This window comes from Tyto alba, unplaced genomic scaffold (genome assembly GCF_018691265.1).
Source record: "Tyto alba isolate M040663 unplaced genomic scaffold, T.alba_DEE_v4.0 Super-Scaffold_200000100296, whole genome shotgun sequence".
NCBI lineage: Eukaryota > Metazoa > Chordata > Aves > Strigiformes > Tytonidae > Tyto > Tyto alba.
In genome coordinates, this window is record NW_024881284.1 from 751 (window position 1) to 61,909 (window position 61,159).

The 61,159-nt window shown below is 46.5% G+C and overlaps 1 protein-coding gene and 1 pseudogene across 1 annotated transcript; both read left to right on the top strand.

Moving 5' to 3' along the window:
• The first annotated feature begins 18,790 nt into the window (after nt 1-18,790).
• LOC122153542 (olfactory receptor 49-like) lies at nt 18,791-19,738 on the top strand. Its single transcript, XM_042793956.1, has one exon. It carries the CDS (start codon nt 18,791-18,793, stop codon nt 19,736-19,738), a length of 948 nt encoding a protein of 315 aa, XP_042649890.1.
• A 29,477-nt stretch (nt 19,739-49,215) lies between these two features.
• On the top strand, nt 49,216-54,833 carry LOC122153539 (annotated as a pseudogene).
• Nucleotides 54,834-61,159: the final 6,326 nt, after the last annotated feature.

Below are 61,159 nucleotides of genomic sequence, written 5' to 3' on the forward strand. Positions count from 1 at the left end.
CTGCTCAGAGACCCAGCCTGGATTGTCCAAACCCTGTAGGATCAGTGCATGACCCTGATACCCCCCAAAAAAATTCCTACCAGCTTTTCCCCCTTTTTCTTTTTTGGACAATCCAGACTCCTTTTCATGTTTGAATCATAGCATTCATAAAGCATTTCCACACAGACCCCAATACCATCATGACAATCATAATGACAATCAGCATTACCAGTCCATGCATCAACAAAGCTTTCAGACAGCCAGTAATTTCCAAGTTTTGTAGATTTTCAACCATCATCCGTCCATTTTCCAAATTCCAAGTCTCGTAACCAGTCTGTCAGTCCATGTTCCAATCTTATGCAGTCTTATGTAGCAGGAAAACCACCCTTACAGTTCAAAAAGTGTCAGCAATTGTAACCACAGAGTATGCAATACAGAATTTCGTACAGGTTTCACCATGCTATGTTCTAAACATTGCACTGAACCCAAAACATACAATTAATCTGATACTACATGAACAAGTTCTTGATACCAGTGTTGATGTTGAAACACCCAGATGACAGTTCAGAGTTCTAAAGTTTGTAAGGAGTCTCCAGACCCCCCGAGGAGAATCTTGTGGGGTTGTGTTCCCGGGTGTCCCCCATCCGTTGTCACTACCGGGCAGGCCAACGCCCCAGCAGCATGCCAGTCCCCTTCTAACAAGGCACCCCGAATCACCCCACTCCATCGGGGCTGAGCTAAAAGCGGAGCTGGTTCTGGTGAGGGTGACGGGAGTGGGTGTGGGGGGGCTGCCGGCAGCGCTTCCTCTTCTTGTCATTGTAAATGCAGAGTTCTGCTCTGTAGCTCAACTTCTGTAATTTTCTGTCAAGCTCCCGGACTCTGTCCCTGTCCCTTACCGGTGTGTGACCCTGCTGCTTTAATTCGGACACAGCCGCCGTTTTTCTCTCCGACTCAGACGCTGACGCGCCGTCAGGGGCGGAACCATCCGAAGGGGGGGGGGGGGGGGGGGGCAGAGGTTCGGGCGGCAGCCGCTCCCCCCTGTCCCCCCGCGCCGCCTGATTTCTCTGCCGCTTCTTGCGCGGAGGAGCAAACAGGAACACTTGGTGCCGTGCCCTTAATAGAGCGGAGCTGCTGATTAACCCCGAAGAAGGTGGCTGATCGGGACGGGCGGTTGGTTTCGGCAGGGACCGGCGGGGATGGTACAGCGCCGACAGCCGCCATGGCAGCAGCAGCTCCTTTCTGTTCTGCTGGCATCTCCCTCAGGGCTTTTACGGGCGTTCGCCAGACCAGCCCTTGCTGTCGTGCTTCACTGCCTTTATTGCCTCCAGTGATGGTCTCGTCCCACAATAAATCACCTACTGTGCGCCTACGGTATTCAGTCGAAGCAGGAGTTTGGGGGATAAGAAGCGTGCTGATTTTGTGTTAGCATTTGCAACTTAAATCATAAACTACTGTTTATTCTCTTAACTCTTCAGAGTTAATGCATCATTGTTAGTACAACAGGCAGCACGTGCCTGCGCAGCGTTTGAGGTTTTACTTGAAAATTACAGCTTTGGTTGCTTCGTGCACAGTGTAGCTCTTGCTCCTTGAATTTCACCAGCAGCCATGCAGGTTCCCCCAGGTTTCTTGGTATTTTGCTCTTCTTCAACCTTCAGTTTCAGAAATCAAGAAAATGGTTTTTTTGTTTGAATAGTGTTTGGTTGCTGTAATGACAGCAACAGGCTTCAGAGATGAACCTCAGCAATTCAGTAGTCCCAAGCTTTCCACTTTGTGCCTTTAGTAGAGAAATAATTTGAACAGTGATGAAAACTAAAGGGTGTTTGAGCATTGCAGAGTTTTTCTTTGTATGGGTGAACAGATTTTGGTTTTCTCAGATTAGTTACTGTCCATGGAGGCAAGGAAGGAGAAGCCAAGCGGCAGCGATGTATTTTCTTTCTATTTAAGACACGCATAGTGATTAGAAGGGTAGCCTAAAGAGGGGAAAAAATGCACCAAGTTCTCCAGGAGGCCCTTTCAAAGCCGCAGCTATGACTCAAGTGTGAGACGTGGCTGGGGTTTTATTGCTTTGAACACAGTAATCCTGCTCATCCCCTTCCCCAGCCCAGGTGTCAAGGGGTAAAGAGCAGCAAAAAGAGTTATTTCTGTTTGCTCCTGTAGTTCTCCTTTGGCTTTTAAGACACAGCTGCTCTTCAGGCAGTGAGAGCAGTGGTATTTCAGGCGAGGAGAGCATTGGCTGTCAGTCTTTGGCTTTTGCAAGGATAAAACCCGTGGTTTTGGTGGAAAGTGCACTCGCAGCAAGGGAAGCCTGAGCCTCCTTGGGCTGAAGATGAAGCTTCACCCTTGCAGGTTCCTCAGGGCCTGTGGAGGTTGTTGGTGGCCATGTCCTGGGGCCAAGTGCCATCTGGTGATTCCTGCAGCTATTGCCTTTCGATAAAGGCTGTGAGAAAAAGTGCAGGGTTTGGGGGGGTTTCGCCCACTTTGGAAATCCCTTTGGTTTTTTGTTTGTTTGTTTGTTTTTTTTTAAAAAAAAAGGAACTGCAAGAACGAGGCAGGAGGTTTGTTTTTCTAGTGTGAAACCCTCAGGCCTCTCCCCCTGTAGTAAGTAACTTCCCAACTCACATTGTATACAATCTAGGTGATGCCACGTGCTGTTTTATTTGGGTATGGGAAGAAAAAGCTCCTCCAAGTCTGTGTTTTTAGGGCCGTGCCTGGAGGAGGAGGCACCCCGAGGCCTCGTGGACTGACGTGGAGGCAGGGGTGGGTGATGGCTGGGGGGACATAAGGGAGCTCTACACACCCATCTCCAACTTTTCCCTTCTTCTCGTTGCTGAACAGAGACATGACGAAGAGGCGGTAATTGACCGGGGAGAAGTGAGCAGTGTTGTCAGGACTCACTATGAGATGGAGGAGTTGGAAGGTGAGTCTCTGCTGAGATGCTCAGAGAGGGGCCACCAGCCCAGCGCCTCTTCCCACTGCACAAAGACCCTGCAACGTCCCTTGCTCAGTGTCCCCTCACATGCAGGAAAACGTGCTGTGCTTCTTAATGAAGCAGCACAGTTATTAGCACATTGTTTACTATTACAGTTTCTCAAATGGAGGAGAAAAGCCCCTGCAGAGGCCACGGTGTGAGTTTTAGCCACAGGGCTGGATAATCTGTGGTTTGTTTTCCCACAGCAGCTGCTCCTGGGCTTGGAGAGGTCAGGAGACTGATTTGACAGCTGCAGGCATGGGGCTGTGATTTATCATGGGACTGATTTGATCTTCTCACCTTCTGCCATACAAAGATTTTATAAATAAATACCTTCTGTCACTGCTCAATGAGCAAGTCTGAGTGTTGTCGAGCCAAATCTGGAATTTGGGAAGAGGTTCGATAATTCAGGGCACTTTCCGATGACCAGGAGTCATCACTTGTTATTTCTCTGTTGTTGCAAAGTTCGAGTAAAACAGGCTTGGAAAAAAAAGGAGAGGTCTGTGATGATCCAGTGAAAACAAAATTAAGAGAAATTGGTGTTTCCTTCTGGGACGGCTGCACTGATTTAGCCGTGGCCTCTGCATGAACCATACCTGCCGCGGCCGAAGACGGGGAAGCAAGACACATCAATATGATGAGTAAATAAGCTTCAGTTTATTCCGTGATATGTTCTCCTTTTATAATGTCCTAATGTCTCGTACATGCAATCATGCGCCTTGTCAAGCAAGCTCATTGGCTTATCACTACTGTTCACGCGACAAACACAAGCATAACATACATTCTGATTGGATAACAATGTTTTGCATACTTTGCAATACTTCAGCATTTTTGCGGTAAGCACATCCCTGTTCAGCATCCTGTTTTTCATAACTTTAACCAACTTCCCTGCTTCAAGGACAGTGTGTCCTTCATATCTTCTGATAAACATTTCTTACTGTTAATACTCTGGCCCCAGCATCTCCCTCTCTTTTTTCAAACATCGCATGGGCGATATCCGACATCCGCTGAGTTAAGCAACTGACTAAGCATGGCCCGAACAGGAGGCAGAACCCTATGAGCAATAAGGGTCCCAAACAGGTTTTGATCAGATCCCTTAGCCAACTTCCCAATCCCCATGAGGCTAACCATCCATCTAGACCATCAGTCTCCTTCAAAGCATGCAATCCATCTTTCAATTGTTGCAGTTTCCTATGTAAAGACTCTCCAGGTCCTGTCAAATTCATACAACACATTCCTTCAAACTCTTCACATCCGTGACCATGGGCTAATAATAAAAAGTCAATTGCGGCTCTATTCTGCAGAACTGTGTGGTTTACACTTTGTACATCTTTAGTTATTCGTCTAAAATACTAGATGTTATGTTTATTTCATCACGAGCCCAGCAACCTAGCTGTGTGGCTAAGTTTAGTGCTTTTGCTGCCGCCAGGCCAGGCAGGAGTGTAGCTGCGACCACTTGTTCAAATCTTCCCCAAAATTTAGGCTCTCCCACCCCATCACATGAGAGTTCGTGTAGGGTTCTTTTTTGTCTACTGCTATTATTCCTGGCCCACCTCATCAGCATTGATATGTTAGGATGAAACAATGCCAATTGACCTAAATAACAAGGACCTCCTGTTGGCCGCCTCGGAATACCGTTCCATGCTCTGTCTCCACAGATCAAAAAGATTCCTTCAGGTAATCTACGAGGCTCGGTTATGTTACTACCATTACATCGCGTATAGACAAACAAGTGGATCTCACCAATATCAAGGCTCGAATCTAAGGTTGCCCATAGCTTCCTGTTTACATTCAACTCTCTCTCAGTTAGTGGTTCAAACGATAACCATCCACCGTTAGATCCCTTAGTGGTAGCATTCATACAGCCAAATAGGTCCAACTCTTCCGGGTCCGATTGAAGGGAGGCATTAAGGGCATGAATCAGTCTGCACTGCACTGCCCCATCTTGCTGTTGGGCGGTAAATCCTGGCAAATGGCTACTGGTTTTGTTAATGCTTTCATATGTAAGGTTGGTTAGGTTTACCAGTCCTGAAAAAGCCGGAGCCGTCCAAGTAGGTACTCCTATGAGGCAGGTGCGGAATGGATTACCCACACCTCCCAAAGCAAGGCACATTGACGATTGATTTGTTTTGTTAGCAATGGTTACCCATATGTTGTCTCGCGGGCTGATGGAGGTAATCCCGTAACTTGCCTGACAGAGAACCAAAATTCCTATGCACATGCCCATTATCCTACCAATAAACTCCCTCATCCTTGTCCTGACGCTTACTCTGCTTCTGATATCTAGTACCCAACACCTGTGTCCTTTGTGCTAATTCTACAACCGTTACCAACTTTTGTAACCTAAAGGCCGTGTGTGCGAGTGTAGCTTCTTCCTCGCTCTCAAACAGCGCTCTCAGCTCGTGCTGAGAAACACCCTCCTTGTTAAGCTGCACAGCAAGCGCCTGGTTCACAGCCTCCACACCATATAATTATAAGTCCTACATTCCTACATCTACATCTACAATGAGTTAGCGGAAATGATTTTGCAGCAGCATGCATGCGTAAAAACTACAAATAAAAGAAAATGGTTAACTCCTCAGGGTTTTCCTGCAGGGAGGTCTGAGTCTTTGGGAGCTCCTGAATCGCTTTCGCTGTTCGGTTTGTTCAGCCACGGTCGTACCCACTTTGCCGGAAGCCACCTTGGCGCAGATGCCCCTGTAACGACACAAGCGTAGCCCCGCCCCCAGGTTAACAAGTGACTTTTACAACCCTCCCATCCTCCTTTCACCGGATCCCAGGCTTCCACCCACACATCCCACTTGCTTAAATCGTGCGGATTGCCAGTCAAATGATAGTCCATTGGAACGGCATCGTCATTGCTAACAGGGTTTTTCCAATTTAAAACATAACAGGTTTTCATCAAAACAGCATTGGGGGACATCTCCCCCTCTTTTTTCAAAATGGCAGCAAGTCTTTTTATATCTTGATGTCGTCACTCAACAATAGCTTGACCCGTACTGTTGTATGGGACACCTCTTTTATGTTCAATTCCCCAATCTGTCAAAAAGGCAGCACACGCTGCTCCCGCGTATGCAGGAGCGTTGTCCGTTTTAATGACCTGTGGCAGGCCAAGGGCAGCGAATGCTGAAAGCCAATGCTGTTTTACACATCGGAAGGCAGTAGATGGTGCTGGTGTCGCCCATATAACTCTGCTGCAAGTGTCCACAGTGACGTGAATATGGCGCAGTCGACCAAATGAGGGAAACTCAGTCACATCAGTCTGCCATAGTCCTCTCGGCTGCAATCCTCGAGGAGTGGTACCTTGATCTTGCAGGGCCACAATACGGGCACAGTCAGGGCATGCAGCAACGATGGCACGGGCCTGTGTTCAGTGACAGTGAAAACTCCTTCTGGAGAGCTCGGGCTGATTGGTGGAAAAATTTGTGTGATTGATGTGCTTTTGTCAGGGAAGGAGTGTTGGCAGTCACAGCTGAAAGGGGCTGGGATACCGCCTGATCAATAACAGCATTACCTTCTGTAAGTATTCCAGGTAAGGTGGTATGACTTTTAATGTGAGTAACCCACAGTTGACCTTGCTGATGCTGTATTATAGCAATCAAACTCCATAATAACTGTGCAATATCATTGTTGCTTACGTGGCCTATGAGCACATGGTCACAACGCTCCACCAGGCCGGCAACATAGGCGGAGTCCGTGATTAAATTTAATTCTCCCTCAAACAGTTGCAGCGCTAGTATCAGGGCTTTCAGCTCCAGCACTTGTACGGAAGCGCCGTTCTGGCTGCGTATCTGCTTCTCCCAGTTACCGTTTTCTAGCCAGGCACATCCATATTGTCCTGTTTTCCCGCTGGCATCTGTGAAAACAGTCTGCGCACCAGGCAATGGTTTCTGGCTAACTTTGGGCCGTTCCTGAATAATCTGAGTTGTTTTGAATAAAGGATGCGATGGGTAATGGACAGACAGAGTGATGCCCAGGGTGGCAAGGGCGAACGCAGGGCTCTCTTGCATCCATAACCCCAATATATCCAACGTTTTCCATGGAAGATACATGATGCGTGGGTCTTGTCCAAAAACAAGACGTGTTCTGTTCCTTGCTTTTAACAGTAGCTGGCCCGTGGCTTCAAGCACGCCCTGCAACGATGACGCAGGTCTGATAGGAGGAAACACCCATTCTAAGATAGTTACCATTTTGTTCACCACCTGTAGAATGACGGCCGATCGATGGCGTTCTGGTCTGTAAAGTGCTACTGCAAGGCTACTATTTGGTTGGTATCTATAGCATTGAGTCAGTGCTATTTTCTTTTCTATCTCTTTCAGAGATTGAACAGCCTCAGGTGATAATGGTCTGGGCTCACAAGGGTGAGATGAGTCCAGCAATAAAGCAATCAGCGGCTCCAAATCCTGATTAGTCAGACCACACCAGGTGCGTAGCCATTGCAGGTCTCCTACTAGCTTCTGTACATCATTACCAGTTTTTATTTCTGTATGCAATTGTAACTTACTGGGTTGTATACGGGACTCCGTCACTTTCATCCCTAAGTAATGCCACGGCGCTTGACGTTGGACCTTCTCAGGCGCTATGTGGAGCCCAGAGGTAAGCAACTGGTGTTTCAGATCTTCTTCTTCGGAGGACGGGAGGGGTTGCTCAGTTGCTATCAATATATCATCCATATAATGATAGACAATAGCGTGAGGGTTCCTTTCCCTCCATCGGTGCAGTGACTTGTCGACATACATCTGGCACATAGTAGGACTGTTTGCCATACCTTGAGGGAGGACTGTCCACTCATATCGTTGGGCTGGTCTTGCGTTGTTAACAACAGGAACTGTGAATGCAAACTTTTCAGTATCTTCCGGATGCAGGGGAATTGAAAAAAAAACAGTCCTTCAAATCAATAATTAACAGGTGCCAGTCTTGTGGTAATGCTGAGGGGGAAGGTAGGCCTGGTTGGAGTGCTCCCATGGGCTGCATGACCGCATTCACAGCGCGCAAATCGTGCAGTAATCACCATTTTCCAGATTTCTTTTTAATAACAAAGATTGGAGTATTCCAGCAGCTCACTGATGGTTTTATATGTCCCAATCGGAGCTGTTCTTCTACAAGTTCCTGCAAGGGCTGAAGTTTTTCCTCGGGGAGCGGCCATTGGGCTACCCACACTGGTTTATGAGAAGTCCATTGGATCTTCAGGAGGGGCAGGCCTTGCTCCCCAATGGCCACTGTTAAAAAGGTGTATCTCCTAAGGTAATGCCCCACTGGCTCATTATATTTCTGCCCAAGATCCAGAGGTTCGTGCACATCACATAGGGCTTTACTGTCCCCATGTGTCCCTCCTTGTCATCCATGAGTGTGCACCACTGCGCACTTTGACAGGTTGTCGCTTCCTCACCAATTCCAGCTATTGCTGACCTCGATGTTATTAGGGGCCATGTCTTCGGCCAATACATCATGGGGATGATAGTGATATCTGACCCAGTGTCTAACATGAATTGTGGCGAGTTGCCATTGGGTAACTTTAGCTCCTGTGGTGTCGCCTCAGCCTGTGACACCCTTACTGTCCTCATTGGCCTGTCTCGTGAGATAACCATTGAAAAAAGGGATAATACTTTGTTGTCGGTGATGTTGGTACTGCCAAATCCCCCTGTTCCTCTTTCCGTAGGCAGGGCCCGGGGTACTTGGGGAATGAACGGGATTAATTGTGCAACTCGGCTCCCCTTTGGTACTGTCATGGGCGGTTGCCATGCCTTTAGCATCACTTTAATAGTTCCAGTATAATCAGCATCAATTAAGCCAGGCAAAACGAACAGTCCTTGTTGTGTAGTGGATGATCGCCCAATCAGTAAAGCGGCTAGACCCCCACCCAGTGGGCCTGAAGTTGTTGTTTCTGCTAGGTGCACATCCGTGGTATCAATTGTTATTGTGTTTGCCAGGGCCAAATCAACTCCTGCGCTTCCTCTAGTAGCGGCGGGTAGTTCGTGGAGGCAGCCATGCTGTGCAGAGGCTGTGGACCTGAGAATTTGTTCGCCGCGCTCAGGCCGCGGCTGTTGTAGTTTCCCTGATCAAGGGGGGTACCATCTTTTTTAAATCGAGATCGGCACTCCTGTGCCTTATGTCCATATTTCTGGCATCTCTTGCATTCACCTTCAAATCCTGATGGCTTATGAGGCTGCCGCCGTCGTTGTTCTGGACATTGCTTCTTAAAGTGCCCTTGTTGTCCACATAGGTAGCAGGCAGTTGTTTTTGGCCCTCGATCCCCTTTTCCTTGCAGATTTTGGCGTAGGGCTACAGCAAGAGCGGATGCGTGAATGCGTGCTTTCGTCTTTTCTTCTTCCCAAGGAGCTCGAGCACACGCCTCTACCATCTGAACGAGGGTAGCCGAGGGGGCTAAGGTGGTCAAAAGACGTTTGCAAGCATTGTTGGCATTTTGTGTAACCACCTCTTTCACCATTATATCCTTTAAGTCCTCTGGCACATTTGGGGCGGAGTCCACAGCTGCCTTGACTTTGTCTACGAAAGACAAAAATGATTCTGTGTCTGCTTGAGTGATCTTCATATACGGCGGATTGATTTTGCCAATTTGCGGCAGGGCCATGAAGGCTTCCAGGGCGCATGCTTTTGATTGGGCCAACACACGAGGCGAAAGTGCCGCCTGCCGTTGAGGGTCTCTATACTCCCCTGTTCCCAACAGCTGAGCTTGTGTGGCAACACGAAGCGGATCTCCAGCGGCCAGCTGTGTGTTGTCCAGCTGTTTTTCTTCCACTCTCTCCTGCCATTTCGATAGGAATAACATAAAAGTAGTAGGTCCCAATATCATTTCAAACAGAAGGCGAATATCCGTGGGTATCATATCTGCATATTTCACAAATGCCATGACCTGCTTCTTTACAACAGGGTTATCTAGTCCATAAGCCATGACAGACTGCTGCAGTTTGTTAATCTGGTTCCATTCAAAGGGCCTCCATTCTGGCCCATTAACGGTTGTGACAACCGGTGCTGATACTAATGGTGTAAAGGTAAAGTCCCCCGACAGTTGGGCATTGGTAACCACTCCATGCCATCGTTTTGACAAGTCAAAAGAGGGGTCTCGTGGTGGCTCCCTGGCTGGGGCTTTTGAGGACGATGGCTCTTCAGTTGGTACGGGCACCTTTCTAGGCGCAGCAGACCCATATTCCCTATCCTTCACATCTGGATCCAATCCCGCTTCGCGAAGCTGGGTTCTCCACTGTAAAATGTCTCAGTTGCTCAGCTTGGGTCAGCCCTTGCCCTGACCCATAATTAAGCCTGAGATAATCATTGAGTTCCTCAATTCCCATTTCCCCGTTTCCAGCATATTGGATCAGATTGAGTCTCTGGGCCTTAGACAACGTCTTAGGCAACTCCTTTGTGCCCGCCTTAGTTTCAGCCCCTTGACCCCACTCTTTCAGCTGTGCCTCTATGTTTGACAGTCCATCCTTAATAGCGTCGGCCGCCCTCTGATACGCAAAGGCGCGAGTCTTTTTGTGGGCCCCACCGTCCAGTCTTTTCATTTCCTCTAACAGATTGGTCATAACATTTTTTTGCGCTTGCAAAAGTGTCTCTAACTTTGAGTCATCAACAACACCGTTGTTGTTTTTATGCGGGGATGTGACCTGGGTGTCCATGGGCTCAGGTGGTTCAGGAGGGGCACTCGGTACAGCAGGTACAGCAGGGGACGCGGGTTCCCATGGTGGGATCAGGTCATCAAATGCTCCTCGAAACCCTGCCGGGGCAGCGACCGGGGGCATGGGAGGTGCAAAGGGACCCCGGTCCGGATCAGCGTGCTCTTTCTCCCGTTCTTTCTTTTGCATAGCTACATCTAGGGTGCTTTCATCATCGGGAGATAGCTCGTCCTCTGGATCTTTTATGGCAGGGGATGCGATTGCCGTTTGTAAGGCACGAGCTATTTCTGCATCGGCATGAACCTGGTCCATCATCAACCGTACCTCCCGATAGGTTCTTGCCATAGCTTTTGCTCCTTTCATGCCCGTCTGCACACTCTCCCATAGTTCTGACCCCACCGTTTTCCAGGGCCCTGGGTCAAAAATCTGATCGGTCTCAGTTAAATGACCGCGCCGCCTGCACCAAAACAACAAGTCCACCAATTCGCGGCGATCTATCTTATGGCCCATTGTAGACGCGATCTTCATAAGCCCGTCCACTGTGGCTCGCTCCAGGGCTGTCATAGCAGCATTCCCCATCCCGAACCAGACCTTGGTCTGCCTGACTCACCGGTCAGCCGTAGCTACGCTGGTTTCAATTTTCCGCAAGTTTTCGTCCGCCTCTCTCGGGCGCCGGGATGGCCGTCTCCTCTCTCATCCGCGTTATAGCCGTTCCATCACGCCGGGGTCACCAGATGCCGCGGCCGAAGACGGGGAAGCAAGACACATCAATATGATGAGTAAATAAGCTTCGGTTTATTCCGTGATTTGTTCTCTTTTTATAATGTCCTAATGTTCCGTACATGCAAGCACGCGCCTTGTCAAGCAAGCTCATTGGCTTATTACTACTGTTCACGCGACAAACACAAGCATAACATACATTCTGCTTGGATAACAATGTTTTGCATACTTTGCAATACTTCAGCATTTTTGCGGTAAGCACATCCCTGTTCAGCATCCTGTTTTTCATAACTTTAACCAACTTCCCTGCTTCAAGGACAGTGTGTCCTTCATATCTTCTGATAAACATTTCTTACTGTTAATACTCTGGCCCCAGCAAATGTGAAAGATGTTTTCTTCACAGGTGAAACCCCAGGTTTCCCAAAGCAGAGTCTCAGGCATCAAATCTCATTAAAAAATAATTTGGTAGAGTGGTACAGCAGCAGGATCAGCTTGAGCTGGGTGCCTCCAGAGAGGGACCTGAACAAAGAAATCCCTGGGAAATGATACCCTCACAGACTATTCACCCACCCCTCATGCACTCTCACCACTCTCTTCTCACATCTTCCACGAGCCTTCTGGTCCAACAATGATTCTGGTCTGAGATCTTCTGACTCCTTATTGTATTCCTTCACTGGATCCAGACAGGCTGTTGTCTAGATGCAGATGCTGTTGATGGTTGTACACTTCTTATCTTTTCTGGTTTGTGCTCTCTCTGGAGGCCTTGCTTTGCTCTGATAGACAGAAGTTCAGTAGAATTTAAGCAAGGTGAAAGTTTACAGTTTACGGCCTAAGACTTCAGCAAATCTAACTATTCCTGCTAAGTAAGTGAAGCTAAGCAAACAGCATACTAAATCACACAACATTACAAGTCTAAGCAATTCATTCAATTTAAAATTTATTTAAGCTAGATGACTATTTTCTCTTAACAGTCCTCCCTTTGTTTTTATTAAGCATTCCTGGTAATATGCTAAACAATCTTTGCAGAGTCTTTTCTGTTTGACTAGTGCCCATAGTTTTATAGACAGTATTGTTACAAGTAACAGACATATCAGACAACAAACAATGAGAGTCCTTTCTATAGGTTTTTCAGAAACTGGGAAACCAGGGCCTCCATATCCCACGTAGGTTTTTTTCTTTTCATATTTATCACCTCTCATCCAATCCAGAGTATCTGTCCTTTTTGATTTTATACTTAGCTATGCTGTAGCAGTCACCAGAATTGACAGTATCAGGAGAAGTGTAACACTCCACCTCATCCTTTGCTGATTTTCAGGAATCTGTCATCAGCTGGCTGGCTATTCACCACTCATTTGACATGAGAATGGTGTACCTAATTTTCTTTTCCTAAAACTTTAACATCAAAATAAGAACACAATAAGACAGTATGGGCCTTCTCATTTAGGCTCCAATTTTGATTTTGGGGAAAATATTTTATGACTTAATCTCCAGGTTGTAAATCATATACCTGTATTTCAGATAGTGTGTCTTGATATCATTGAGCATATTTTCTTTTGTTTTCAAACTCTTTCTTACATATCTAAAATGTAGATTCTGCAGATCTATGTCAACTGTTCCTCTCCATCTAAGAGGCTGGTCCTGGTGGGTCAAAGGTCCCAAGTACAGCTAAGTGCCTGCCAAACACAGTTTCTGATGGTGACATCCCCAGAGATTGGTGAGGGGTATTTCCAATATCCCACAGCACTATTCTTAAAAACGTAGGCCCTTTTAAACCTATTCAAATATAAGTTTGAGCAACTGTATTCTTGAGAGTCCTATTCATTCTCCGCCTGCTCTGAGAACTGTCGTTTTATTCTTAAACTTGTATAGATATTGTTTAGTATTCCCGATGAGGAAAGGAACCCTCATTCTTCCCATAACATACTCATTGCATGACACACTCCAAAGGCATATTTAGATTCCATATAAATAATTACTGGCTGATCACATCCCCATCAGGCTGTTCTTGTTACTGCAGTTAATTCAGCCTCTTGGGCACTCACCAAGGGTTGTAGAGGTTCTTCTTTGAGTACCTCTGTGTTTCTCACTGTAGAATTACCTGTGTGTCATTTTCCATTTACATAGTATGATGATCCATCAGTGAACAGGTTTAGGTCTGAGTTCTCAAGACGTTGATCCTGTAGATCTTCCTCCAGGTTGCTGGAGTGAGATCCAGGATGAATGTTTTTTAGTTTTTTTTTGTTTTTTTTTTCCATTATAGTTGCTGTTGATGTTGTTTTAACACAGCAGCTATTCCCAGCAGCTACAGGATCCATTGAGTTGTGTAATACGTGATGTGTGGATCTAGCTTTTGATTAAGGACTCTGCTGGCTATTCCGTTGTTCTCACGTACAAGTAGTTCTAGGATATCAGAATAATCAGGCAATCTCAACGCCGTAGTAGAAGCTGAAGCTCATTCTATATCTTGGAAAGCCTTTTCTGTCTCTGAACCCTTCAGTATAGGTTCTACTTCCTTGACCTTAGTAGTTTCTGTCAATGGCTTACTTAACTCTCCTGGTCCCAACATATTTATACATCAGCCTGGACCTGTTCTGGGTCAACTAATCTTTGTTCTTTTAAAATGAATCCTAAATATTGTTACTTCCTGCTGACTCAGCTGAAACTTAGGAAGAGATGTATTGTGATTTTTTTCTATTAAACAGCACATAGACAAAAAGTATTTTTCAAATAATCTCCACATGCTTTACTAGCAAGTAACCACTTGTTTTCATATTGTAGAGGTACTGATTTGCCTGGTAGTTTTACGTCTCGGATCAAATTGTAGGAGACTCTTCGAACCCTTCTGGGAGACACATCAAGGTAACTTGTTGTCTTTTTCATGTAAATGCAAACAAAAGTTGACTGTTCTCATCTGAAGGGATACTACAGAAAATGGCAATTATATATATATTAAAAAAAAAAAAAATCTCTTGCCCAGTATGTTATTTGTAAAAGTATAGTAGCAGAATTGGGCACTACCAGGTGAGGGATTACTATGTGCTGGTTAATTATCCACAAATCTTGTATGAAAAGGCAAGTATAGTTTTTGTTGTTGTTGTTGTTGTTGTTACAGGGAGTTTAATATGCTGACACATATGCTTTCAGAATTCCTTGGGTTGGATACTGATCTATTTGCTTTTGAACGCTCTTCTCAGCTTCTTGATGAATAGGGTACTGTTGCACAGCCAGAAGGGGGATTTCCTCTTTTTGTTTTTATGCTCAGGGTTTGAGCTGAAACCAGTAATCCTATATCCATGCTATCTCTACTCCATGGCTGTGGTAGGATTTCTTGAGGATCAGGGACATGCACTGATCCTACAGGGTTTGGACAATCCAGGCTGGGTCTCAGAGCAGAAAACTGCCACGTGGTAATCTTGTCCTTGAGGTCACCTTGAAAGGCTAGAATGAGGAAGTCAACCTAGTGCTTCCTTCCTGTTGAATGCCCGGATACACTAACTGCACAGTAGATTTAGTTTGTATACACGTACTAACGATGCAGACCTATCACATCACTTCCGGGTGCGTGATAAGTGCCTTTAGCCAATAGATTGTAAAGCACAGAGCGCGTGACCGTCTGGCTCTGTATATCTTGGCGCTATTCGGACAAATAAATGGAGAACGACTTTCATCGCATCGGTGTGAGGTCGTTCCTCGGGTCTTGTCTCCGTACGGGGTCCCTCCTACACATGGCTTTGTTGGTATGGACTTCAATATTTACAGATTTTTAGCTCATTACTTGGGCTTTCAGTGACCACAGTCATTCCCATAACTATTCCTCCAGGTGACAAGTGTAATTCTACATCCAGATCCTCTAAGAGATCTCTCCCTAACAGGCATGCTGAGGAGTCCTCCGCTAGGACATATGACCTCCATATACTCTTGTCTCCTATGACTACTTATAAGGGTTTGATCAAATTCTGCTCTATTTGTCCTGTGACTCCATGTATTAAAACTCTCTCTGTGGTCGTAGAGGGTCTTGGGGTGAAATTTAAAAGAGGCAATGTAGCTCCTGTATCCACCAAGAATTCAGTATCATGACATTCAACTTTACCTATAATATATCCCTGCTTGTCTAATTGGGTTATCCACATATTAAAAATTTCCAATCCTTATAACCCCCTGTGAAGATCCTCATGGTCCGCTCCCTCTAGTCATTGTGATTGCGAGTCTTCCTGGGGCAATTCTTCCCAGAGAAAATTTCCCTCTCTTGTCCTTCCCCATGACAGGGAGTAGGCATTCCCACTATATCCGTCCTAGCTCCCGGCAACCATAACACTCCCTTTCAGCATGCCTTCCTATTCTCCTTTCCTTTTTTTTCTTGGTTTTAATCCATGCCCTGTATTCCAGTCTTCTCCCTCCCCATCACATATCTTTCCTAAATTCCTTCCTAAAGCCCCCTCCAGAAAACTGACTCTTGTTCTTTTGATTTTTTTCCTTCCTTTAATCTGCCTTTCCTTGTGCTCATCATATACAAACACTTCAACATTCAACATTTTTTGCAAATTCTCTCCCTGCCACCTGGGCATATGCTCTTCAACATATTTCTTTATATCAGGGGCCGCCTGATCCACAAAGACACTGATTGTGAGCGTGTCATTAAAATTCTCAGGTGTCATTCCTCTATATTTTAACAGTGCTCATTGGAGTTATCCCCCAAAATCACTACGATGATCATCTGTCTGACAAACAGCTTAATGCCCTGCATTATTATCATCCCATTTTGGATCATTTGCTGGCTAGGGCTTCCTGTTTCCTTCCACCTGTTGCTCAATTTTAGCATCCTTATTAATTATTTTACCTCTCTCATCAGGTTGGAATAATTCCCTCAGAAACACCTCTGTACCTTCCCAATTGGGTTTGTGCCCAGTACATATGTTAGAAAATAGTTGAGCCCATTTCTCAGCATCCTCTCCCAGTCTCGGCATTTTACTTCTTACTTCCCCATAGAGCCAAGTCACTTGAATTCCAAGGTCGGTTAGTAAATACACGTAATACAGGTGGGGGAGCTTTACCTGCTGCCCCCAGTTCCATTGTAGTAGGACTAAGTAAGACAGTAGAAACCATAGGATAAAGTCTGGCAGTCAGCACAGCAGAATCAGAAGACAAAGAAAGAGCATCAGGCAGATAAAATGTGGTGGCCATGGTTGGCGCATTATCTGCAGCTTTGTCCAGGGCAGTAGCCTCCTCTACTGCAAGTGTTACCTTTGGCGATACCTTGTTCATCCTATATCTCTTTCATTCTGTACCTCCGACTTTGGTGTTTTCTCTCCCAAGCCAAATCATCCCAAACATACCAGTAATCCCTTTGTCCTGGGAACATATCCTCTAGGAGATGTCCCAGAAAGATGTCTGTGCTGGTCAAAGGTCCCTTGCAGTGGCCACCATTCTGCCAGGTTTCCAAGTCTAGATATAAATGGACAGCCCTCTTGGCATAAAGTAGCTGCACACCTTTTTGACAGACTTGCTGTAACAAAAATTCCTTTCCAGTGTTGTAGTATGATGGCCAAGGGCATGTCCTTCTGTGTACTGGGTATATTTGCCATCACTTTCCTTATTTATCAATACATGGTTTATGCTAATCAGGCCACGCACTCACTCTTTTTAATTTTCTCTGTTTGATGCTGATCAGGCCCCATATCACAAAAAGCTGCATCAAGGAACTTCCTTCAGTATTTCCACAAAGTCTGCTCAGGAAGTTTTAACCCTTACCCTTTGCTGTCAACTGCTACAAAGATCTCAGGTGAACTCACCCGATGCTGGCAGCTGGATGTTTGGAGATGAGAGGATCTGAAGGTGGTGGCCTAGGGTCCCATCTGGGGTGCATTACTGATAAAGATGTTTCTGCACAATAGATTTCTTAACCTAGTAGAGTCTCAAGCATGAAATCTTATAAAAAATAATTTATTCAGATGGCATAAAAAAAAAAAAAAAAAAAAACAGAACAAAAGCTTGACTGTCACCTTTGAGTCACCAATTCACTATGCTCATACTGCTGTGGGTGACTGAGCTTGAGCTTTTGCTCAAATACAGCCAGTGCTTTAATCTCAGAAAGTTCTTGAGGTGAACCTGGTGCAGAGATTCCTCTATGCCAGACTAGAGGCAAAGAACAATCCAGGCATTTGAGCTGTAAGATCAGCCTGAGTCCCGGGTTAAAATGTCAATGCAAACAGGGAGCACTGCCCTATACTGAACTTTCCATTTTACTCCTTGTGCAAGTGCTAGGCATTCTGCCCTGGGACAGAATCTGAGGGGAGAACACAGTCTGTGAAGAAGCTTTGTTTCACTGCTTCAAACCCACCATCTGTTCCCCTCCCTCTCCTCCACATTCATTTTGAATCATTCACTTTCTGGAGTCACCTACTCTGCTCATTTCTATGTCCCAAACCAAAAGTAAAGATGAAGGGAAAAATGTCAGTCTTTATTGCGTGTATTTTTCTTGTGCTTCCTTCTGCTAGATGAGCATTTTCATTTTAAAAAACCAGTAACTTAATAAACCAGAGATTTGAGACTGGAATAGTGAGTTTCATCTAATTACCTCCGGGTGCCTGTGAGAACTTGTTTTCCCAAGGCTCCCTCTGTAGTCAGTGGAGACAAGAGGAAACACTAGAGGCTGGGTCCTCCCAACCTATAACTGACATGAGAAAGAAAGGTTACAAATCTCTTCCAGATACTCTTCTCTTGCTCTGCGTTTAAGTCAGGACATCTGATAGTAACATCAATGAGCAACTGCTTGGAAACAAGGGCATTTCAGTGCAGGCGGATGTCAGACAAGACTGTGTGACAGACTGTGTGGAACCATAATAAATTTCAGTCATTGCTGAGAGCACTAAAGAAGACAAGTGATACCTGGTCCCTACTCCACCCCCTCCCCCTTTGCTGAGGAAACAGAGAGCAAGAAGCTGTGGAAGAAAGCATGGAATTACAAAAGAGATACTTGATATTACTTATTTTGGAATCAAGAGATTCTCAGGGATTCCTAGTCCAAAAAGGCAAGTGTTGAAAAGTAGAAAGCATAGCTTTCAGCATACGGATTTGATGTGGTTTGATTTGATGGTCTAGCAGTCGTGCAATAGAAGAAATGAGTCTGGCACGTAGGTGTGAGAGAGGTGTGCAACAGGTCTGAGTGAATTTGGTATTTCCCATGAATAGGGTGAATCAGCTAACAGCCTCTTGAAAACCTTCTGTTCTGGAGAAAGGATCCTTTGTGAGTGTTTGAAAAAGGCAGAAGGAAGCCAACAGATTCTCTGAGGACTAAATGAAATGTAAAACATACAAATCAGGGTGTGAGAAATGCTCGAAGGACTCTCTCTGCCTGTATTATAGAGGAAGACTGCTAGAAAGGAAAGAAGCAGAAAAGGAAGGATAGAACTTTTCACCCAGACTGTGACACTACCACACATGTTTGTTGCTGTGCTCCAGTCCTCAGCAGGATGAACTGAAATTCCACATGCGACCAGAAAATGAAACTGCGGTTACCGAGTTCACCCTAGAGGGTTTCTCGGGGCTTGATCGACGACTACAGCTATTTCTCTCTCTGGCCCTTCTGCTCATCTACCTGACAACAGTGATGGGGAACGTAACCATCATTTTCCTCGTGTGTGTGGATCACCGCCTGCAAACCCCCATGTACTTTTTCATCAGCAATCTGTCCTTCCTGGAAATCTGGTTTACATCCTCCACAAGCATCAAATTGTTTCTGATCCTGGGTTCTGGTAGGAGAACCATCTCTCTAAGCAGCTGCTTTGCCCAATCCTATTTCTATTTTGCCCTGGGCTTTACAGAATTTGTTCTACTTGTTGTTATGTCCTTTGACCGCTATGTTGCTATCTGCCAGCCTTTGCATTATGCTGCCATCATGAAGCCTCAGCTCTGCATCCAGCTGGTTGTTGCTGCTTGGGTCATAGGCATCACGCTCCTGAGTTACCGTCTGGTCTTCCTCTACCAGCTGAATTTCTGTGGCTCAAATAAGATCTACCATTTTTTTTGTGACAGTTCTCCCTTATTCAGACTGTCGTGCTCTGACACCAGCCTGCTTTGGAAAATAGACTCTGGTTTAGCATCATTTGTCATACTGACTTCCTTATGCTTAACTCTGGCATTTTACACGGGCATTCTCCTCTGTATTCTACACCTTCCAGCATCATTGGGGAGGAAAAAAGCTTTTACTACGTGTTCTTCCCATCTCACCTCCTTGGCTATTGTATATGGGAGCTGCATTGCTCTCTATGTGCATCATTTGGAAGATGTTTCCTTGGAGACAAACAGAATTGTAGCTTTGCTGAACACTGTCCTGTACCCATTCTTAAATCCCTTCATCTATAGTCTGAGAAACAAGACTGTGATAGCAGCCCTGAGTGAAGCCTTTGGCTGTGCAACACTGCAGATTTTCCCCTAATCATGATGCATTTCTGGACAGCAATTCCAATGATCTGCTATCATATGTTAAGTAATACCAGTGCAGATGTATGTCACCTCCAAAGACAGATGCCTCAGGAGATTTCTGTTTTTCTTGGGTTGTGTGAGGTTAAGTGATAAGAAGCTCGTCTGCACACACCAAGGAAGCACTAACCATGGCAGGAGGAGTAACTCAGTGAATATCCTGCCCCAGCTGCTCCCAGACCCATCACAGCACAGCCAGCAGCTCATCAGGAACCCATCTCCACAAACCAAGCAGAGCACAGAGGCACAGTGGCAGGTGGGAACCCAATTTACAAGCTCCTGAGCAATGAACATCTTGTCCCAGCTCCTTACAGAGCTGCTGTCCTGGTTTGGGCTGAAATAGAGTTAATATTCCTTTTCAGGGACTAGATGAGTGCTGTGTTTTGGATTTAGCTTTGGGTTTGGTAGGAGAAGAATGCTGATAGCACACTGATGTTTTCAGCTGCTACCGAGACTTCAAGGACTCTCCGACTCTCCATGTCCTGCCCGTGCACAAGGGTACAGGGAGCAGGGAGGGAGCACGGACAGAGCACCTGACCCTAATTGGCCAATTAAATATTCCATATCATGGAACGTCATGCTCACTATATAGAGGAGGGGTGGTCGGGAAGGAGCTCTCTCGCTTCTGGGATTGCGATTGTGGGATCTTGGTATCTCGGGGTTGCTAGCCGGCAACGGGTTGGATATTGGTTGGCGGGTGGTGAGCAATTACATTGTGCATTGCCTGTTTATATATTTCTTTTTTTTCTATCATCATCATTGTTCTCATTTTATTGCCATTATTAAACTGCTCCTGTTTCAGCCTGTGAGTCTCCCTTCACCCCTCTAATTCCCTCCCCCATTCCCAGGTGGGGAGGGGTAAGGGAGGTTGACCAGCTGCGGAGGTTGGTTGCAGACCAGGCTCAGACCAGGACAGCTGCCCTGGGAGAGCCATCAGCCTTGTTGTCCAGGTGTGAAACCCATCAAGATGAGCCACTGAGAGCAGCTCTCTGGATCACCATTTGGACTAAGGGGATTGTTGCCTAGGGGTGGAGGACACATTATAGGATGCAGAGCACGAGCATTTTTGGACTGCACAAGACCTATTATTAGCTCTTTAGTGGAGGACCCTGACCAGTGTGTTCCATTCTATCTTCTCATTAAACTTATTTTCTAACACCTTCCTGTGTGAGGGAATCTCTCTTCTGAGTGAATGTGTGAACATGGGGGTGTGAGTGCAGCAACTGGAGGTCAGATAGCCCTCATCATTAGTGCCACCAACTGAGCAGCTGGAGTGAGTGAACTTAAAAGTCTGTGTGTGTGTGTGACTGGGGTGGTCTATACCATCATCTGGAATGGGGGTGCTGCTTTGAGGGCTTGTATGTCCAGATGCCTGCAACTGGAAAGGCTGGTATCCAGGGGCAGCTATTGACGACACACAGTGTCTGAGCCCAGCTGCTGGAGGTATCCACCCTCTACATCTATATATACAATGAAGAATAGAATAGAATAGAATAGAATAGAATAGAATAGAATAGAATAGAATAGAATAGAATAGAATAGAATAGAATAGAATAGGAATAGTTCAGTTGGAAGGGACCTACAATGATCATCTAGTCCAAATATTAGACCACTTCAAGTCTGGCAAAAAGATGAATCATTTTATTAAGGGCATTGTCCAAATGCCTCTTAAACACTAATGAGCTTGGGATGTCGACCACCTTTCTAGGAAGCCTGTTCCAGTGTTGGACCACCCTCTTGGTAAAGAAATGCTTCCTAATGTCAAGTTGATATCTCTCCTGTTGCAGTTTTGAACCATTCCCGCATGTCCTATCACCGGATACCATTGCCAAATGCTCTCCTCCCCAGGAAGACATAGACAGCAATGAGGCCACTCTTCAGCCTCCTTTTCTCCAAAATAGTCAAGCCTGGAGTCCTCAGAGGACATGCCTTCAAGCCCTTTCACCAGCTTTGTTGCAGTCCTCTGGACACATTCAAGTACCTTCACGCACTTCTTACATTGTGGGGCCCAGCCCTGCACACGGTACTCACAGGGAGGCTGCACCAATGCTGAGTACAGCCGGATAATCACCTCTCCTGCCCGGCTGGTTATGCCATGTTTGATGCAGCCCAGGATGCAGTCAGCTGTCTGGGCTGCCAGGGCACACTGCTGACTCCTGTCGAGCTGCTGCCCACCAGCACCCCCACATCCCTTTCTGCAGGGTACTCTCCAGCCACTCCTCTCCCCCGTCCATACTTGTGTCCAGCATGATTTCATCCCAGGTATAGAAACCAGTATTTGTCCTTGTTGAACATGGTGATTCCTCTGGGTCATGGATACAGGTGTTAAACTGAACAGGATCCAGCACAGAGTTCCTTGTGCTGCCCTAAATGTGTCCCAGTAGGTACCCTTGGTAAGTCCATGCTGACTGAGTTAGGACACACTCTTTTAGGTGCCCAGAAAAGTCACCCAGGAGGACACTAACCGATGGCACACTCCTCACCAAAGTGAGCTTGTACGTCCTGGGGTTCCCTGGGTTGCACTTTTGGCCTCTTTCAAAGATGGGTACAACATTGCCTTGTCCTCATTCACAGCAGACCACGACCAATCCCATGACCTTTCAGTAGGTTTATTCCAAAGAAATAGTGATTTTCCCCTCTAACTTCATTACCACTATGCTGCCTGTTATGCGGTGCATATAATTTCTCAATTCTTTCATACATTTTCCCCCCGTCCTGATACAATGACCATTTCTAAAGTCATCTTTTCAGATGATGGCTTCCCAGACAACGGCCCTTTCTGTTATTCTCCAGTTTTTCTCTCCCTGTTAACCTTTGTTCATTCAGACACCTCTCAGCTATGCTGCTGCTTTGAGCTTCAGGAATTAGAAGCCTGCCAGTCTTTCAGTATTCCAATTCTCTCTTTTAGCCAACTCTTTCATTATGTTTATATCTACCTTTTTCTATCAATCTATCTAAACCATTTCCCACAAGATTATCCCTTGACAAAAGGCAACCCCATTAGAGAAATCTTGTGCTCAGCGTACGGCTGGGGGGTGTGTTTTGTTGTTTACAAAACTTGATGATGATTCAATTTTCTTTGTCTGCAAAGAGGAAAATTCCCTCTGCGCCTGTGTGCAGCCAGTTCTCTAAGGAAAACAGGTGAGAGGTGGTCCAATGGAGTTGGAAAATTCAGCTTCCAGAGTTCAGTGGAGAAATCTTATAGAAGGAAAAATGATGTAAACCCCAGTTTGACAATGACAGAAATGGTGAGTAGGGGAAATGAGGAACAAGGTTGTCCGTCCATATAGTGTCAGACCTCAGGGGACTGGTTTTCCTACCTGTCCAGACCTCCTGAGGAGAGCTGCTTCATCAATATCAATTGCAGAATGCTTCCATCACCTCTTCTCTAAACAGAAATTGATGAAATAGAACATTTATTTATTTTTATTAGGTGCAGTTTGAAACCTTCCTCTTTAACTGCGCTATGAAACTATTCCAATTAGCTGTACAAGTCTTGAAGGCTTGAATAAAATGGAAGGAGGATAAATAGCTCGTTAGGGCTTTCTGTATTTTAATGAGCCCCAGGGTGTATTTGGCCCTGAGTCCATGAACCTCAGATATTGAGAGGAGCCTTGGCAAAGTACTCAAGAAGTCAATGTCAGAACCAAAACCCAAAGTACCTTGAAGCATTGATTGGCCCCACTGAGGGCCATTACTGACAAAGCCTCCCCATGGCCTCCTTACGGCAGATAGTTGGAGGTTCTGATTGCAGGTAGGCAAAGGCACTGTGCAGGTGGCTGTAATGCTGAGAAAACCCTGGATTTGTTTCCTGAAGCAGAAAGGCCAAACCCTGACCACAGAGGTCCTGGGAAGGCCGATCCTGACCATCACACATGGCTCAGAGCCCTTCCTGGGAGCATTGGGGTGTGAGAGTGAGCAATGTCAAGTATAGGAAAACTGTACAACACCTCCCGGCTTCTCCAAGCAATGGTGAAGAACAAATGAAGTCCAGAGCATCAGAATAAAGTTTTTCTTGGGAGGACTTGGCAGCAGACGCAACAGCTGTAGCCAAGTGGAGAAAGACCTAGGTCCTGTTGGGATGTTTGTCCTTGCCAGAGCCACAGGCCACCTCTACTGCAGGCTGTCCTACACTGTACCATGCCTGCACCTGGTAACACCCCGGGCCCTTCTCCTTGGGTTCACTCCTATGCCAGTCAGGTCCTAGCATGCCCTCATCTATGGGGTTATTCTGCCTCCAATGAAGGGCTGGCTCCTGGTCCTTGTAAAACTAGGTGAATTGTCCATTTGCCAAATCTCAGAGTTTTTCAGGGTTCCAGAGGGATGAAACTCCATTGGGCCGGCTGTTAATGTGTATGTGTAGATGCATCACCCTGACATGGGGTACCTCTGAGATGATAACAGCATCAGGAATTGCAGGATATAACAGATAATAAAAGGAGTCACTTGTTCAATGCTATTGTTCACCAAAGTACACATTCCCATAGTGACAAGCTCAGACAAACCAAATGAAAGTACAAAGGAAGCCAGACTAGGACCTGGGAGGTCAGGGCAAATAGATATGGGCTATTTGCATGGGAGGGTACAAGGATGGTCTAGGGGCATAAACTGTTAAAAGAAAAAGGAAAGAAAAAGTGAAGCAATGGAAATGATCAGGGCTGTTTGGAAGTATCACCCAAACAGCCCTGCGTCTGAGCAACAGCACCTGGAGAGGGACAAGACCTTCACAGATCATCTGACCAAACGTTCTTGTTGACATAAGTGGTGACTAGGAACCTGAGTGATTTCCCTCCCATAATTGAGCAAAGATCCCTGGTGGATCAAAATGCAGAATCATTCATGCTGGAAGGGACCTTAGGAGATGTCTAGGTCAAACTTCTGCTCACAGTGAGGTCACTTGTGGGCTCAGAGTGTTATCAGTCGCAGTCATGAAAAGAACTTATCTACACAAAGCAAATAAGCAGGCACTCTTTTATTCCAGCGCTGGGGAACACGGGGGATAGCTCCACCAAAGACGTGTTCACCAACAGGTACAAAGCACAACATATTTATACACTTTTTCAGCAAAGTCATGGTTGCATAAGATCAACAAAATTCATAAAGTTTAAGTTGACCTTAATAATGATTGGCTTTCCATTACCTCACCTTACCTATATTCCTATTCTACAGAAACCATTGTTCATCTTTACTGATTAATTGAATAGAATGAGGGGAGGGTAATGATTAGCATATTCATGTTATTTCCTGAAAGTCATTATCACATGCAAATGTCTCTAATGCATGCATGGTTATGTTGGACGGGGGTCCTCTGGTGGTCATCAATAGTCTTCCTCACTGTCTCCGCTGCCTGAACTCCATCCTTGCACATGCTCAATTCATCTTTGGCTGATGCTCATTTCTTCTTTGGCTAATCTTCCAAACCAAACCCAGTATCTTCTGGTACCTATTGTTTTTGAGATAAATAATAGAATAATTTTGCTTTCGCTAAAAGTAATTGAACAATTACTTTTATTTAGCTAGGCTAAAGCTATTATTAGTACAACGATCCAAATTTTAAAAAAAGTAAAAGAATTTACTACTGGGAAAAGAAAAGGGGGGAATTGATCTGAGGAAACACTAACCCAACAGCCTGCCCCCCCCCCCCCCCCCCCCCCCCCCCCCTTCTTGGGATGCTCACCAGATGGTCCATATCAAAAGATGGTAACTCCTTTGCAATGGAATGGAAAAGAATAGGATGGGCCATCTCTGGTATCTCTTGTCCTTGAGATAAGAGGGGAACTGAAACCACTGAGCCATAAAGACAAAGGAGCTGCAAATTAGCCCAGACCTGAAGGACAAGGTGTATGTGACCACAGGACTGAGCTGGCGCAGAAGTAAGGGTCAGCTAGCGAACACAGTGAAGAAGACTACGAGCCTTCATCTGAAGACCCCTGTCCACGACCACCAGGGAGGACTGTGCAAACGCGACGGGAGGAATTTGGCGTAGGAGAAAATTTGTTTTGAGGCTCTGGCTTTTGTTACTTCCCTGTCCCTTCTTGGGCACTGCAGGAGCCGTTGCAGAGTTTTTCTTTACTTGACATTGCTCATCCTCACACCCCAATGCTCCCAGGAAGGGCTCTGAGCCATGTGTGATGGTCAGGATCGGCCTTCCCAGGACCTCTGTGGTCAGGGTTTGGCCTTTCTGCTTCAGGAAACAAATCCAGGGTTTTCTCAGCATTACAGCCACCTGCACAGTGCCTTTGCCTACCTGCAATCAGAACCTCCAACTATCTGCCGTAAGGAGGCCATGGGGAGGCTTTGTCAGTAATGGCCCTCAGTGGGGCCAATCAATGCTTCAAGGTACTTTGGGTTTTGGTTCTGACATTGACTTCTTGAGTACTTTGCCAAGGCTCCTCTCAATATCTGAGGTTCATGGACTCAGGGCCAAATACACCCTGGGGCTCATTAAAATACAGAAAGCCCTAACGAGCTATTTATCCTCCTTCCATTTTATTCAAGCCTTCAAGACTTGTACAGCTAATTGGAATAGTTTCATAGCGCTGTTAAAGAGGAAGATTTCAAATTGCACCTAATAAAAATAATTTTAAAGGTTCTATTTCATCAATTTCTGTTTAGAGAAGAGGTGATGGAAGCATTCTGCAATTGATATTGATGAAGCAGCTCTCCTCAGGAGGTCTGGACAGGTAGGAAAACCAGTCCCCTGAGGTCTGACACTATATGGACGGACAACCTTGTTCCTCATTTCCCCTACTCACCATTTCTGTCATTGTCTAACTGGGGTTTACATCATTTTTCCTTCTATAAGATTTCTCCACTTGAAGTTTGCAGCTGAATTTTCCAATTCCATTGGACCACCTCTCACCTGTTTTCCTTAGAGAACTGGCTGCACACAGGCGCAGAGGGAATTTTCATTTTTGCAGACAAAGAAAATTGAATCATCATCAAGTTTTGTAAACAACAAAACACACCCCCCAGCCGTACGCTGAGCACAAGATTTCTCTAATGGGGTTGCCTTTTGTCAAGGGATAATCTTGTGGGAAATGTCATAGCTAGCTAGCTAGCTAGATACAAAAAGGTAGATATAAACATAATGAAAGTGTTTGCTAAAAGAGACAATTAGACTACTAAAAGACTGGCAAGATTTTCTTCCCTGAAGCACTGTATCTTAGAGGTGTCTGAATGAACAAAGATCTACCAAGGGTAAATCATGTCTCATTAGCTTGATTGCCTTCATGATGAAGTAACTGCCTCAGTGCATGTGGGGAAAACAGTGGATGTTGTTCACCTCAGCTCAAGTAAAATCTGTGGTGTGGTCTCCATAAATATTCTTAACACCCGTTACGCCATTACAGTCTGGACGGATCAACAAAGAGATGGGTAAAACCTCAGTTGGATGATGAGGCTGAGAGAGCAGTGGTGAAGGGGTCACACCCTCTTGGGGCCCACTGAGACATTCTGGGTCATTGTGGGGCAGTACAAGGGACTCTCCTGGGCTCCATGAAGTTTAATTCCTATATCCATGACCCAGAGGAGTCAACTGTCTGTCAATGACACTAAATGGGGAGGACCATTCCTGTGCTTTAGGGATGCCATTTGGGAGAATCCTGACAAGCAGATGGACTGTTCTGTCAGGATCTTCAAGAAATAGAAGAATAAAGGCCAGTTCCTGTGTATGGAATAGGCTAATGACTTGCAGTGGCAGGGGCAGGGGACTGCCTGGCCAGGAACTAGCTCTGCGTAAAAGGCCCTGGTGGTGCTGGGGAACAGAGGGCAAAACATGATCCAGCAGTGATCTACATAATCCAGTGTGACCTGGCAGCAAAGGCAGCCAGCAGTGTCCTGCAGTGTATAAAGAGAAGCCTCGCCAAAAGTGTGAGGGAAGAGATTGTCTCCCCCTGCTCATCACTCATTAGACCACTTGTACACTGCTGTGTCCATTTCTGGGCTCCCAGTTCAAACATCCTGGATCTGGCTGGGATGGGGTTAATTTCCTTCATGGCAGCCTGCATGGTGCTGTGCTCTGCATTGGTGCCTAAATCAGCCGCTGATAACACACCAGTGTTTTGCCTATCGCTGAACAGTGTTTGCACCGTGTCAAGGTCTTCTCTGTTTCACACTCTGCTTCCTCCCAGTGAGTAGGCTGGGAGTGGGCAAGTGGTTGGCAGGGGGACACAGCCCAGAAAGCTGACCCCAGCTGGCCAAAGGGATATTCCACTACTATATGATATCATGCTCAGCAACAAACTCTGGGTCAGAGGAAGAAGGAGGTGGAGATTTTTGTCATTCAAGGCGTCTGTTAATGACAGCCTGCACCTACCTGGAGAGAAGGTGAAACCAAGCTCTCTTCTGCAGTGGCCAATGATATGACACAGGCAACAGCCAAACTACCTCTTGGGAGCTTTAGGCTGAGCCTTGGGAAAAATAGAATAGGCCAGGAGGAGCATTGCTGTGATCTCCACCTTTGGAGCACTTCATGTTTCATCTCAGCAAAGTCACAGCCAATCTGGAGGATGGGCTAGAAACGCCCAGCAGTGTCTTCCCTACCAACCCTTCCATGAGCCTGTGCCTTGCAATGTGCACTACAAGAGACTAAGTTGGAAGGTGATGGCCTCTACAACATAGAACAATCCAGGGTAAAAGGGAGCTCAAGAAATCTTGAGACTAATGCCCAGCTCAAAGCAGGGCCAGCTCTGAGGTCAGACCAGGTTGCTCAGTAAATGTCAACATTCACAGAGAGAGTTTATGGATGAGCCACGCACCTGAGCCACCATTGCAGAAATGGAGGTGAGACATTTGACCAGCCCCCTGAACACAGCTATCAGCATGCCATGACCCTGAGATTCCTGGGAACATCCACCTTCTTGTGCAGACTTCTGTAAGGGCCCTGGCACATCTCCTGGCCATGGGGTGCTTTGGGCTAAAAACACAATTGAAAGAAAGCCTCTGATTTGGTTACTATCAACTTAATTACTAAAAGGGAGGGATATGGAGGGATCTCGGAGCTTCCAGGTTCCTGATGAAGATTTAAGCCTCCAAGAAAGGAGCTCAAAAGAAAAGTTTTGAACTAATACAGCTTTTTGATCACTTAATTTGTAAAGGCTCAGCTCCCCACATTCAGTCATTGGCACCCAATAACCTGCCCTACTGTTCCCTCCACTCCTCCTAAAACCTGACCAAGTGAGGGGAAGAAAGGAAGCAGAAGGACCTTAGGCCTTTGTGAATCAGCTGGGGTCTGGCACTCGGAAGACAATAGTGTCATTTCATTGTACACCCCACAAAGAACTAAGCTGAGAAGTGAGATTGCGAGCCCAAATCTACAAGGTTCATGGACAGGCAAGGCGGTGTCTATAGCTGGTCTGGAAACCAGTACACCTACAGCATAGATCAAGCTGGTGCTGAAACTCAGGCCTGGGCTGCTATAGTCTCCTGTGCCCATGGTTTGGGTCCAAGCCCAAGGTTGTGTCTGTGGATGCTCTCAGTGCCCTGACACTGCCCCCGTGGGATGCCACCTGGCAGTGCCCTCACTAGGCCAAGTTCTCGTTCCCTGAAGTCCAGGGCCTGTGCTCTGCTACTCTCCTTCCCCACATCCCTGGGGATCTGGGAGACCAGAATTTCATGGTCACTGGCTGATACTGGTCTACACATCTCTGACCATCTCTTTTGGGAATACCAGGTCCAGGTGAGCAGAAGAGTGAAAGGACTGTTGGACAGCTGTGCTAGAACTGTTTCCACAAATACCACAAGAAACGTCATGGATGGTTTGCATCCTGCTGTCTCACATGACCAGGGAATACCAAAGAAACCGAGTCCCCCCAGAAGAGCCAGGCTGTGTGATCCGCTGATTTCCTCAGATCATTCTATTAAGACATTGTTCATTTCTCACCCTGACTGTATGACCTGTAAATGGCCAGGATGGGGTGAGTTTCCTTCATAGCAGCCCATAGGGTGATATGCTTTGGATTTGTTACTAAACCAGCACTGATAAGACAACAGTGTTTTGGCTGTTGCTGAACCGTCCCTTGCAGAGCACGAAGGCTTTCTCTTTTTCCCACTCTGCCCCTGCAGCAAGTAGGCTGGGGTACACATGAAGTTGGCAGTGGCACAGCTGAGACAGCTGACCCCAAATGACCAAAGGGATTTTCCATTCCATATGTCAGGCTCAGCAAAAAAACAAAAAAACAACCACAAACCAAAACAAACCAAACCAAACCAAAACAAAAAACAAGCAAACAAGTAAACAAAGAACAACAACAAAAAAAATGGAACACAACAAACTCGAAGAATGAAAAAGGGAAGATAATTGAGGTCATGCATTTGTCTTCCCAAGCCCTGCTTTCCTGGAAATGGCTAAACATCAGCCTGCCAATGGGACGTAGTGTATGAATTCCTCATTTTGCTTTGCTTGTACACTCAGCTCTTGCTTCGCTTATTAAACTGTTTTTGTCTTCACCCGTGGTAGGATTTCTTGAGGATCAGGGACATGCAATGATTCTGCAGGGTTTGGACAATCCAGGCTGGGCCTCAGATCAGAAAACTGCCACGTGATAATTTTGTCCTTGAGGTCACTTTGAAAGGCTAGAATGAGGAAGTCAAGTTAGTGCTTCCTTACGGACGAATGCCCGGATACACTAACCGCAAAGTAGATTTAGTTTGTACACACATGCTAACGATGCAGACCTATCAGACAGCACTTCCGGGTGCGTGATAAGTGCCCTTAACCAATAGATTGTAAGCATAGAGCATGTGACCATCTGGCTCTGTATATCTCGGGTGCTATTCGGGTCAATAAATGGAGAACGACTTTCATCGCATTGGTGTCGTGTCGTTACTCGGGTCTTGCCTCCATACGGGACCCTCCTACATTGACCCATAGATTTTCTTGATTTTACACTTTCAATTCCCTCCCCTGTGCTGCTGGGGGTGGTGGGAGCAGGGAGGAGTGAGCAAAGGACTCTGTGGGTGGCTAGCTGCTGGCTGGGGTAAACCAAACTGAACAGCTACCACAGTGTCATTGTTTCTGGCCTCTCCTTTGACCCCTAGACATCTTGATCAATGAGCCTTTCTGATATATTTTCTCTTCTTGTCCTGTTGAGTTGGGGGAGTGAGTTAGCATCTCAGTGGCTGTCTGGTGGCTGCTGGTCAAAATTAACCCACCACAGGACCACATCAGGACTGCTGTGTCCAGTATGGGGTTCTCCAACAGAATAAAGATCCTGACAGACTAGAGTGAGTTCTGCAGAGACCAGGAGGATGGCAGGGTCCTGGAGCACGTGATGGACAGGGAGAGGCTGAGAGAGTGGGGATTTTGAGAAATCCCTCAGACTCAAACACTGCAGCAAGGACCCAGGCCAGTCAGTGGAATCTCAATTCACTCCCACCCCTGGGCATGTGGTGAGTCCTCATCCTCTCCTGATCAAATTAATTTTCATAAAGACAGCTATGTGCCATGAGTCCTGGCATATGTAAAGCAGCCTGAGGAGGTAGCGGGGAGCTCATTCACCATCTTACACCAAGAAGAGAGCCTTTAAAAGTAGAGATTTTGGTCCAGTGAAACTCAATGGTACTGTGAGCTTAACCTCAAACACAGGGAGAACATAAGGAGAAAAGACTTTTAAAAAGACCAATTCCTTAGATGATTTATTGGCAGCCACTTTGGAGGAAGAGTCCAGCCTTCTGACACTGCACCCAGAAGATTCCCTTTTACTGAAGAGCTGTTGTTGGACAGGTCACGTCTGAAAGTGTGGTGCCAGAGTCAGGCACAACAGGATAAAACCTCAAAAGAAGTAGTGTAAGTCCAGAAAACTATGTATATATAGTATTACAGGGGAAATAGCAGAGTCCTGACGTAAGATAAACTTTGGGAAATATGACAGGACAGAAGGTGGATTGTTTTCAGTGAAACTACAACCACTGGATCAGTTTCCATAGAGCATCCTTGAGCTCCTGGTTCCTCCTGCTATAGATGAGAGGGTTCACTGTTGGAGGCACCACCGAGTACAGAACTGACAACACCAGGTCCAGGGTTGGGGAGGAGATGGAGGAAGGCTTCAGATAGACAATCACGGCAGTGCTGGTAAACAGGGAGATTATGGCCAGGTGAGAGAGACACGTGGAGAAGGCTTTGTGCCGTCCCTGCTCAGAGGGGATCCTCAGCACAGCCATCAAGATTTATGCATAGCACAGTGCAATGAAAACAAAACAGCCAAATGCAAAACAGACACTATCTACAATGAGCTAAACTTCCCTGAGATATGTGTCTAAGCAAGAGAGCTTGAGGATTTCTGGGATTTCACAGAAGAGCTGTTCCGTAGCGTTGCCTTGGCAGAGTGGTATTAAAAATGTATTGGCTGTGTGCCTCACAGTATATTAAAATCCACTGTCCCAGGCCACTGCTGCCATTTGGACACAAGCTCTGATGCTGATGAGGGTCCCATAGTGCAGGGGTTTGCAGATGGCAACATAGCGGTCATAGGCCATGTCAGTGAGGAGAAAATACTCTGCGGACATAAAAAAAGAAAAAGTAAAAGAGCTGGGCACACATCTTTGGTAAGAGATGGCTCTGGTGTCCTGGAAGGAACTGACCATGGATTTTGGAACAGTGGTGGAGATGGAGCCCATGTCAAGGACTGAAAGGTTGAGGAGGAAGAAGTACCTGGAGGTGCGGCGGTGGTGGTCACAGGCGATGGCGGTGATGATAGCAGAAGGCAGCTGTCATGCCTTGTGTCTCTGATGGTGCATCAGGGAAGCCCTGCTCTGGAGCAGGTCCTACTCCTCTATGTTGCAGAGAGATCTCTGTAGGCTGTAGCAGATTTACTGATACCCCTCCAGGAAGCTCATGTTCATTGCTATGCAGGGCGAGACTTACGGTGTAGAGGGCCATGAAGATTTCTCCTCCAATCAGCTCTCAACCATCCACCCAGCTTAGGCTGCCTTTAAACTCTCTCTGCCCTACTTTCCTCCCCTCAGTGGCTGCAGTGAGTGCTCTCAGCTCTGCTGTGCTTTGCAGAAGCCCCTGGGAAGGGAGGTCCTGTCCCTCACATGCTGATCAGAGCTCTTCCTGAGGCACTGTGATGTGGGTATGTGTGATGCCAAGGGCAGGACTATGGTATGACCCCTCCCAGGCTTCTGGATATGGACAACGAGACCGTGTGGCCCTAATGCTACAAGGTATAATAATGCTCTAATGGCTAATGCAATAAGGACAACAGCCATCGCCAACAGGAGAAAGAGCTTGTCTCTGCTTGGGGCTTTCAGCCCGTCTATGTCCCTCTATCACCTCCACCACAGGCTATCCCACGGTGTTGCATCGCTTGCGTCTCTTTCCCTGTAGGCTGTAGGCATCCATCCTGCTACTGCACCTTGCTCTCACCTGAGCATCTTCCTTCCTTCACTGATAGCTCTCCATCCTCTGTGGCTGGTCTTTAAGACACAAAGCCTTGGCCTGATCCAGGGTGACCTGTTGCACTGCCCTCAACGTGATGTTTCTTTCTCCTCATGCCCACTCTGGACATCCCAAGCTGCATTTTGTGGCATTATTTCTTTCACATGCTATTTCCCACTACAAAGAACAGCTCTGATATCTGTGAAACCAGCCTTCAAGCTCTCCCAGGCTTGTCTGGAGCCTCCACAACACTGGGCCAAACACAAAGCCCATGTCCTTCAGCCATCCCACCCAGGCCATGTGAACCAAAGACCACCTTGGCAGACCTCCTCTGGCCACTCTCCAGTTCCTCCCTACTTCTGCAAAACAGGGACCCCCACACTGAGACACACCTGTGTGTGTGTGGCCACACCAGTGCTGAGACAAGAGGGATGATATCTCAATGTATCTGGGTGGCCAATGCTTTTCCTAATGCAGCCCCGTATGCAGCTGGCCTTGCCCATGGTGAGCTTGCACCACTGGCTCATATCGTGTCCCTTGTCGTGCCCAGGCCCTTCTCCTCAGGGTCCCTGATCAGCCAGTCAGGTCCCAGCCTGCCTTTATGTTTGGGGTTATTCTCCCCTCCTCTAGGACTGGCCACTACTTGCTTTAAAACTTCAAGAGGTTTCTGTTGACCAAATCGCAGAGTTTTTCAAGGTCCCCCTGAACTGAGCCAGCTGTTAATATTTGTGTGCAGATGTCTCACCCTAATGGTAGTGATTTGAGTAAGTGAAACTTACGGGATATATTCTGGGCTTGAACTGTGGCAAACAGCTCATGGTTTACGACTGTGGCTATTGTCTTAATAGGTGCATTTTGTGAGTAAGGAGTGTGAGGGGCATCTTTGTGTAATTGTGTGACTGTTGTATGAACGAGCCACAGTCCGACTGAAAAGCAAGTGTGGAGTTCCGATCTGCGGTTCCATTATTCCCTGTGAGGAGAGCAGCCAGAGACAAACGAAGCGTATGTCAGACTTTGAAACAGTGTTGTCTGAGCCAATAGTTAACTTTTTGTGCCCTATACATGTGCCTCATGATATTTCCTGTAACCCAATATTTGGTTTTGCATGATTCTGGTGTGGAAGAGAAGTCTGGGTAAAGTTTGGAAACGATTTTTGGTGTAACAAATGTCAAGGGAATTGGTCTGACTGGGACAGAATCGAGCGCTCAGGTCAGCTTAAAAGAGCATATTGTGGAAATATGGGAAACACACAGAGACAGTAGAATTAGAATTTGGGTAAGCCCTCAAAAGCAACAGTATGGGAGGGAAACAGAGTGAGAGAATTTTGAAAAAGAGGCCTTTAGGCTGCATCTTGACTCATTGGAAAAATATAAAAGGACCGCCAGGTGGGAGTGTGAACAGGAGGACTTTAATAAAATATTGTAATCAGTGGTGGTCTCTGTATAAATTAGATGATGAGGAAAGATGGCCCTTTAACAGAACCTTGAATTATAAAAGTTTGTTACAACTAATGTTTTTGAGGAGAGAGGGAAAGTGGGATGAGGTCTTGTACGCAGACATGTTCTTTACCCTCCAGAATCACCCTGAATTCCAAACAGACTGTGGACTGCACCCACCCCCACCCCCCCTCGGGGACCCGATGTTATTAGCCTAAGAGAAGGAAAATAAGAAGGAAGCAAAAGGGAAATTAAGAAGGTGATGTTTGGCATGCAGCACAGGTCAGAGATGTATGAGACTCTGAAACTGAGAGAAAGCTGACATCTGGAAGTACTGTTAGATGAAGCATGGAAAGCGTAAGCATGGAAAGCATTTAGTAATGGGAGGAGGAGGATCGGAGGGGGGATAAGTGATCACTGGTAGCGATGTTGCAGGCAATTAAAACAATTTGAGGGTGCTTGGCCTAGGAAACCCCAGGGAAAAGACCAGTGTGCATGGTGTAAACAAAGGGGACATTGGAAAAATGAATGCCCAGAGAGATGGAAAGGGAAAGGAAGGATGCAGGCCCACGTCAAAGAAGATTGATGGGGACCTGGGGGGTCTACCCTAGCGGATCCACTCGTTACATTAAAGCTGGGGAAACAACAATAGAGTATAGAATTTCTAGTAGATACCAGGGTAACATTTTCAGTTTTGAACCAAGCTTTAACACCTACGGATGATTTTGTAATGGTAAGGGGAGCTACTGGCCAAAGTGAAGAGGTGTACTTTTTAAAACCTCTTAAATTTAAATTGGGAAAACAATTGGGAATACACAAATTCTTATATATGCCTAATTCGCTGAAACCTCTATTAGGCCGAGACCTGTTGGAACAACTAAAAGTAAAAATAACATTTGAGGGAGGAAAACTAGAACTTAGAGTGGGAGATGACCAACTCATTGAACTTTTGAGTCTGGCCCTTATAGAGACTCCTGTTAGCTCAGGAGTACCTGAGGAAGTCCAGAACCAGGTATATTGGGGCTATGGGCCTCAGAGATACCCGGGAGAGAGAAAAATGCCTCCCCAATAATAGACTTAAACCAGGGGCATGGCTGGTAAGAATTAGGCAATACCCCCTTAAGTAAGAAGATAGGAAAGGAATCTGACCAATAATCGGCCGGTTTATTAAATTTGGGCTGTTAACACAGTGTGACTCAGAATATAACACTCCCATTCTACTGATCGAAAAGTCGGATGGGAGTTATGGAATAGTACAGGATCTCAGAGCTATTAATAAGATTGTTGAAGATCTGTATCCTGTTGTGGCAAACCCATAGACATTATTAACTAAATTGGCACTTGAATTGATCTGGTTTACCATACTGGACCTGAAAGACACCTTCTTTTGTCTACCCTTGATCCCAGAAAGTCAGTTGCTGTTTGCATTTGAGTGGGAAAACCCTGACTCCAGGAGAAAGGCACAACTAACATGGACTGTATTGCAACAGGGGCTTAAAAATAGCCCCACTTTTTAAAAATCAATAAGCCAAAGACTTGGAGCAGTGGAAGCGACCACATGGAGTTGGAGTAATACAACAATATCTGGATGCTTTATTGATAGCCATGGAAATGAGAGAACTATGTATCATATGGACAGTCAGTCTGCTCAATTTCCTTGGACTTAATGGCTATCGAGTCTCTCCACAGAAAGCCCAAGTGGCTCAGCAGCAGGCAACTTACCTTGGATACGGGATAACTGCTTGCCAAAGATCTCTAGGCATAGCAAGAAAGGAGGCTATCTGTCAGACTCGACCATAGACAGCTAAAGAACTCTGCACGTCTTTAAGAATGATGGGATGGTGTCGCCTATGGTTATACAACTACGGACTTCTGGTAAGGCCACTCTATGAATTGTTGAAATCTGGCCTGAAAGACCTCACTTGGAATGGGGAAGCAGAAAGAGCATTCCACCAACTGAAAAGGAAACTCATGGAGGCCCCTGCCTTGGGGCTACCAGATACTACTAAGCCATTCTGGCTGTTCTCCCATGAGAAGCAGGGAATAGCCTTGGGAATCCTAGCCCAGAACTTGGGACCATACAGAAGGGCAGTGGTGTACTTCTCCAAACAAATTGATGAAGTAAGTAAATGTTGGCCTAGCTGCCTAAGGGCGGTAGCAGCATTAGTGCTAAATATTCAAGAAGCATGAAAATTGACATTAGGCCGAAAGATTACAATGTTGATATCTCACACTGTATCTACAGTATTAGAGGTAAAAGGAGGACACTGGCTCTCACCACAAAGATTCCTTAAGTATCAGGCCATTCTGGTGGAAGAGGATGATGTGGAAATAGTGCTTACTAACATTGTCAATCTAGCATCTTTCCTTAGCGGAACTACGGGAGAACTGGTATCATGTGACTGCCTGGAAATGATTGAAGAACTCTACTCCAGCAGACCTGACCTAAAAGAGGAACTGCTGGAAGATGCTGAGGACTCCTGGAATACGGACGGAAGTAGCTTTGTTTGGCAAGGTGTCTGCAAAGCAGGGTATGCTGTAATCACTACAGATCAGGTAATAGAGTCCGCAGCCCTTGCCCCAAGTATCTCGGCACAAAAGGCAGAAATAACAGTTTTAACCAGAGCATTGGAACTAGCCAAAGGCAAGAAGGTTATTATCTGGACAGACTCTAAATATGCCTTTGGAGTAGTCCATGTCCATGAAGCCATATGGAAAGAAAGAGGACTCCTGTCCACCCAAGGGAAACAAAGCATGCTGAAGAAATTCTTAGGCTCCTGGAAGCAATACAGCTACCCAAAAAGGTGGCTATCGTTCATTGCAAGGCTCATTAGAAAGGTAGTACTGCTCAGGAATAGGGCAATGTCATGGCAGATTGTGAAGCCAAAAGAGTGGCTGAGAGAGGTGAATTAGAGGTGCAGTCTTTGGTCCCAGACGGTAAAATACAAACTGATTGTTAACCCAGGTATTCTAAAGAGGATTGGGAATTAGTCAAAGACTTAGGTGTAAAAATAGAGAAGGATAGGTGGGCAAAGACTCCGCAAGGCAGACTAATAATCCCATTTGTGTTATTGTGGGCCATAGTTATGTCAGCACATAGAAAATCCATTGGGGAGTGGAAGCCCTGTATAGATACTTGACAGAGTATAGTTGCCCAGAACCTCTACACCAATGTTAAGCAAGTGACACAGCAATGTGAAATATGTTTGCAAAATAATCCTAAAACAAGCCCCAGACAAGCTTGGACAAATAGGGAAAGGAAACTATCCGGGACAGCAATGACAAATTGATTTCTCAGAGCTCCCAAGAAAAGGGGGGCACTGGTATTTGTTGGTCCTAAGAGACACCTTTTCAGGCTGGACAGAAGCATCCGCTTGCCAAACCAATAAATCCAGAGAAGTGACCAAGGCCATATTACAAGAAATAATACCAAGGTTTGAGGTCTCACCAGTCATATCCTCGTACCAAAGGTCACATTTCGTTGCAAAGGTTGTTGAACAAGTGTTGGAGAATGACTCAGAGACAAGGGTCCTGAGCCCACCGAGCAATTGTACGATCAGAGCCTGTTCTAAGGGCTGATGCTGCCTCGCTGATGCTGGGCCTCACTAGGGTTTGCCCGCAGCTGCTCGCAGCTGCTGATACATGAAGAATGTCAAGGACGCTTTGGCCTTGTGTATCGAAAACAGGTTAAGAGGAATTAGAAATAGTGGCATGAGAAACTTAGTGTTATGAGAAGCTTGTGCTGCTAGCTGACTGCAAGTAGGTGGACCGTGCAAATACAAACTTTAGAGCTTAAGCCAATCAGCTAGTGACTAGTAGGCATAATTATCATTGTCTGTATAAATATATGTACCCTGGACCAATAAAGAAAACCATGCTTTATCACTCACATTGAGTTTGTCTCGGCATTGTTCCTCCACTGCTCGCAAACAAGTTAACAAACTTTTGGGGATAGATTGGCAATTCCATACCCCATATTGGCAACAAGTAAGTGGTCAGGTGGAGAAAATGAACCACCTCATTAAATTGCAGATTGTAAAATAAGGACAAGAGGCTGGATTATCTTGGCCTTGGGCCTTACTCCTGGCTGTTTTGAGGATCAGAACTAAGCCCAGATTAAGGAAGTGTTGAGCCCCTTTGAGATACTGTATGGGAGGCCCTACATGATGCAGGCAGGAATATCAACTCAGATCGGGGATGAAAAGTTATCTGATTATGTAATAAGTCTGCAAAACCAACTTCAAGAAATAGGAAAACAGGTCTTGGAATCAGGGCCAGAGGCCTTGATGGACCAGTGCATGATATTAAGCCTGGTGATTATGTGCATGTGAAGTCCCTTATAGATTCACCTCTGGAACCAAAATGGGAGGGGCCCTTCCAGGTGCTGTTGACATCCCATACAGTGATCAAGATTAAAGAACAGATCTCATGGGTATCTCACACCAGAGTGAAGAAAGCAGCTTCTAAGCTCCATTGGGAATCAGCACCTATGGGACCATTGAAACTTCGCATCCAAAAACAATGATACGGGTTCATATGACTCTGCTAAATTGCAGCTTATAAACCAAAGAGGCTTACTGAAGACATATGGGCCTTAAAATTAGCAATGAAATATGCTGAACCACTTTTACAGCAAGAGAATTTGCTTAGGGAAAAGGGGGGAATTGATATAGGGAACTAACTACTTTGCAATTTCTTAACAATCCTGTTTACCTTTAATGTTATTTTGAAGCCTTGAATGTATTTTTGAAACTTGTTTTCTAGATATTGGTGCTTAAGCTTATCAGGGACTGGTAGTCATCAAGGACTGTGTGTCAGACATAGGGGGAGATAAAAAGAATGGCGGTTTCAGTGTGACCATAAAACTGGTTAGAACCCATCAAGAAGCTGCTGAGATCACCAAGTACGAAGAGAACGTGCGCGAATGACTAAAGTTCATCTAAAGCACAACAGAGGAAGAGGAAGATAAGACCCCTGAAGAAACAAACTACCACCAGAGACAGACCTGAGTCTGCACAAACTAACCCCACCTCGCTTATGCATATGTATGTTTGTGTTGCATAATCCCATGAATATTTATACCTGCACTGCATAAAATTTTGGCAAAATGTGCTGTTGGTGTGCAAGCTAGGAGGAGTGATCCCCCTTGCACCCAGCGCTGCAATAAACATACCTGCTTTAGAACTCTCTGTGAGCTGTAAAGTTTGTTTCCGCGCTTCAGGGCAAAAAAGGGACCAAGAAACTCTGCTCAGGACAGTGTGTTCATGAAGAACACTGGTGCCCATGCACCGCAGGGAACGGTCCTCAGCACGGCTTTGTCAGCTGTCCTGGGAACATCAGAGGTCTTGCCGTGACAGACCTCTGGAGGGAGGATGCTGCCATTCAGGCCTCAGCTCCAAGACTGTTCCTCTCCCTGGCACTGGGGGGACAGTGTCCTCTCCGTGGGCAGTGTGCCCTGGTCTGGGAACTGTGATTGAGGTGAAGGATGTGTGTGAGGAGGGGAGCAGTCTGTGCACCACTGAGAATGACAAAGAGGAGAGAGACAGGGCCTTTTCAGAGACCCTGCAATGGAGACATTCTGATCCCTGTGGAGCGAGGAAGGAGACCCAGCTGGAGAACACCCCAGAGAAGCACTGAGTGGAGCGTTCTGCACAGGGGAAGGCTGTTGGCTTGTGGTGCAAGAGGAAGGCTCCTTCTGACCTGTAGATCTGCAGCTACAGCACACGGGCAGTGCTCTGGCAAGAAGTGAAGGAGCAAGGAGGGCCAGGGCAGGATTGTTGCAGTTACCTTAATAAAATAGCTTGAATCCTAGATTGTTGCTGTTGAGATGGACGCGACACATTCATCAAGTTGCAAGCAAAGCCAAAAGCCAAAAGCCGAAAACCAAAAAGGTTAAGTTTATTGTCTTACAAACCTTACATATAATTCTTAAGGATATGTGTTCTTAGTTTATTAGTCCAACCCAAACCCAACAGTTCATGATTGGATGACCTTATCCTTCTTGCCACATCTGCTCTTTTTCTTGCAGGGTTTCTGCTGTTCTCATGTTCCGTTAAGTTGTTTACATCTGCAGTCCCAGCCTCTTCTTCTTTCTCATGGGTACACGGCTGTCTTATCCAGGTCAGTGTCAATTGTCTCCATCTCAGGGTCCTCAGGTCAGCTGTGGACCCCCACAATTCCCCCTTTTTGTATTTGTACTACAAAAATGACCTGTGCCATCTGCTGCAGGGCCCTTGCAGCAGAGATACAATACATGGCAACATCAATAGCACAACTACAACAATAAGCAAAATCATTAATCCTGTTTTTATCAAAGATAGCAACCATCCTGACAGTCCCCATTCTTTAAACAATCTATTCAACCAGTCCCACCCATCAGTGATTTGCAGCTTCTTTACCCCGCCTTTCAAAAGCTGTATACTTTTATGTATTGATTCATAATGATCTGACAAATTCATACAACACATTCCTTTTAAGTCTTCACATCCATGTCCTTAGGTTAACAACAAAAAATCTATTACAGCACGGTTTTGTAAAGTCGCATGTCACACAGAGTCTACATCTAAGAGCAAACAAGTCAAGGCTATAAAAGTAGTGTTTGTTTGCTTGCTCAGCCAACAACCTAATTATTTATCTTTGTTAAGGCAATTCCTGGAGCAAGAAAGAAAGCGGCAATTATTTCCCCTGGGCTCCAAAATGTAACATAGTCATCACAGTCTGATGTAAAAGGGTGTGTTGAGCATTTGTATCGAGGCTGCTTATGTCTCCTAGCTAAAATCATAGACATATTAGGGGTCAAAAGTGTCAGCCGTCCCAAACTGCATGGACCTCCCTTGATGTGGGATGGAATTGCATGCCAGGCAACATGTAACAAAAGGATTACTCGGGGAAGAGGTAGCAAGACAGATGGAATCCTGATCAGTTATATTGGCAAAAGTTACCCACACATTTGTCTTGGGTTGTGGCACCATCCATGCTTCATTATTGTGTGCAGCAGTCCACAACAGGCCCAACACAGCGAGCAGGAATCCACCGAGGCCCATTATCTGTTGAAACACAAGCATAACCTCTACCCCAGGTTAATAATTCACATGGACCTGACCATTGGCCACTTTGGAGGTCCTTCACCCTAACTTTAATTCCTGCAGAAACAAGCGTAGTCGATGTCAAAGATGCAAAGTGGCAAAGCATTGGCGGATTCTGCAATTCATCTGGAATAGTCAAAAAATTTAACACATACAATGCCTTGTTCAGTTGGGCTTCAGGTGTTTCCTCAGACATTCCCCCTTTTTGTTTTTGCAGAAGTTGTTTGAGCATTCCGTGGGCACATTCCACAGTCCCCTGGCTGGTGGGAGAATGAGGAATTCCCGTGACATGGATGACATCCCATGTGCATAAAAATGTTCACACCTTTTCAGATACATAGGCTGGGCTGTTATCAGTTTTTATTTTTTGTGGGACGCCACATATAGCAAAGGCCTTCTGCCAATGCCATATAACGTCTTTGGCTGTTTCTTCTGTATGTGCAGTAGCAAGAATAATGGAGGAGAAAGTGTCAATAGACATGTGTACATGCTTTAATTTGCCAAATTCTGCCACGTGTGTTACATCAGTCTGCCAAATTTGGAGGGCCTATAAGCCCCTAGGATTGGTGCCGTAAACTGTTGGAAAATGTTGCCCCTGACAATCAGGGCAGGAGACAACAATAGATCGAGCTTCGGCATTGGAAAGGTGAAATTGCCGTTCGAGGGCATGATAACCTTGATGAAAAAACTGATGTGAAGAAATTGCCTGTTGTCTGGTGTTTGGAACCAGCCCTAACACAACGGCAGACACCAATTGATATCAATAAACACAAGTGCTTGTAATGATACAGATAAATCAATGCGCCAAACATGTCTTTCTTGAATGGCTTGCTCTACCATTTCAATTACACATTTGACATCTGAAGTCAAAATCCTGGATGCTGCAATATCTACATCTCCTTCTAGCAAGTCTACTAAAGGCTGTAGTTGTGATGATGACGGAACTAAAAAAGTTCTCATCCAATTTATGACACCAACTAGCTTCTGAACATCATTGAGTGTTTTGACATTAGTCACCAATTTAATTGCTTGGGGTTGTACTGTTCTATTAAGTACTTTCATTCTCAAGTAAAGCCAAGGTTGGGTATGTTGTATCTTTTCAGGAGCAATAACTAGGCTGTAATCCTCTAATGCTTGCCTAGCTTCATGCTCCATGTGGTCCAAGAGTGCAGGTGTTGCAGCAGCCAACAGAATATGTGGAGTGGCTGGAAGAAAATAGGCATGTTGTGAGCGGTTCAGACCAAGGGGCCTCACAACTGCAGCTGTTGTGAAGGACATATGCAAAGTCGAAAGAGACAGTGAAATTGGGGTTTTGAGAAACTGTCTATGTTGCAGAGAGGTAAGGAGAATGGAATGTAAAACAAGATAACAAGAGGGAGATACAGAATGTAGGTATGGCAGAACAAGGCATGTGAACAAGCAGCTTTAACCTATTAGCAACCAAAACGTAACGCGTGTGCTTTGTGCTAGTGTGTAAATCACTGTGTATCCTTTAATAAAGTGGCATTAACTTGATCACATTGATCGTGCATTTTGTGTCCGACAGTTCCGTGTCAAGAATATCATCCATATAATGGTAACAATAACATTCAAGGTATTTTTGTCAAACAGGGCTCAAATCTTGGGCTACAAACCATTAACATACAGTAGGTGAATTTTTCATTCCTTGAGGTAACACTTTCCAATGATAGCTTTTTGTAGGTTCTACATGATTGATTGACGGGACTGTGAAAGCAAAATTTTCCCTGTCCTTTTTATCCAATGGGATCATAAAAACCCAATCCTTCAGATCCATTACTACCACGTTCCATTGCATGGGAATCATTGTAGGGGAAGGCAAACCCAGTTGTAAAGCCCCCCATTGCTGCCATCACCTCTAATTTTTTGCAGGTCATGCAGCAATTGCCATTTCCCCAATTTCTTTTGTGTAACAAAAACTGGGGTGTTCCAAGGGCTATATGATTCCTCAATATGGCCTGCTATTAACTGTTCCTCTACTAACATTCACAGGGATGTAAGTTTCTTGGTTTTTGAGGGGCCACTGATCCACCCACACCGGTTTATCCATAAGCCATTGTAATGCCATTGTCGGTCTTTTGACACCCTGAAAGACAGTGTCCCCTATGGAAAATCCGTGGTTATAGGGACTCCCCTTTGCCTCAAGCAGTCTCGTCCCCACAAGTTTAGGGGTGCAGCAGTGACATAGGGTCAGACAGTGGCCTTTTGTCCTTCAGAATTAGTAACGAGTACAGGTTTAGCAGCCATAAAGCTGGTTGCCGTGCCTCCCAACCCCGTCACCCCAGAGGTGGTGGATACCACAGGCCAGGAATTAGGCCAGTCCCATTGAGCAATAATAGTAACATCCACTCCTGTATCCAACAACCCAGATACCTGGAACATATTTGGTGAGGCACTGTCCATGGCAAGAGTGCACTTCATCTGATAAAGTCCATGATCAGAGGACTTGAGGTTTACCAGTAGATCCGAAGCCTCCAGACCTGCAAATCACTTATTCTGTCCTGGGAACACAACTCTTAAAAGGCACCAGTTGAGCAATTGGAACATTTTTCTCTATTGTTACAGGGGGTATTGCAGTAGAAACCATTGCACAAATTTGTCCTTCATAATCTGCATCTATGACTCCCACATGAACCATAATTCCTTGCAATGTGATGCTAGAGTGCACAATTAATAATGCATTCAGTCCATGTCCAATGGGCCCCCAAGCATTTAAAGGGACTTTGTGCACACCTCATGTACTTACAGTTACTGTGTCGGCAGTGGATACATCCATCCCTGCTGATCCTCTGTTTTTTCCCGACAAGAGGTCACATAAGCTTGTGGCTGTTGGGTCACTAGATGACGTGATTGTGCAAGAAATGGGCTGTTCCCGGGGTTGGCAGGTATTTGTGCCTCCATGCACCTTTTCAAGCTCGTTTTCCCGTTTCCCTGTTGCAGGGGTCGCCCACTCAGGTGAAATTTAGATCGGCATTTGTAGGTAGTCAGGGCCTGGCGGTCGGAAGATATCGCGTTGTACGGAAAGATAGGGCCCCTTTTTCTGATAGCCCGATAGCCAATAGTAATGTAGCAGTGATGTAAGCAGACGGAAGTGACGTTGTAAACCCAAGCTATATAAGGCCTGTATATTCCTCAATAAAACGCCATTTGCCATCCACCACATTGGTGTCTGTGAGCTGATGGCCCGAGTGGCCTGGGGTTGGTTGCCGTGCCGTTCCTGAACCAGGTCGCCGCGCCTCTGAAAGGCAACAAGTGGTGCCGAAACCTGGGAATCTCCTGGAATCGGGTGAACGGCGGCCGGAGCGGCAGGACCAGCCCGGCGGGGAGGACGCTCCCGGACCAACAAGGAGGATGGAAACCCTTGTGAAGGTCGTATTACAAATTCATAAGCAGTGGGGGATTGATTGTAAACCCAAAGATTTTACTCTCGCTGTAGAGAGACTTTTAAAAATTGGGGTCATTGACCAGCCGATTGATATCCTCCACCCTGAAGTGTGGGATAAATGCACTAAAGCATTAGCCGAGGAGACAGTGTTCTCGGGAAGTGGGAAAAACCTTAAGGCATGGGGGAAAGTTGTACAGGCCTTACAGAAGGCCTTGCAAGAGCAGGAGACCTGGAGGGCGGCAAGGGACTGTTTGCAAACCACTCCGAAATTGGGAGTCGGGGCGGCTACACAGACTTCGTGCCCTCCAGATAGTGACAATCCTGCTGAGCCTAAGGACCTGCGGGAGAGCGATGCGCCCCCCCAATCCCCAAACCCTGACCTACTTACAGAGGAGGAGAAACGAGCAAAGTCCTTTTGGGGCGGGCTAACCGAGGAAGCTAGGGGAGCCGCGGAGAAATCAGAATCTGGGGAAATCTGGCCCACACCACCGCCCTATGTGCCACAAAGGGGAAGGGCGAGGCAAAGATGTTTTCAGCGGGAAAAGGGAGGAAGTGCTAGAACTAACAAGCGTGCGTGAAAGGGAAGGGGAGGAGAATGAGGGAGAGTCAAGAGGGAGGGAACGGCCCACCTGCAAGGGCAGTGGGCAGGGCCGGAGCCCAACGAGAAGGGACTGGAGCCCGGCAGTGACCAGTCAGTCTAGCTCCGGCTCCGACTCAGACAGTAGCTGGGAAGAGCGGCTTGCAGCAAAATCAGGAGTGAGGATTGGAAGAAGGGTGGATAGGGCTAAAAGCCAGCATACCTCCACCAAAATTAAAGAAGAGCCACAAGGGGAACAACTCCCTCTCATGGACTGGAGGAAGATAAAGATAGCATGCGCCGACTGGGCCCCTTCAACCCCGCTGGCGTTCCCGGTCTGAGTGACGGATGGGGGACAGAGGGTTTACTCACCAATAAACCCTAAGGATATACAAGCAAATGTTAAAGCAATTGCGGATAAAGGGCTTAACTCTGCCATGGTCTCCACCCTCATAGATGGTGTCTTTGGGGGAGACGACATGCTCCCATTTGATATAAAACAAACCTGTAGACTGATTTTTGATGGGGCAGGGATGATTGTTTTCAAACAAGAATGGGAAGATAACTGTGCAAGGCAGCTAGCCCAAGTAACTGGGGCGGATCACCTGTTACACGGCTCCAGCCTGCAACGGCTAATGGGTACAGACCCAACTATGATTACCCCCCAGGCACAAGCCCAGGGCTTGCGGGCCCATGAGGTTTTGACAACTACTCGTGCGGCCAGAGAAGCTATTCATACAGCTTCTAGAGTCATCGCCAAACCATCGCCATGGGCCACAATAAAGCAAACTGAAAGCAAAAGCTTCACACATTTTGTGGATCGCCTCCAAGCAGCGGTCGACTCCTCGTCCCTACCTGCAGAAGCAGAAGGCCCAGTTGTAGCAGAGTGCCTATGCCAGCAGTGTAATTCGGCAACTAAAGAAATCTTGCAATCATTGCCGGTGGGGTCAAGCATCGCGAACATGATTAAGCATGTCGTGAAGGAAGAGCATTTAGCCCCAATCCAGGCGGCTGTTTGCACTGCAATAGGTAATGTGATGGCATGTTTTAAATGTGGCCAGGCAGGTCACGTCGCAGCGAATTGCCCTCGATTGGGGAATCTGCCAACAGCACTCCCTTCGCGCCAAAACTGGCCCAGAGGACTGTGTTGGGCCTGTGGAAAGAAAGGACATTTCGCCAAGGAGTGCAGATCTAAAAGTCAGGGAAACGGGAAGGGGAGAGGGCACCTGGGCCGCGCACTGCCCTCTCCCACCTGGAACACAAGGCGGCCCAACTCTATGCCGATCAACAATTATGTCAACCCCGGATGGAGCGAGGTCCCCCAGAACCCACTGCCCCCTTGAGAAGCGACCAACTCCATGGTTCAACCGATGATCCAGCCGAATCTGTCCCTATCTCAGGGGCAGCAAAGACCACCCTTTGGGGGCGAGACCCCAGGGTGGCCCTGGCAGTAAAGTGTGATAACCCGCCAGTGGTGTGGGGGATCTGTTCCCTTTATAATACCTCAAATGATACCACCATTAATGTTCCCTTCTTGATTGACACCGGAGCAGATGTTACAGTTATCCCTGAGACAAACTGGCCCCTGTATTGGAAATTGGAAAACGCCCCCCTGGTGGGTGGAGTCGGAGGACTAACCCGGGCTCAGAAGAGTGCCCAGTTGGTAGCAATAACGCTTCACACTGAAAAAGGACCGGAAAAAACTATTACCCTCTTCCCATATGTCATGCCAGGTGTTCCACCCTTGTTGGGAAGGGACGCTCTAGCTTTATTGAAAGCCAGGGTGACAAATTTACCGTGAGGGCCACTGCCGCACACCCGCTTCCACCGATCAGACTGATATGGAAATCGTCAGACCCGGTGTGGGTCGAGCAGTGGCCCCTGTCAAAGCCTCGAATGGATGCACTTCTTGAGCTAATTGATCGCGAACTACAACAAGGCCATATTGAACCTTCTACTAGCCCATGGAACACCCCAGTTTTTGTAATACCCAAATGATCCAGCGAAGGGTTTCACCTCCTCCATGACCTGCGCGAAGTAAACAAGAAAATTCAACCAATGGGCCCTGTCCAAACGCTGTTACCTATGAACTCTATGATACCAGAGGGACAGCCTTGCGCCGTCCTCGATATTAAGGACTGTTTCTTTTCGATACCCCTGCACGAGGAAGACAAGGAACGGTTTGCCTTTTCTGTTGTGTTTCCAAACAGCCAACACCCCAATTTGCGCTTTCAGTGGAAAGTGTTACCCCAAGGAATGGTCAATTCGCCTACTATCTGCCAGATTACAGTGGATTGAGCGCTGGCACCGGTTCGACACAACAACCCGACTGCGACTATCATCCAATACATGGACGATATTTTGATCGCCGCGCCGTCCGGGGGTCAGGTGGACCAGCTAGTGTCAACGATCTCAGAAACTCTAAAAACAAATGGGTTTGAAATTGCAAGTGCGAAAGTTAAAAGAGGACCATGTGTGAGTTTTTTGGGAGTGGGGATCACAAGTTCCTACGTAACCCCTCCCCCCCAAATAAAAATCCGTCGGCACATCAAGACGCTCCATGATATGCAACAGTTGGTGGGGCCCTTGCAATGGCTCCGCAATGTCGTCCTGATCCCTCCCGAGACCATGGTCCCCTTGTACGATCTTCTAAAAGGAAAGAACCCATGGGAGCGAAAAATTCTGATGATGGAAGCAATGAATTCTCTTGACTTTATCGAGCAACAGGTATCATCAAGCACGCTTGCCAGATGGAACCCAGATGCACCGCTTGATCTGTATGTACACTTCACGGAAAAAGGGGGGGTAGGGGCATTAGCCCAGGGTCCCCCAGAAAAAGCACGACCAATACAATGGATAGTCCTGGGGAAACCGTCACGTGCATTCTCTCCAGGAGTTGAGTGTCTTGGCAACCTCATCATGAAAGGTAGAAAACTTGCCCTAAGACATCTAGGCATCGAACCTGCCAGAATATACCTACCCTTCCGCAAACAGCTTCCAACACAATCAGTGGTGATGTCAGAGTACTTGGCTATAGCCCTCGTCGGATTTGGGGGAGAGATCCGCTATGCTGTAAAGCCCCCTTGGACTCAAATGTTGGTGATTGTTGACATCGATCTTCCGCAGAAAATCATGGACCTACCCCAACAGGGACCAACGGTTTTTACAGATGCATCCTCAGCGACCTCAACCGTGGCAGCAGTATGGCAATCAGAAGGAGAATGGCGCTGCGTCAAAATGATCGATCGTGCACTTTCAGTCCAGCAGCTAGAAGCAACAGCAGTAGTGCTAGCGTGCAGACTGTTCCCGACGGAACACCTTAACATCGTGACTGATTCATGCAACAGGGAGGCCTTTGTGCCGCCTTGAAAGAGGAATGTTGCTTTTATGTGGACCACACTGGAGTGGTTAGAGATTCGATGGCTAAATTAAGAGAAAGATTAGCTCAAAGAAAGAGAGACAGGGAAGCCCAACAAGGGTGGTTTGAATCATGGTTTAGCCATTCATCGTGGTTAACCACTTTGATATCTACCTTAGTGGGACCAATCGCAATGATCATATTGGCATTAGTTTTTGGACCCTGCATATTGAATAAACTCGTGTCGTTGGTCAAGAGCCGGTTAGAGACGGTTAACATCATGTTAGTGGAACATCAACAACTGCTTTAAGAACGTATTTCTCAATTGTCCTTAGTCATCCTTAGTTACTTAGACATTCCTAATTATTCCCCTATTGCCACCCGCCCAATGTGCCTTATGCCTGTTGTCACATGCAATATCTATGAATTTGACTCAGTAGTAGCATTGGGCTTGCTTTTTAAAGTAACTTTTTAAAATCCATTTTAAAGTAACTTTTTAAATCAGCTTGCTCGATTTAGCATAGGGAGGGGGGAAATGTAGGTAGTCAGGGCCTGGCGGTCGGAAGATATCGCATTGTACGGAAAGATAGGGCCCCTTTTTCTGATAGCCCGATAGCCAATAGTAATGTAGCAGTGATGTAAGCAGACGGAAGTGACGTTGTAAACCCAAGCTATATAAGGCCTGTATATTCCTCAATAAAACGCCATTTTCTATCCAGCACATTGGTGTCTGTGAGCTGATGGCCCAAGCGGCCTGGGGTTGGTCGCCGTGCCGTTCCTGAACCAGGTTGCCGCGCCTCCGAAAGGCAACAACATAGGTCAATGTGTATATTATATTATAAAGTAAACACTTTCTCTTCTACACACAGAATTTTCCTCCTTCAGCAGCAGCAGCAAATGTTGGTGGCAAAATATTTACATTTGGTTCTTACAAGCTTCGAGTACACACTAAAGGTAGAACTTCTATTGTCCAGTCATAGTTCTGATGTTTGAAAGTGACTTCCAACAATAACAGAAGAAATGGAATCTCTCTGCAGGTGCTGACATAGATGCTGTTTGTGTTGCTGCTAGACATGTAGAAAGATCGGATTTTTTTCAGTTGTTCTCTGAAAAACTGAAACATCAGGAAGAAATAAAAAACCTAACAGTGAGTAAGCACTCTCCATGATAATCGTGCAACTTCTACAGTAAGAATGTTCATGTTAAAGAGTCATATTGGTAGAGGATGTCTTACAAGACAAAACTTTAAAATACATTGTTTCTGAGTCCCTTCTAAAATGCTATCTTATGCAGCATGAAAATGCTGAAGTCAAGCTTTTGGTTCCTTTCCCCAGTGGCTGTACACCACGTAAGAATCTTTGTGGTCCGCTTCTCCCCTGCCCTTGGTTTGAGAATGAGTCGGCTGTATCAAAAAGCAAGGCTGTCCCTGGGAGCCCTGCTTTCATCTCAGGTGCAGTAAGGGGCCTGGACATGCACGCCGGGGGAGGAGGGGGCAGCCTGAAAACTCAGGAAGGTGACGGTGATGTGGAAAGGCTCCTGTCAGTCCCTTGGCCGTGCTGTTCCTCTGGATAGACTTTAGGAGCTCTCGTTCATTCTCCTCTGGCCATGTTCCTCTCTGGCTCCTCAGCCTGAGCCTTTGCGGCCGGGATGCACACTGTCAGCTTTCCAGAAAGTTCCCAGGGGCTGTGCTGGGAACATACAGAACTGCTGTGTAAAATGCCCCTCGGGTGCATGCATTGCATACCTCGCACGTAAAACTGAGCTCCTGGGAAGTGCTTCTCAGCCTGGGCTTCCTCACGCAGACAGTTTGAAAGACTTCACGTGCATAGCTACGGAGCCTTTGTTTAGGTGACTGTCACCTGAAAACAGACTCTCAGTGGGCTGTGGCACAGTTCTGACAAGTGCTCTACAAAACTGAAGACTGTGCCAGAAGGTAGCTGACAGCATCTCAGGCACGGTAGAAAATAAAAGTAGAGAAGACTAGTGCGCGCTGTCAAATGTGGACAGAGTTGGTTAGATTTCTCTGGATGTTAACCAGCAGTAAGATAGCTAGAGAAATCTCTTTTCTTCCTCACTGCCAAGGTAAGTACCTTACAGCCACTGATCCTGGTGGCTCACTGTGCGCTGTTTGTTCATTACAATCCATGATCAGCCTCAGAATCTCTTGGCTAAATAGCTTTTTAAAGCCAGTATTAGTACACTATTAGTGCTCTACTGCTTGCAGCTTACTACCAATTTTTTTGGTTTGGAAGCAAGTCAGTCTTTATACCAAACAGTTTAGCAGTGTAAATTCTGTATTTTATCACAGTTTAGGGAAAGGATTAAAGTAGCAAGAAATACTTTCTTACACAGTGATCCTCTCCTTTACAGGCAGTTGAAGATACGTGTGTATCAGTTGTCAAGTTTGAGTTTGATGGCATCGAGGTAAGAATTTTGCTTTTTTTTCTTTAAGTAAGGATTTTTTTTTTTCTTGCTTTGGAATAGGACAACTTTTCGGGGACTTGTGACCTTGCTATTTTACAAGGTTTTTGGTACCTTACAGTGTATTTAGGAAACTGTGATTAAACAGCCTGACCACAGCCTATCCCAGGAGAAGGCACTGCAGTAAAATGGGAGCTGATAGGAAAATAAGCCCCTAGGAAGCCTGGCGGGCACGGGAACATCAGGGACACCTCTTGCTAAGCCTGTGCTGCAGGCCAGGGCAGCCCACTGGAACAGCAGTTATGTCACAGGGATTGTGCAGCGTGGGAGTAGAGGCAGTGTCCCTGCCAACCCTCCTGAGCTCTGACAAACCAGCTTTCTGCAGGGGGACGGGGATAGTGTAGTTCACCGTATGGATCATGTGAGCAGGCTAAATGTTTTGTTGCAAATCAAAAATGAAGTGGTTGTGAGACAAACGGTCTGGAAGATGAAAAGTGAAAGCCCCCATTTGACTCCTGCCCAGGTTTGTCAGCTGCAGGAATCCTTGTGTCTTGAATGCATCTCACACCGTGAGCGCAGACCTGCACTGCTGTAGTACCTCAGCACGTTACTGCTCGGTGTCACTATCGCCAAGAGCTTCAGTGACCTTCTTGTGGCCTCTCTCTGGTACAGACATTCACAGAATAATTTTCTTGCCTCAGGACTCTACTATAGACCAGATGCTTTGGGATCAAAAGGGCTTACTGCAGAAAGGAAATGCTCTCTCCTTTGCTGAAGTGTAGTTGAGGTGGCTGAACTTGCATCTTAATTTTATGATTTATGTTCTCTTTTAATGGAAGATGGAAATTGAGAGTAATCTTTTCAACTTAAAACCCCCTTCCTTTCCCTAGCTTAAAAAGGGGGGATACAGTGACGGTTTTGTAAATAAAATATGGAACTTCTGGCAATTCTCTTGAGTTTTCTGGCAAGTAAATCTCTCGGGACATGTATCTGTAGTCACATAGGTCTAAATACAAATGTTAACCACTCTGTAGTCTTGACAAGCTTTTCCCCCACTGATGTGCTGTTTGAAAATGATGCAGCATTCTAACTCACACTTGGCACTTTTTCCCCTCTTAAGATGGATCTCGTGTTTGCCAGACCATCTGTGCAAACTTTTTCTGATAATCTTGATCTCAGAGGTGACTCATGTCTGTGAAGCCTGGATACGAGATGTATGCGGAGCTTAAATGGTAAGCATATTTACACATCTTTAAAAAGAAAGCGTTACAGAGCTTGGTATAGAATGCACATGGCACAACCCATCGGTTTCTGTACAAGTTGCAGAAACTGATCTCCTGTCTACTTGAGATCTGAGGAGGTGGCGAGTGGGCTTAAATTGAGATGCTTCAAGGAGTTGTGTGTTTAGATAGACCTGTATCTCATGTTTCTTTGATCAGGGTGTGTGCATTGTTCTAGTTCGCCATAGAAACTGCTTCAGATGAATAGGTAGAGCATTTGATAGAGAAGAATGTGTGGTAATTCATTAAAAAAAAAAAAAAATATATATATTTAAAATACCTGAAGCCTAACTTACTCACTGTTTAACACTGACTAGTTTAATTGTTCCCTGCTGTCGAAAGAAACAGCTTTTGGAATCCTCCAGAAAGGCCTTATTAAAAATTGTATTCTATAAACTGTGAAAAAGCTACTGAGGGCATCAGTTACCTGGAGTGATACTGAATGTTGCGTGTAATCTGTAATTTTTAAGGAAATACAAAGCAAGCAATCCAAACTTGTTTTCATAGGCTTGAACAATGAACTGTGAGCTATTGATCCAGGATAGCATAAAACTGACTTGTACCCGTTACTAGGAACTGCTGCACTTCAACTTTTTTCTTAGAGGCTGCAGAGCTACTGATGAAATACTGCATCCAGAGCCAAATGAAGAGAACTTCCAGCTCACTCTCCGTGCAATTAAACTGTGGGCAAAATGTGAGTAAGGGGATTGTTCATGATCTTTAAACTTTTCACAGGCACCTCGTGCTGAAAAAATAAGACCATTAGCAGTACTTCACCTTTGGATAGCTGTTTAAATGATGGCTTTTAAACTAGAACCTGTTCTTCAGTTTAGATTCACGGTCTGTCCGTGGGGTTGATTCGGTGTGGTTTTTAATGGGGGTAGAGTGGGGAGAAGAGGGGAGTGCCTACAAGACAAGGTGCTGCATTGCTTATCAGGAACCTGACTAGAGGTGATAAAAAGGCAAGTTAAGTATATAAACTTGATACGTAAGGAATAAAAAAATACTGTTTGCGTATGTGTCTAGAGCAAGTGCTACAAGAATGGTAGAATTTTTCGTAAGGGAAGTTGGAGTGAAGCAGTAGCTGTAGCAGTGTAGGCAAATTCCAGAGTAGCAGTATTTTGGGAAGTGGTGTGGTCATGATTCTTCTGCTCATCACTGTTAAGGACCAACAATTTTGGCCTCATTGCATTGCAAAAGTAACTGACTTGGAGGCTAAAGTGTACTGAGTATTCTACAGATTGTGAAGTTGGTGCTGTAAATTTGAAGGAAGGTCCTTGGGTATTGAAGGACTGCAGGCTAACGACACGTACCCATTCTAGGACATGGCATTTACTCCAGCGTGCTGGGATTTCTTGGTGGGGTTTCCTGGGCAGTGCTAGTAGCAAGAACAGGTCAACTCTATCCAAATGCCAAGAAAGGCAAAGCCAAGAGGAGAACAATAACTGCACTCCCAAAAGGGTAGGAGCAAACTGAGGGAGGGCAACTCATCGGCCCCTGTCAGAGTTTCAACACTTGAGATAAACAGAAGAAATAAAATTGTAGGAAGTTAACAGTGGCCGAGAAGCAGGTTATAAATCCATCTGATCCAAATCTCAGAAAGACTTTCAGTATTGATTTGTGTGAATACTAGACCGAGGCTGAAAATTAAGTGTTTGCTTCTGCTTTCCACGTCACGAGAAGATAACTTAAATGGGCTAAACAGTAACGAGAAGATGCTCAAGGCAATAGCAGAGCTTACTGGTTTCCTCCACTGGACCAACTGTTCAGTGAACCAGCTTAACACGGCCAGTCTAAGGATGTCACTGAAGTTGCTTAAAAAAAAAAAAAAAAAAAACAAACAGGTAAGTCCTTATCCTGGAATGTGAAGGCAGCACCTTGGCTCCCACACAGGGTGGCAGAGATGGCCCAGCAGGGTCATGTCCCGACGTTCCAGGTCAGATAAAGAAAGTGCTGGCTGTGTTTGTGGGGTCGGTTTGACGTATCTTTTCTGTTTTCTAGAAGCCTGGGGAAGGACGCGCTGTGCGGTAGTACCAGTGCTACTTTAGCCCTGAGGTTCAAAAACTGCACATCAGTGCAACTCCCTGAGTGGCCTTCATTCACCAAATAAACCAGATTTGCTTTCTCCAGGGTGGTGGGAACAGGAGCTCACAAGTGGATTCCAGCTACACCTCAGGGTAGCAGTTGGCACATGCTTAACTTTAACTTTAAAGCCCACCCACTGGCTATTAAAGGTCACATGAACCCCTGAGATCTAATGAAAGGAAAACCAAACAAACCAAAAAAACCCCACGACAATATCCCCAGAAAACACTACACCCCGTTTCCCACTCCTGAAGGAGGCCGGGTTCACATGACACGTCGGGGTCCCCCCCTCACCCCGGGAACTTGCCAGCCTTCAGCCAGGGAGCCGGAGCATTTGTCCCCCCCTGCCCGGGGGCAGCTGCCAAAGCAGCGGCGCAGCGAGGAGAGCAGCTCCCACTCGGGCTGGCCGTGCCCACGGAACCAGAACACTACACAGAACAGGTGTCCAAGCAAAAAGGCCCCGGTGTGCCAAAAGAAATAAAAGATTGAACGCTGAAGCAGCTGGGCAGGAATGCTCTGCAGTGAGCAGCTCCATGATGTCTGGCACTCCTCTGCAGGTACAATTCTACACGGCACTTCCACCAGACACAGGGACACTCAAGGGACTATTGAAGCCCTATTTAAGATACTCAAAATGCAGTGACTTTCACTTTCCATTAATGAGAAGAGCGTCACCCAATCGTGGTTGCGTACTTCAACAGCAGTAGCTTAGCATAATTGAAATGTGTGGCAGGACTTTGGAGTGAGCTTTTCAAGGATCTTCCAAGGCAGCCATGGAACCCTGCAGAAGCCCCATGGAAACCTCTGTCTGCGATAGTAGAGGTGTCAAAAAAAAAATATCCTTTAAGATAACAGGGGGAATGTATAGTAAAGAAGGGGATCCTTACCTACAACCCAATAGATCGAATGCTACCCCAAGAGTCCTATTCGTTTAAACACACCATGCTGGAATATCATGGCAGTGACGGCCCGTGGCAGTTTCAGCCCTGGCACTGAAGGATGTTGAGCATCTTTCAGATCGGGGAAGCAAGCGGGGATAGAGAAAGGCCGCTGACAGCTGCGGCTTAGTGCCCCTCAGATCCCAACATCTTTACTGGTGCTGTGTAAAAGGGAGCATTCTACTGGCTTTGCAAAAAAATATTTGCGGGTGCTTTTATTAAAATCATGATTCTTGAGGGGTTTCTAAATTCATGCTTTTATTGGCATGAGACTGAAACCTGACAATATTTTCAGGCCAAAGTTGTTAAATGCTTTCTGCAGAGCATGCAGGGTTTTTCAGTGGGTTTGGGGTTTTTTTGGTTTCCCTGTTATTCTGCAGCATAAAGATTACCCACAGAGTTATATTTCTCTTCTCACATTGAAGATGTAAGTATTTGCGTGCCCTGAGCTGCACGAAGAATATAAAAAGTATACAATTGCATAGCAATTAATACACATCAGCGAGACAGAATTTCTTTGGCACTTACATCTTGCACAATAGACCAGGTGACCATTTAAGCCCCAATGTCTTCACCACTTGCTCTGTCCTACTGTAACAACATCACTTTTTAAATATTTAAAGATTTGCTTTAATAAAGAACTGTGAATAATTATTTTACCCTATCCTTGATTTCTCCCTGCTTTTCAGAGACTTTTTTTTCTCCTGCATTTCAAAATACTACATTGTTTATTGCCTGCTGCCACACTGTCCTGGTTTCAGCTGGGTTAGAGCTTATTTTTTTCTTCTTCGTAGCTAGAATAGTGCTGGATTTGGGATTCAGTGTGGGATTTGGTGTGAGAAGAATGTTGATAATATACTGATGGTTTTAGTTGTTGCTAAGGAATCCAGGACTCTCTATCTCCCCGTGTCCTGCCCGTGGGCGGGTGCACACAAAGCTGGGGGGAGCACGGCCAGAGCACTGGACCCAAACTGGCCAAGGGCATATTCCATATCTGACAGCGTCATGCGCAGTGGGTCGCGGGGGGTGACCGGGTAGCCCTCGCTCTCGCTTCTGGGATTGCGGTTTGGAGATTTCCTCATCTCTGGGATCGCTGGCTGGGGCCGGGCTGGGCATCGGTCAGCGGGTGGGGAGCAATCGCACTGGGCATCACTCGCCTCTATTTTCTATTATTACCGTTATTATTACTATTTTATTTCAATTATGAAATTGTTCTTATCTCAACCTAAGTGTCTCCTTACCTTTTCCCCTCCGATTCTCTCCCCCATGCCCCGGGAAGGGGGAGGGTGGTTGAGAGGCTGCGTGGTGTTGGGCTGCCAGCCGGGTCCAAGCTCCGAACAGCCCCTTTGTTAAAGAACAAACCCAAACCCAGAGCACCCCCAGGCACACACACAGCCCCCCCCACACTCATTCTGCATTTCGTTAGCTTCGTACTGCTTTGAACTTAAACAGGATGCTCTAACTCGTCTGGGTCTCTGTCCCCCTGCACTCCCCCTGGAGCAAATGCCATTTCTGGGCAGTCGCTCTGCATCTCCCTCTGTTCCCTCCTGGTCAGGGCTGTCACCCGACACTCTGGGGCAGACAGGTTCTTCTGGGGACCCTGGGCAGAATGATGGCGGCACTAAGTCATAGTTACAATTAAAGCTTTATTTTTTTAACATTATTTTATGATCAGCGTAGCCTAGAATGTCACGATCAGAGTAGCACAAAATTTCTACAAGCAGCATCAGCGTAGCACAATTTTATAAGTACCGTAGCAGCTGAATTTTATAGCACAGCTTAGCTTATGGCTCCCAATCACCCGGACCCTCTGCAGATTGGGTCGCATCTTAACACTTGGCTCGCCGTAGCTACGTAACGATCCTAACCTGGACTCAAAACACATGAGAGCATACGAGTGGCTCTCTCAATCCTCAGAGGAAGCAGACTGGTTGATCTTACAGACGGGGTCTGTGTGCTGCTGCGCTTCCCTGTTCTGTGACGGGGTCGTCACAACCTGCTGGGCCGGTGCCCGGCACCTTCCAGGCCCGTGGGGAGGGAAGACGCGTCGGCCTGGCGCCCGGGAACCTTGAGGCCGACGGGGACGGGGAGAAGAAGTCTGCCTGGTGCACAGGAGCTCCAGGGCCTGAGGAGGAGGGGAGAGGGGACTGAGACAGGACCAGCCCGGTCACAGAGCGTGGCCGTTTGCCTCATGAAATGGCGTTCGTTATGCTAACCGTGTTTCCAGGGCTCGGGAGCAGGGGGTGCAGGCCACAAGCGCAATTGTTAATCGCCTCCATCAGATGGTTCCTGAAGTGCCGGGATGGCAGCAATGCAGGGCCCAAACTAGCCGTTAGGCTCAAGGCCACTGGCGACTGTGTCTTGGCGGGCAGAAAAAATTAATTGGAAACAAACCCGTAAGAGACCAGGTGCTTTGCTACATGAGTCTCACGGACACAGTCCTGTACCTGGGAAGAGTGGAAAAGAAACCCTCAGCACCCCGAACGTGCCAGCCAGCGCTGCGGAGGCACGTTTACAGCCCTGGGCAGGTTTCTTTCACCTGGCTGCTGCAGCTCGGGGAAGAGGCGGGGGCTCTGCCAGCGGGCGAGCAGCCCTTCGGCTGCGGCGGCTGTGTGGCCGCAGTGTGTCCCCGTGCGTCCCTGGGTGGCCCCGTGTCACAAAGGGGCGGTGATGCGGCACCCGCCCGGCGATTGTGATCTCACCGGGCCAGGGCCCGACATCCTGACAAACAGGCCAGTGAAAGGCGGTGGGGCTGAGCCGGCCTTCGGGGTAACTCGGCTCCTTCCTTTGGTACTTGCGTGCCTCCTTTGCACCAAGCAGTTACTGTGTACTGCCCTCTTCTCCTCAACTGCCATCCTCTTTCAAAGGTAATTATGATTTGACTTTCAGGACAGATCATAAGAGTAGGCAGATACAGGATAAAAGTATCCAAACGGCCTTTGGAATTGCTGCCAGTTGGAGTCCTGTGACAGGGACAGTAGGGCCAGCAGCCTGCAGCTCTGCAGCAGCTGCAAGTACCACTGACACGCTCTTGATGGCGGAGGCTGTTCTGTGGGTTTCATTTGGGGTTTTTAAAATTCCTTCTGTTGAGCTACAGTTATCTCTTTGCAATCAGGGACTGGCGCGGATCTTCTCTGTCTGGAGAGCAGCCTGACATCCTTTGTCACCCCAAGCTCTCCCCTGTGTTGCTGAGAGGAGCGAAGGCCGCAATGGGGAACGACTTCTGTGAGTGACAGCTTCACCAGCCCGTTTGGATTTGGGGAATACCCAAAGGCAGCGGACGTGGCCGGTGCTCCAGCCCTGAGTGTTGCTGTGCTGACAAGCCTAGAGTTAATTCTGGGGCCTTGCGTGGTAGCAGCCAGACTTACCTAGCTGTTTTTCATTACGCACAGGAAAACACATTTTATCACTCCTCTGCCTCCATGTACAAGACTTTGAAAGCTGTCATTGCTCGTAGAAAGAGCTGACATCAGTAGGGTTACCTTCTGGGCTGGATACTTACTTGTTTTTGTCAAGTTAAAATCAGGAAAAGGGAAAACTTGACCTGCTAATCCAGTTCAAGACTCGAGAGGGAAGGGAAGGTAGCCCGAGGCACCGAAATCAGCGTGTGGGTTTGCTGGAATTTTGACAAAGAAAGCAGGGGAACAGACTATTTTCCAAAACTGTTTCTTGGCCAGCAAATTTCACTGGCAGTGTTAGGCTTCCCCCAGTGTTTCTGGGTTGGATGTAGACCTGGTTGTACCGGGTGCTACTGAGGAGAACTCAACCTTTAATATGCTTTTGTGCAGCAATATTGTCTCATGTCTTTTCAAATCTCATTTCCCTGCAGTCACTGTTGAGGGAATGGCTCCGCCACAAAAGATTCTCTTTCCCCCGGAGAAGATTTGCATGGACTGGCAGCAACGACAGAGCGCTGGAGCAGGGCTCTACAACCTGGGCAGCACGTGCTTCCTCAACTCCGTCCTGCAGTGCCTGACGTACACACCCCCTCTGGCCAACTACCTGCTCTCTCGGGAGCACAGCCAGTTGTGTGAGTGCTTTTATGAACATCTCCTTGTAAATCTGTTGGGCACTTCCCAAGGATTCCCAGAAACTGGAATTCAATTTAGGAGAAAAGCAGCCTTTCTTTGTCAACCCCCTGAGTTGGTGGTCTTGTAACACTCAAGCCTAGAAGCCTCTTGTCGTAACCAGAAATGTTCATCTTCAGAAAGACAACTCTTTCTAGCCCTGGGTCTCTATTCCTGCAAGTTAAACAATTCTCTTTGCTTACTCTATAGAAAACTTGTGTCAGTTTAGTGTCCCTCTGAAGAAATTTTCCTGTGCACTAACATGTTCCAGGCTTGTTGAGACGTCAGCACCTTGAGACAAGAGGAGTGGAAACTGTTCTTCTAACTTCAAGATTTCCACTAAGTTTCCCATGGCTATGGGTATTTTGCTAACCAGAGAAGCTTCCTTCCCTCTCTCCCTCTGCAGGTCACCAGCAAGGCTTCTGCATGATGTGCAGAATGGAAGCGCACGTTAACAAGGTGCTGCATTCCTCAGACAGTGCCATCCAGCCTTGGGATGTCGTCAGTGTTCTCTCACGTAAGTCATCTCAGGTGCTTTTACATGTTTCCTGCCATTTTTGTAGGACAGCACTAGTGACTCCTTCTTTCTTAGGAATAGGAGAACATTTCGAGCCTGGCATGCCGGAAGATGCCCGTGACTTCTTACGCTGTACTGTCAGTGCCATGCAGACAGCTTGTCTGAGTGGGAGCAGCGAGTAAGCACAAACAAATTACTTTTTCCATGTTCCTGAGCCCTTTGGACATCTTGATGTACTCTCATCAAGAAAACCCTACGCCCAAGGCTTTCAGACAAAGCAAAACTCTTGGAGGAGATAACTCTCTGCCTTACCATTTATTTCCAGCTTGGATGCCTCTTCTCAACTAACTACAGTTGTCCAACAAATATTTGTGGGCTTTCTGAGATCCAGAGGTACTTTTCCACAACCCTTCTTCTCCTCGTCTGTGCCCTTCTGCCTGCCTGTGATAAACAGCTGATTGTGTAACTGGTGTAGTAGGTATGAAGGATGTAAACTGGCACAATCAGTTGATTTCCCCTATCGCTGAGCATTTTGATTTGCCTTCCAGTCACGTGCTTGAGCTGCAACATGACTACCAATTTCTACCAGGCCTTCCTGGATCTTTCTTTGGATATACAAGTAAGGGTTTCTAACTGCGCTTCAAGACATCTCAAAGTCCCTGTAGCTTCCCAGAATCAACACAGTTGACTTAAAAATGTGTACTGCAAACACAAGAGAGCTTGGTGGTGGGTGGGATGTGGAAAGGATGGTGTCCTTCTGGGGAGGCCATGGCAGAGGTCTCCGTGTAGGTGCTGGCCTTAAGCTGGACAAGCACCCATTATCCTCTCT

What these genes read in the sequence shown, in the direction of transcription:
- LOC122153542 (XM_042793956.1), top strand. Translation starts at nt 18,791, where the DNA reads ATGCGACCAGAAAATGAAACTGCGGTTACCGAGTTCACCCTAGAGGGT.